Source organism: Rhinoraja longicauda, chromosome 13 (assembly GCF_053455715.1).
Source record: "Rhinoraja longicauda isolate Sanriku21f chromosome 13, sRhiLon1.1, whole genome shotgun sequence".
NCBI lineage: Eukaryota > Metazoa > Chordata > Chondrichthyes > Rajiformes > Arhynchobatidae > Rhinoraja > Rhinoraja longicauda.
Window position 1 is genome coordinate 15,710,782 of NC_135965.1, and position 72,089 is coordinate 15,782,870.

General features: G+C 45.6%; 1 protein-coding gene across 1 annotated transcript; it reads right to left on the bottom strand.

Moving 5' to 3' along the window:
- Positions 1–25,803: 25,803 nt before the first annotated feature.
- On the bottom strand, positions 25,804–51,202 carry LOC144599365 (phospholipid scramblase 1-like). The gene is made up of 7 exons (XM_078410155.1): positions 51,190–51,202; positions 49,194–49,384; positions 44,723–44,765; positions 34,916–35,136; positions 32,522–32,680; positions 30,600–30,761; positions 25,804–25,842 (listed from the first exon to the last, which is right to left on the bottom strand). Exons 1-7 carry the CDS (start codon positions 51,200–51,202, stop codon positions 25,810–25,812), a joined length of 822 nt encoding a protein of 273 aa, XP_078266281.1. The 3' UTR covers positions 25,804–25,809.
- Between the last annotated feature and the right edge of the window lie 20,887 nt (positions 51,203–72,089).

The following is a 72,089-nucleotide window of genomic DNA, read 5'->3' on the forward strand; positions in this document are numbered from 1 at the left end:
TTAACCTCAGTATCTAGAGAGGGAAATAAAAATAGTGAAAGAGAAATACAAACGTGAAAGGAAATGTTGGGGGGAATCGTGCGCTGACGGCCGATGGTAAGTCAGCAACTGTGTGATGCAGAACCAGGAGACAAGAGAGACTGCAGGAGCTGGAACCTGAGCAAACCAGGCCTGATTCACCTGCAATAGAGCAGCAGCATCTCGCATCTACTGGTGAAACCATCTGGATTAACGTCTGACTCCTTACATATGTTATTTTGTCCGTTATCTAGTTAGTACCATAAGATAAACAGTTGAAATCTCTGAATCCTGGTGGCAAAAGATAACTAATGTGTAACGACTTGCCAATCTCTTGGGGCAGCTTAAAAAATAATCAAATACTAAATGTTTTATGTGTAAGATATGCATTGGGATTTGTCCCTAATGCTATAATTTAGCAACAAGAGTTGTGGAAACGCCAGAAGAAATTGCAAGCAGCAAGAGTAATGTTTAACTTGAGCAGTAAAAGAAACTTAAGATCATTAAAACTGTAGCCTTTTGCCCACTGAATTTCAATTCCATTTACTTTGGGTGGAGCTGTAATATTATCAGCAAGCCAAGTACTGTTGCCTCTGATATTCCAAGAAGACCTATTTAGCAATGCACTCACTAGGCCAATGGCAGGATATTCTGCAGAATGTTATTATCTTCTAGCTCCCTCAAGCTACAAAATTCATTAGTCAAGTCAAGTCAAGTCAAGTCAAATTTATTTGTCACATACACATACACGATGTGCAGTGAAATGAAGGTGGCAATGCCTGCGGATTGTGCACAAAAGAATTACAGTTACAGCATATAATAAGTTAATAAGTTACTAAAAATAAATAGTGTAGACAAAAATTTAGTCTCTGGAGTTATACAAGTTGACAGTCCTGATGGCCTGTGGGAAGAAACTCTGTCTCATGCTCTCCGTTTTCACAGCGTGACAGCTGAGGCGTTTGCCTGATCGTAGCATCTAGAACAGTCCGTTACTGGGGTGGCAGGGGTCCCTCATGATATTGCTTGCTCTGGATCTGCACCTCCTGATGTATAGGTCCTGCAGGGGGACGAGTGTAGTTCCCATGGTGCGTTCTGCCGAACGCACTACTCTTTGCAGGGCCATCCTGTCCTGGGCAGTGCTGTTCCCAAACCAGACTGTAATGTTGCCGGACAGGATGCTCTCTACAGCCCCAGAGTAGAAGCAATGAAGGATCCTCAGAGACACTCTGAATTTCCTCAGTTGTCTGAGGTGGTAAAGGCGCTGCTTTGTCTTACCCACCAGTGCGGCAATGTGCGTTGCCCACGTCAGATCCTCTGTGATGCGGACTCCCAAGTATTTAAAACTGCTCACCCTATCCACAGTAGACCCATTTATCTCCAGTGGCGTGTACGTCCTTGGATGTTTAGCCCTTCTGAAGTCCACAATCAGCTCCTTCGTTTTAGTAACATTCAAGAGGAGGCTATTGTCCTGACACCAGAGTGCCAGATCAGCCACCTCCTCCCGGTAGGCCTCCTCATCGTTGTTGGAGATCCGGCCCACCACCACAGTGTCATCAGCAAACTTGATGATGGAGTTTGAGCTGAACCTGGCCCCACAGTCATGTGTGTACAGGGGGTACAGTAGGGGGCTAAGGGCGCAACCCTGGGGGGATCCTATGTTCAGGGTGAGGGAGCTAGATGTGTGTTCCCCCATCCTGACCACTTGGGGCCTGGCGGTGAGAAAGTCCAGGACCCAGGCACACAGAGGGGTGCTAAGCCCCAGTTCCAGCAGCTTCTCAACCAGTCTGCTGGGGACTATTGTGTTGAATGCTGAACTAAAGTCAATGAACAGCATCCTCACATAGCCCCCCTGGCTGTCCAGATGAGAGAGCGCGGTGTGTAGAACCTGGGAGACCGCATCATCCGTGGACTTGTTCGGACGGTATGCGAACTGTAGCGGGTCCATGTTGCGAGGAAGGAGGGCGCAGATGTGCTTCTTGACTAGCCTCTCAAAGCATTTCATGACAACCGAGGTGAGGGCCACTGGTCGGTAGTCATTTAAACACGCTGGAGAGGCATTCTTTGGCACCGGTACAATGATGGATCTTTTGAAGCATGCAGGGACCACGGACTTGGCCAAGGAGAGGTTGAATATTGTGGTGAGCACTGGAGCAAGCTGAGTAGCACAAGACTTTAGTACCCGCCCAGATATACCATCTGGGCCTCCAGCTTTCCTCGTGTTCACACGCGTCAGAGCCCACCTCACGTCATGCTCCGACACCGAGAATGTGTGCACATCCCCGGCGGTGGATCCCCCTCCAGCCTCGCTAGCCAGCGCCCCTTCGGTGCTGTTTTTAGACGGCGAGCTGGTGGTGTTACCCGTCTCAAACCGTGCATAAAAAGAGTTCAGGTCGTCAGCTAAGGAGCAGCCGGCACTTCCGGTTGAGGGGGTGCTGGACCTGTAGCTAGTTATTGTCCGTAGCCCCTGCCAAAGGCGCCTGGTGTCCAGATGCTCCATCTGTGACTCCATCTTGTCCCGGTATCTCCTTTTTGCATCCTTCACTGCCTTTCGCAGCCGGATGCCAGGCCAGAGTTGTAAGCAGCGGTGCGAGCATTCAAGGCCACGCGAATAGACCTGTCCACCCAGGGTTTTTGGTTAGGGAAGATCCTGACCCTTACCGTGGGGATGATGGTATCGGTTATTGTGGCAATGATGTCCGTAACCGCTTCCGCAAACTCACTGACGTCTGTGGAACTTTCTTGGAACATATTCCAGTCGACATCAGTTAGTCTGAAACATGTGATGTTATAGATTAAGGCTGTCCAGTTTGCTGGGCATCATGTCCAGTCATAAGGTCATAAGTAATAGGAGCAGAATTAGGCCATTCAGCCCATCAAGTCTACTCCATCATTCAATCATGGCTGATCTAGCTCTCCCTCCTAACCCCATTCTCCTGCCTTCTCCCCATAAACATCTGACATCCATACTAATCAAGAAGTCACCTAAAGAATCACCTACTCTCGGGTAGATAGTTAGAATTTCTCCCAGGGTGGAGAAAGCAAAGACCAGAGGGCATAGCTTTAAGTTGAAAGATGCAAAGTTTAAAGGAGATGTGTGGGGTAATTGTTTTACAGAGTGGCCAAAAGCCTTCTTCACCACCCTATCTACCTATGATACCACTTACCATTATCTTCTCAAGAATAAAGTATGGGCACCAAATACTAATATTTTATCTCCATATTTTAAATGAATAAAATATTGCGATACTGTTCTTCAGAAGGTAATCTATTGTATGCAAATTTGAATCGTAGAGGCATACAGTATGGAAACAAACCCTTCAGCCCACCGATTATGCAATGTTCTTCGTGCACCTATTTACACTAATTCCATTTTATTCTCTCCATCTTCCCATCAACACTCCCCTTCCCCCAGGTTATGCCACGTACCTACACCAGGGACAATTTACAGCAATCAACTAACCTAGTAACTCACACATCTTTGGTATATGGGAGGTTAACTAGACGAAACCTAGGCCGTCACAGAGAGATCGTACAAACTCCACGCAGACAGCAGCCAAAGTCAGAATTGTCTCAAGTCTCTGGCACTGTGAGGCGGTAAGTATACTAACAGTGTCATTGTACCAACTGTTAATAATTGGAGGAGTTTTGGAGATGGAATAGTTTAGTTTAATTTAGTTTAATTTAGTTTATTGTCACGTGTACAGAGGTAAAGTGAAAAACTTTTATTGCATGCTAACCAGTCAGCAGAAAGACAATACAAGATTTACAATCGATCCATTTACAGTGTAGAGATACATGATAAGGGAATAACATTTAGTGCAAGGTAAAGCCAGAAAAGTCCGATCAAGTATAACAGGTATAACAGGTATAACAGAGCTTTATTTGTCGTTCGGTACCGAAGTACCGAACGAAACTACATAGCAGTCATAGAAAAAAAGAACACAAGACACATAACCCCAACACAAACGTCCATCACAGTGACTCCAAACACCCCTTCACTGTGATGGAGGCAACAAAACTTCCACTCTCTTCCCCACGCCCACGGACAGACAGCTCGTCCCCGACCGACCCGCACAGTCCCCGCACCGGGCGCTGAAACGTCTCGCGGCCGAACCGGGCGATGAAAGGCCCGCGACCAAGCCTTGCGCAGCTAAGTCCCGTGGTCGAACCGCACCGGGCGATGTCAAGTCCGCAGCCGAGCCGCACCAGCGATGTAAAGTCCCGTGGCCGAGCCGCACCGGGCGATGTCAAGTCCGCAGCCGAGCCGCACCAGCGATGAAAAGCCCCGCAGCCGAGCTGCACCGGGCGATGTTAAGTCCCGCAGCCGAGCCACACCAGCGGTGAAAAGCCCCGCAGCCGAGCTGCACCGGGCGATGTTAAGCCCCGCGGCCGAGCCGCACCGGGCGATGTTAAGTCCCGCAGCCGAGCCACACCAGCGGTGAAAAGTCCCGCAGCCGAGCTGCACCGGGCGATGTTAAGCCCCGCAGCCGAGCTGCACCGGGCGATGTTAAGCCCCGCAGCCGAGCTGCACCGGGCACTGTTAAGTCCAGCGGCCAAGCCGCACCGGGTGATGTAAAGTCCAGCGGCCGAGCCGCAGCGGGCGATGTTAGGCCCCGCAGCCGAGCCGCACCCCGCGCCGTGAGGAAGAGAAAAGTCCCCCCCCCCACACCCACCCACCCACACCACCACCCCCTCCCACACATACACAACCAAAAAATATATATAAAAACCATCCCAACACCGACACACAACAAAAAAAGGGAAAAAAAAAAGACGGACAGACTGCTAGTCAGCCGCTGCCGTTAGGCGCCGCCACGTATAGTCCAAGGGTCATCAAAGAGGTAGATAGTAGTTCAGCACTGCTCTCTGGTTGTGGTAGGATGTTTCAGTTGCCTGATAACAGCCGGGAAGAAACTGTCCCTGTATCTGGGTGTGTGTGTGTTTTCACATACTTGTATCTATACATTTTGCATGATGGGAGAGGGGAGAAGAGGAGAAGAGGGAATGGCCAAGGTTCGACTTGTCCTTGATTACGCTGCTGGCCTTGCCGAGGCAGCATGAAGTAAAAAATTGAGTCAATAGAAGGGAGGTTGGTTTGTGTGATGGCCTGGGCTGTGTCCACAATTTGCTGCAATTTCTTGCAGTCCAGAATGGAGCTGATCCCAAACCAAGTGTGATGCTTCCTAATAAAATGCTTTCTATGGTGCACATCCTGATAAAAAAAATAGGCCAGAATATGATATGGCTCCCAGCCATCAGAGGCGATAAAAATAATGACAGATCTGGGAATTTCTGCTCCCTCTCCTTTGAATTCTGATTGAATATGGGATATTGGACTGGAATGGCTATTATATCCAAGAGGCTATTAAATCTAGCTCTCTCTTGAAAACATCCAGTGAATTGGCCTGCACTGCCTTCTGTGGCAGAGAATTCCACAGATTCACAACTCTTTGGGTGAAGAAGTTTTTCCTCATCTCAGTCCTAAATGGCCTACCCCTTATTCTTATAGATACATGAAACATGAATTTAAAGTGACGAGTGGAAAGGCTTTGGGGATGTGCAAAGATTGGGGGGGGGGGGGGGAGTCAGTCTTAGTCTACCCCACGACAGAAGGGGGAGGAATTGTAAAGTTTGATAGCCACAAGGAAGAAGGCTCTCCTGTGGCGTTCTGTCCTGCGTCTTGGTGGAACCAGTCTGTGGCTGAAGGTACTCCTCAGGTTGACTAGTGTGTCATGGAGGGTGTGAGCTGTATTGTCCAGGATACTCTACAGTTTGAGGAGCATCCTCCCCTCCAAGACCACCTCCAATGAATCCAACTCCGCCCCCAGGATGGAGCCAGTCTTCCTGATGAGTTTGTTGATCCTACTGGTGTCGGCAGCCTTCGCCCTGCTACAAGGCAGCGAAGAAGATGTCACCGGCTACCACCGATTGGTAGAACATCTGCAGCATCTTACTGGAACTGCAGCAACTTACTGGAATACTTTAAATGCAACGTTCTGCTCACAAACTCTCCACAAGGCTTCCTGACACTTAAAATAATTCTTATTACTTCCACGGTGAAGGATCCATTTCTCCTAGTGGTAAACAGGTACTAGAAAACAATAGTAGTTTGCTGACTCATTGGGCGAACAAATCCAGAGGGATTTGTGGCTAAGTGCTCCATCTGACCTCGCCTGCAGCAGAGTTATCCTTATTGCTGGCCTGCACAACATCTGATGATGTATAATGTTCTATCATGTGTCGCACAGTAACAACATTTTACTTGTTTCGTAACATGTTTATGAAATGCCCTGGGGCACTATTGCTATTTCAGAGGGTACATATGAAAGGAAACTGTTGTTGCATGGTTGTATAACATTGATCATAGAACAATATTCTCTGTTCCGTCCCCCCCCCTCCCCTAGTCATCGAACTAGTTTCACTGTCATCCGGCTGAGTTTCACTCGTTATCATCTCTTCCACAGCGAACAATGGGCCATTGTCATATTATATCATATCATATCATATATATACAGCCGGAAACAGGCCTTTTTCGGCCCTCCAAGTCCGTGCCGCCCAGTGATCCCCGTACATTAACACTATCCTACACCCACTAGGGACAATTTTTACATTTACCCGCCAATTAACCTACATACCTGTACGTCTTTGGAGTGTGGGAGGAAACCGAAGATCTCGGAGAAAACCCACGCAGGTCACGGGGAGAACGTACAAACTCCTTACAGTGCAGCACCCGTAGTCAGGATCGAACCTGAGCCTCCGGCGCTGCATTCGTTGTAAAGCAGCAACTCTACCGCTGCGCTACCGTGCCGCCCGTCAGCTCCACCTTTCCTTGATCATCCTTGCTGGCTTTGATTTGTCCTTTTGCATACCTTTCATTCATTTTCTCTATGTACCTTTTCATACCTCGTGTTTCCCTCTCCACTGACTCTCAGTCTGAAGAATGGTCTCAACCCAAAATGGAACCACTTCCTTTTCTCCAGAGATACTGCTTGAACCCGCTGAGTCGCTCCAGCTTTTTGTGTCTATCTTCAGTGTAAACCACCATCTACAGTTCCTTCCTACACATATCGTGCAGTAACAGGCCGTTTAGCCCACAATGTCCATGCTGAGCATGGTACCAGGTTGCCATGATTCCATAACATTTTCATATTTGCATATGGCACAGAAGGAGACCGTTCACCCCTTTGTTTGACTGCAGCCCTTAAAGCAATTGCATTCCTCCTTCAACCCTTATTATTACCATTATAATTGCAAGATGATGCCAGAACATGGGCACTCTTTGTGTGCTGTTCCAGAACAGGATCTAGTGCACTCATACACAGCATGATTTTACTGGATGTCATGCAGAACAAGTTTTTCACTGTATCTCTGTAAATGCTACAATAATGCACAGAACTAAATTAAACTAAACTGCAATAGGCTTGTATTAAGTGAGAATTTTAACTTTTCAATATTGACTGGGATTCTTTTAGTGCAAGGGACTTAAAAGGGGAGGAATTCATAAAAGGGTGTCTGGGGTTTTCTGAAACAGCGAGTACTAACAGGGAAGGGGGTGCACTTTATGTCAGGGAATGAGGACAGGCAAGCGAATGGAGTGTTTGTTGAGGAACCAAAGGTAATAGATCAGAGCAAAATAGACCACTCGACCCTAAAAACCGTAGTATGTCATGGCGCCATTTTAGTAGGCAGAAACTTGCAGAAACATTTAAAAAGAAAAATAACAAAACTCTGTGAATTGATAGATGAGATATATTCTGCATTTTTATGGTATCATCACATATACTGTTCCCCCAAAACACTGATTACACTGTGAGAGGCATAGCGAACGGCGGGTTTTGCTTACTAAAATGGCGGTCATTACGTTCTTTTGCGTGCTACACTTCAGTATAGGCGATTTCGACAGAGAGAGTGGTTCACCTTGCTCCTCTGGTACCTTTGGGAGGAACCAGTTGGAAACATTGACCATGAATTGGTCAGCCTCGAGATAGTCGTGGAGTAAGATAAAGTTGGTCCTCAAGTTGGGGCTCTAAACTGGGGATTTTGATAGTGTAAGTCTGACCTCGGGAGAGATAGATTGGGAGCAGCTCGGAGAGTGCAAATCAACATCTGATAAGTGGAGGTGTTTAAAGCTGAGATACTAAGAATTCACAGTTAGCCTGTCCATGTAAGGGTAATAGGCAAAGATGGAATGTTTAAGGAACCTTTGTTAACAAAGGATATTGCAGGTTTGTAGGTTAATTGGGTCTGTAAATTGTCCTTATTGTTTAGGATAGAACTACTATATGGGTGATTGCTGGTCAGCATCGACAGTGGGATGAAGGGCCTGTTTCCACAATGTATCACTAAACTAAACTAAACTAAACTAAACTAAACTAAACTAAACTAAACTAAACTAAACTAAACTAAACACAAGGTGCTGGAGCAACTCAGCAGGTCACTAAGTGATCAATTGAGTTAATCCAGCATATTGTGTTCTGTATGACCAATGGGCTTGGCCAACCTGATCTCCATAAATTCCTCCAGTCCCACTGCCATTAGGAACCACAAAACCATCCAATTCCAGCTTCTTGATTAGTTTTGACTTTACGTGCTCTATTGAGCATCTTCAGCAGCAACTCTGGAATTGACCTTTTAAATCCATCCCTTTATCGTTCCACTTTCTTCTTCTCCATGTACGATCCTTTGTAATTTCAAGCTTTTGGTCCTCTGTTTCAACACCTCCTTTTGGGGTTGATTGTCAAATGTTATCTTGCCATACGCCTCTGAACATCTTGGGAGATTCAGCAAGTTTAGTTCAGTTTAGATTAGTTTAGAGATACAGCGCAATAACAGGCCCCTTGGCCCACTGAGTTCCCATACACTAGCACTATCCTACACACTAGGGACAATTTTCAATTTTACCAAGGCCAATTAACCAACAAAAATCCACGCCATCACTGGGAGAATGTACAAACTCCGTACAGACAGCACCCATTGTCAGGATCAAACCCGGGTCTCTGGCGTTCTAAGGCAGAAACTTAACCATTGTGCCACCGTGCTGCCTCATGAGTTAACTGCTCATGTGTTTCTCCCTTATCACACGCAAGCCAGATGATTATGCCAAAAAAGTAAATATTGCTGTAATACATCAACATGCCACTAACTTGCTGCATTCCCAAGATCAGTTTTGTGTATCTGTAGCTGAATTCTCAATTGAGCCTGATTTAAGAGTTACTATTTCCAATGTATTCAATAAACCTTACTGCAATTTTCTCCTTCGAATCACACAACACTTTACTTACTATCTGTCACAATTAAGATAGGATTATGCCATCTTGCGAGCAGAAGCAATTACTGGAATGGATTATTCATGTCAGCAAGAGAAGCAAAGTTCATGAACAATTTCCTAATGTCCTGCACCTTCCCTGATGTGTAGCAGATCAGGGGAAGCCACTCAAAGGTCTGATCTCCGCACACTGTGGAGTTTCATGCATTCCAAACAATCCCAGAGTACGCACTGAACATGGTACTAAATAACTACGCTGTGACAAGTTCAAATTCACTGTTGTAAGCTTTCCACTCCAGGGGATTCAGTCCTGTTAAAATGCCTTCTATAACATAGAGCATAGAATAATAAACAGTACAGCACAGGAACAGATTGTAAAACCCACAAAGGCTGTGCCAGCATAATGCAAAGTTCATCTCCCCAGCCTGCTCGTAATCCATATCTTTCCATTCCCTGCATATCTATGTGCCAATCCAAATGCCACTATCAACTCTTCCATCACCACTCCTGGCAGCGCGTTCCAGGCACCCACAACTCCCTGTGTACAAAACTTACTCTGTGAATCTACTGTAAACTTTCCCCCTCTGAGTTTAAAGTTGTATCCTGTAATTTAGTTTAGTTTAGAGATGCAGCGTGGAAACAGGCCCTTTGGCTCACCGAGCCCGTGCCGACCAGCGATCCCTGTACGCTAGGACTGTCCAACACACACTAGGGACAATTCACAAGTCAAATTAATCTACAAACTTGTACGTCTTTGGAGAGTGGGAGGAAACCAGAACACCCGGGAAAACCCACGCGGGCACGGGGAGAATATATGGGGAGCACCAATAGGTGGGACATTTCTACCCTGGGAGAATGCCTCTGACTATCTATGCCTCATAATTTACGCCTCTTAATTTTGTATGCTTCCAGTAGCGCTCACCAAACCTCTGACACTCCAGTGATACCAATCCATGTTTGTCCACCCTCCTTATAGCTAGACCCCAGGCAGCATTAAGCACAGGGGGGACTGAGGTCAGGAAAAAGATAGATCAAGAACTAAAGCTGTAGGTCAGGAAAGGTAAAAGCAGATTGTACTATTTCCATAGATAAATGACGATCAGCTAAAGTGGGTCCCTTGCAGACTAAATATTATGATGGAAATGGCTGGTAAATTAAATGCACATCGTGTCTGCATCAAGGAGAAAAATAGATTGAATCAAACAGAAATAGGGGAGGATTATATAGGAGAGCAAATGAACTGAACGGAATTCGCGTTAGTGTTTTTAAAAAGTATTGAATAGATTGATGGGCCTACAATTCCTTGAACCCTGATGAGCTATATCCTAGATATTGAAGGAGGTGATCATGGAGATCGTGGGTGCATTCAATCATCTTCCAAAATTCCATTGGGTCTAAATACACAGGCTCCCACAAATTGGAAGATAGCAATGGTAACTCCCTCTACTTAGGAAATGAGGGAGTGAGGAAGCAGGGATCTACTGACTGGTTAGTCTTGCATCAATGGTGGGATTTTAGTACAAGAATATATTGGTCTTCTTCCAATTATCTAAGGGTCTCACGAGATCTTATCTGGAGTATTGTATATAGGTCTGGTCACCCAGTGTAATGAAGGATATACAAACTTAAGAAAATGCATTGAAAGTTCACGAGAATCAAGACCCAGCTGCCTATAGGGGGAAGCTTGGAAGCCCAGTGGACTGGAGAGTCAAGGAGGGAGCTGCTGGCGATGACGGACGCAAGGAGTGGGCTGGTAGGAGAGAGACTGAGGTATTGGCTCCAGTGCCTTCAAGGACTCTGACATTCTTCTATTTGCTCTGTCTATTATCCTTGTGTTTGTCTTGATTGTAATATGTGTTTAGTATTATCTAATTGGATTGGATAGCTCACAAACAAAATCTTTCCACTGTACTTCGGTACATGTGACAATAATAAACCTAATCCTAGCCCTAGATGGAACTACGCAGCCTGTCTTTATAATACATCCTTCAAGGCAAAATTTTAGAAGCTGCCAAAGAGAAACTGGAAGCTGAACTTGAAGGACTGTGGGACATGCCCATCAGCTACACTAGTCCCACGGCATCGAGAATGGTGAGTGCAGATAAACGAAGCAAACTGCTTCCGTGACATTTCCACCCTGAATAGATTCTGACTGTCTACACTACCTATGCCTCACATAATTTTATATACTTCTGTCAGGTCATTGCACAGAAAACAATCCAAGTTTGTCCCAACCTCTTCTCGTAGGTAATACCCTTTAGTCCAGGCAGAATTCTTGCAAACCTCTTCTGCACCGTCTCCCAAGGTCCAACATCCTTCCTGTAATGGGGTGACCAGAGCTGCACACAATACTCCAAATGTGGTCTAATTGTAGAGATATCGAGCTGCGACATGACCTCCTAACTCTTATACTCAATGCCCCGACTGATGAAGGCAAAAATACCATACGCCTTAGTTACCATTCCATCTACTTGTGTTGACATTCTCAGAGAGCTGCGGACTTGGATTTTAAACATCTGACCCAATCTTGCTGAAACTTGCTGTGTGAGGTATTGATTCAAGGTATCCTCAGTGTAGATGGGCTATTGCATGCTAGCCAATCGTAGTGTTTGTTAGTAGTGATGTAGATGGGCTATTGCATGCTAGCCAATCGTAGTGTTTGTTAGTAGTAGCCCCGCCCATTATGTGCTGTATATATTAAGAACTTGCCTGCGTCAGTCAGTAGGTGCAGCAGCTCGGAGCTGGAATGTACTGAACCTCCTGTGATGTAAGTGTTGCATTAAAAGCCATGTGTTGTATTACAGCGTTGGTATGATCACTTCATTACATGGTGTCAGTCGATTCGAACCTACTCCTCTGTGTTTATCGGGTTTTATTTTCTTTGTTTAGTTGCTCCTGTTTTACTCTATTATGGCTAATTCGTGCCGTCGCCCAGACCCTCTGGTTTTTGATTTAGACATTGCTGAACGATGGCGCATTTTCGAGCGTGACTATACTCATTATGCTCGCATCGTTCATCGCAATGACCCTCTTGATGTGCGTGCATCTGTTTTACTCAACCTTGCGGGTCCTGAGGCTATGAACCGAGCTGACAACTTTGTTTTTGCTCCTGCTGTAGTCGGTGATGGCGACCAGGTTATCACTCCTGCCGAGACTATAGATGACCCTGCGGTTCTATTAAACAAATTCAGGGAACTGTGTGATATGCCTTCGAACCATATCATTGAGAGAACAAAGTTCTATGCTCGTTGCCAGCGGGCTGATGAACCGGTTGAACAGTTCATTAGTGATCTCCGCCACATGGCTGTGCGCTGTCGATTTGGTGCGTTGCGGGACGAACTTGTTCGAGATAGGTTGGTAGGGGGCATGCTTGATGACAAACTTAGAGCTGTGCTGCTTCGCAACACTGAGTTGACCCTAGACCAGGCTATCCACTCCTGCCGTATTTCGGAGATTACTGCTTCCCATGCTGTTCCTGTCCATTTCAACCCACGCCAGCAGCATAGCGTTAACTTTGCAGACTTCTCCTCCCGCAGACCCTCTAACGCGCCTGATGCTCGCTGTTTGAATTGCAACTATGTTCATGCGAAGGGTCGTCAGTTCTGTGCTGCTTCCGGAAAGACTTGCAATTCCTGTAAAAAGTTGAACCATTTCGCTAGGTGCTGTCGTTCTCGTGTGACTGCTAATGTTCCCAAGGCCAGTTTGCACCTGCTTCAACAGGAATTCGCTGATGACGATTCACAGGGGTCAGCCCCCGCGCTCTGCTCCGTCAGTGCAGATAGCAGTTTAGTTATTCATTCCCTCTTCCCTCCGTCTAACAAGCTACTTGACCCTGCAGTAACTGTGTTTGTAAATAGCAGGCCTCTACTCGCCAAGGTAGACACGGGTGCGAAGGTCAACGTTATGTCAGTAACTGCGTTCGACAAAATTCGCGCTGCTGAGTGTATTGATAAAGCCTCCTCAACGCTTCGGGCTTATGGGGGAGAGATCCTGCACCCACTTGGAAAGGTTCTTCTAAAGTGCACTGTTGGTGAGCAGGCCCGCACCCTGCTGTTTTACATTGTTGCATCAAATTCAGAGACGTTGCTCGGTATCAACGCATGCCGCGATTTAGGCCTGGTGTTTTTCGGCCACGCGGTCCACAAACTATGCCTCGCTGATGAGCCTACTCAACAGCTACTGTCGCATTACAAAGACCTCTTTGATGATGAACTGGGCACGCTGCCTGCCACATATCGCATCACTGTGGATCCTGCCGTCACTCCTGTGGTCCGAGCGCCACATCGGGTTCCACATGCCATGCGTGACAGAATATACAATGAACTCAAACGCATGGTCTCAATGGGTGTTATTGCCGAAGTAGCTGACCCGTCTGATTGGGTTTCCACAATGGTTGTCGCAACTAAGAAAAATAAGCAGGAGATCCGCATCTGCATCAATCCCAGAGATCTTAATACGGCTATCAAGCGCCCTCACTACCCTATGCGAACCACAGAAGATGTAGCTGCACAGATTGGTAACGCAGCAGTGTTTTCGGTCCTGGATGCCAAAAGCTCTTTTTGGCAGATTCCACTTGACCCGGACTCCTCCAACCTCACTACTTTCGCCACACCTTTTGGCCGTTTCAAGTTTCTGAGGATGCCTTTCGGTATCAACTCCGCCAGCGAAGTTTTCCAACGTACCATGGAACAGTTGTTTGCGGAGTACCCGTGCGCCATCATCGTTGATGATATTCTTATCTACGGTCGCGACCTGGCTGAACACGATGTTAATCTGAAGCGTGTACTCGACCGCGCCAGGGACATTAATCTCAAACTGAATCCACTGAAGTGCAGGTTTCGCCTTCCTGAGGTCACTTACGTCGGACATGTTTTCACCAGCAGCGGTCTCCGACCAGATCCACTAAAAATTGCAGCCATCAATGAGCTGCCGGTTCCTACTGACGTTGTAGGTTTACAACGATTCCTCGGCATGGTTAATTACTTGGGGAAATTTATCCCCAACCTTAGTGAATTATCTGCCCCCCTGCGCGAACTGACACACAAAGACACGGCATGGTCCTGGTATCAGCAGCACCAAAGGGCTTTTGACACCCTCAAGCTACAGCTAGCTAGCGCCCCAACCCTTTCCTATTTTGATCTGGCACTACCGGTTACCATCACCTGCGATGCGTCCCAGTACGGGTTAGGCGCTGCGTGCCTGCAGACCACGACTGGTGGCGGTTTCCAGCCCGTCTCGTATGCATCCCGTACTCTGACTGATACCGAGCAGCGTTATGCACAGATCGAAAAGGAGCTGCTCGCAGTGGTTTTCGCCTGCACCAAATTCAAGGACTTTATTTTTGGCAAGACCTTTACCGTCGAGACTGACCACCAGCCGCTGGTCACTATCTTAAACAAGTCGATTCACGCTGCCCCTGCACGGTTGCAACGGATGATAATGCAGCTGCAGCTGTTTGATTTCCAGATCGTCTACAAGAGGGGTAAAGACATGCACATAGCAGATACGCTATCCAGAGCCCCGCGCAGAATCAATGAACAGCACCTCTCCGAACAGGATGAGTTCTCGGTCATGAAGGTCTCGTTTGTGCCGACTGATCGTCTGCGCCGCCTAGCCGAACACACGGCTGCTGATGAGACTTTACAATTGTTGTCCACAGTCATACGGGCCGGCTGGCCCCACAAGCAATCAAATACCTCGTTTGAGATACGCCCCTATTTCCTGGTTCGCGACGAACTAGTGCTCCAGGATGGAATCATAGTCAAGGGCCATAAAGCGGTGGTCCCAGCCGCACTCCGGGACGAATACTACAACGACGTCCACAGGGGTCACCCCGGCACCGAGGCAACCCTTCAACGGGAGCAAAGCATGTTTTACTGGCCCGGGATGACGAAATACATACGTGAAAGAACCGAAACGTGCGCTGTCTGCAACAGCCTGGCACCACATCAACAGAAGCAGCCCCTACTGCCCCAACCGGTCCCGTCTCTTCCATGGTCCTCGTTGGCTACCGACATTTTCGAGTGGCGCGGGAAACACTACCTGGTTTTGGTTGACTCTTACTCGGGATGGTTCGAGATAGACCTTCTGCGGACCATTTCCTCGGAGGCTGTGATCGAGAAGCTGCAACGGCACCTCTCCACACATGGATCCCCTGCACGTCTTCAGTCTGACAACGGTAGGCAGTTCACCAGCCAAGCGTTTAAGGATTTTGCTAACCGATGGGACTTCCAACACATTACCAGTAGCCCCGAATTCCCGCAGTCCAATGGGCTCGCTGAACGCGCCGTCCGGAGTGCGAAACAGCTCATGGAACGAGCTTACGTTGCCAAATCTGACGTATACCTGGCCTTACTCAATATACGAAACATTGCTCGAGATCCTGTCCTAGGTTCGCCAGCCCAGCGTCTGATGTCTCGCCAAACCCGTGCTCCCCTGCCTGTCTCCCAGCAGCTGCTCCAGCCGCAAGTTTGGTCTTCGCCCGTGGTGCAGCGGCAGCTACAGCGTCACTGGGACGCACAGTAGGCCGCTCACGCCTCTTGCACGTGGGCAAGTGGTTCGTCTGCAAACCGACAAGGGCCATGCACGGCTGGGACACATTTACGGGCCTTCCACGGAGCCACGTTCATACCTGGTCAAAGTGGATGGGGCCATCTACAGACGCAACCGTCAACACATCCTTCCGGTGAAGGAACCGCGTCCTGCGTCTCCGGGTCGTGACGCCCCGCATCTCGTGTTCGCTCCCACCGTTGATTCACCACCAACCGTTGTTCCTGCCGCGGGTTCCCCGCGTCGGTCGGTGCCTGACGCGCCCGTGTTATCTCCCACTAGTCCTGTCATGTCGCCTGTTGCGTCCCCACTCTCCTCCCCTTGTTCTCCCACGAAAGGAGGTGAGGCGGTCTCGTACCGCACGAGGACCGGACGGGTTTGTAGGCCACCCGTTAGATATGGCGATTTTGTGTACCGTTGATTTTGTGTAACTTTGCTAGTATGTTTTTTACATTTGTAGTTCAGTGTTTAACCTACCGTTGTTTCTTTATTTCTATGGCGGGACTGTCGTATGTTGAAAGGCTGGAGCGATTGGGCTTGTATACACTGGAATTTAGAAGGATGAGGGGGGATCTTATTGAAACATATAAGATAATTAGGGGATTGGACACATTAGAGGCAGATAACATGTTCCCAATGTTGGGGGAGTCCAGAACAAGGGGCCACAGTTTGAGAATAAGGGGTAGGCCATTTAGAACGGAGATGAGGAAGAACTTTTTCAGTCAGAGGGTGGTGAAGGTGTGGAATTCTCTGCCTCAGAAGGCAGTGGAGGCCAGTTCGTTGGATGCTTTCAAGAGAGAGCTGGATAGAGCTCTTAAGGATAGCGGAGTGAGGGGGTATGGGGAGAAGGCAGGAACGGGGTACTGATTGAGAGTGATCAGCCATGATCGCATTGAATGGCGGTGCTGGCTCGAAGGGCTGAATGGCCTACTCCTGCACCTATTGTCTATTGTCTATTGTCTAAGAAGAGATGTAGATGGGCTATTGCATGCTAGCCAATCGTAGTGTTTGTTAGTAGTGATGTAGATGGGCTATTGCATGCTAGCCAATCGTAGTGTTTGTTAGTAGTAGCCCCGCCCATTATGTGCTGTATATAATTAAGAACTTGCCTGCGTCAGTCAGTAGGTGCAGCAGCTCGGAGCTGGAATGTACTGCACCTCCTGTGATGTAAGTGTTGCATTAAAAGCCATGTGTTGTATTACAGCGTTGGTATGATCACTTCATTACACTCAGCTTCTAGCCTCTCCCGATCCAACTCTCACTGTCAAATTCCACAATGAAAATCTATTCTTGGCATCCAGCAAATGAAAGGAAGGATAGACTTTAGAGATATAGTACAGAAACAGGCCCTTCGGCCCACCAGTGATCACCCTATATACTAACACTATCCTGCACACTAGGGACAATTTACATTTCTTTTTACCAAAGCCAATTAACCTACAAACTTATGTCTTTGGAGTGTGGGTGGAAACCGGAGCACTTGGAGAGAAGTCACATGGTCACAGAGAGAACATACAAATTCCGTACAGGCAGCACCAGTAGGCAGGATCAAACCCGTGTCTCTAGCGCTGTAAGGCAGCGATTCTACTGCTACGCTACTGTGCCACCCAAAGCTTTAATTGCCTTCATTGAACACCCATTCTGCCACACAGTCTTATTGAAATCACAAGGATGCAAACAGATGTACAACACTACAGTACAGGAACAGGCCTTTCCCTTCACAATGTTTGTGCCAACCATGTTGCTCATTAAACTGCACATCTGCCTACAAGTGGTCTATATCTCTCAAATCCCTATCAGTTCACATGTCTAACTAAATGCCTCTTAAACGTGGCTAATGTATCTGCTTTCACTTCCACTTCCCCGGGCAGCGACTCCCAGGCACTGTGTAAAAAAACTTGCCACATAAATCTCCTTTTAACTTTTTGATTCATTCATTTTACCTTGAAGCTGCCATCTAGTATTTGACATTTCCACCGTGGGAAACAGATTCTGATTACCATAAATATGTCTCTCATTAATTTTCTAAACCTGTCAAATCATCCCTTAGGAAGCCTTTGGAACTTCCAGAGAAAACTTTCCCACGTTTGCCCAGTTTCAACATCTGCCATGCTCGGCTTGTTTTGCTTATCCACCCATACCATGCCCCGAGGGGTAGGAGTGTTTGCTGGTGAGATGATCTCTGCCCCAAATATTACTTGTTGTACCAGTGCTTACCTAGAACTGCACCTCTCTTCCCTCTGATTTGATCATAGCCAAGTTATATACAGGGTTCTTGGGCTCTTCTGTGCCATTATTTTGTTTCCCCAATGCAGTTTTGGTCTCCAAATTTGAGGAAGGATATTCTTGCTATGGAGGGCGTGCAGCGTAGGTTCACTAGGTTAATTCCCGGAATGGCGGGACTGTCGTATGTTGAAAGGCTGGAGCGATTGGGCTTGTATACACTGGAATTTAGAAGGATGAGGGGGGATCTTATTGAAACATATAAGATAATTAGGGGATTGGACACATTAGAGGCAGGAAACATGTTCCCAATGTTGGGGGAGTCCAGAACAAGGGGCCACAGTTTAAGAATAAGGGGTAGGCCATTTAGAACGGAGATGAGGAAGAACTTTTTCAGTCAGAGAGTGGTGAAGGTGTGGAATTCTCTGCCTCAGAAGGCCGTGGAGGCCAGTTCGTTGGATGCTTTCAAGAGAGAGCTAGATAGAGCTCTTAAGGATAGCGGAGTGAGGGGGAATGGGGAGAAGGCAGGAACGGGGTACTGATTGAGAGTGATCAGCCATGATCGCATTGAATGGCGGTGCTGGCTCGAAAGGCTGAATGGCCTACTCCTGCACCTATTGTCTATTGTCTATTGCCTGGGTTTGATGTCATGACTTTAAGTTCATCATCCTCACCCTCACCCTCACTTAATTCTCTGGCACCAAGTTTAGCAGTTGCAACATTGTGAACTTATGATGTCCCTCTACTGCTACCGTTCAGCTAGCTATTATCCTTTCCATCACAACTTCCTAGGAGTAAATTGTCCTGGACCAGCCATATCGAAGTAATGGTCACAAAAGCACACCAACTTCTCTACTTCCTTTGTAGGCTTAGGAAGTTGGGGATGTCGCCAACAACTCTCACCAACTTCTACAGATGCGCCGTAGAAAGCATTTTATCGGGATGCATCACAGCATGGTTTTGGAACAGCTCCATCCAAGACCACAAGTAATTGCAGAGAATTGTAGGTGCAGCCCAGACCACCACACAAACCAACCTCCTTTCCATTGACTCCAGCTACACTCCACACTGCACCAGCAAGGCCACCAGCATAATCAAGGACAGATCTCATCTCAGTCTAACTTGGCATCATGTGTGACATAGACATTATGGGCCAAAGGGCTTGTTCTGTGCTGCACTGTTCTATATTCTATGCACGCTCCATGTACTGAAATAAAGACTGTGGTAGATAATATTTTTTAAATTTGGACATGACAGAGGCCAAAATAGACTACAACGGGATTAGTTCCCCAAGGATCAAAGGCAAGCAATAGAAGTACAATATGCAGAAACTATAGGTCAAACTAAAGGAGGTTTCTTTCATGGGTCTTTTGATCATTCTACAACATTGAACATAAAACTCCGATTTAACTCCATCTGCCATTTCTCTGCCCAGATCTGCATCCTGCCACCTTCCTCCAGTCTGTAACCCGAGCAATTTAGGTGTCACTTGCAAACTTACCACCCATCCCATCTACAGTACATTTACTTCAGTCATTTATACATCACTGCGGGACTCTAATTACATCCAGCAAAGGGAATTCTGACCCTGTGCATCTTCTGTAAACTTGTTGGTATCCAATGTTTATTTAGATTTGACAATTATCTGCTTCGTCTGAATGAGACAATTACCCGGGAAAGATCCATGAGCAAGTTGTCCAATGAATCAAAATAATGGATTTAGAGCTGCTTCAGTGACACTGTGAGCTATTGCCTCAGGACAGACTCTTGGAGAAGCTATCATAAGATAGTCGACCGACAGATAATAAAACGTCATACTCCAACTGAAGAGGAGCTTTTATCCATTACACAAGGTCAGGCAAGGTGCCCCAAGCACACGCTGGGCGTGCATTTTCACAGATGGATCACAAACCCCTTTAGGTGACTGTTCATAAGTTCATGTGATAGGAGCAGAATTAGCCCATTTGGCTCATCAGGTCTATTCCGCCATTCAATCATGGCTTTTCTATCTTTCCCTCTCAACCTCATTCTCCTGCCTTCTCCCCATAATCCCTGACACCCGTACTAATCAAGAATCTATCAATCTCTGCCTTAAAGATTTCCATTGACAGCCTCCACAGCCATCGGTGGCAATGAATTCCACAGATTCACCACCCTCTGATTAAAGAAATTCCTGATCATCTCCTTCCTAAAGGTACGTCTTTTTATTGTGAGGCTATGGCCTCTGATCCTGGACTCTCCCACTAGTGGAAACATCCTCTTCACATCCACTCTATCCAGGTCTTTCACTATTCGGTTGGATATTCACTATTCACTACAGGACCAGTGCTGTCAAAACACTGATTGTGATGGAGAATCGACCTCAAGTCCCAACCAGACTACAATGACTGAGTTCACGCTTGAACACATACACTGTATCTGATACATCAACTGTTACCATCCAGGCAGTAAGATATACATCACAAACACACTGAGTACTGAGTATCTTCTTGCAGAAAAGATAGATCATAGTTGCAGAGAACTGAAGCGAGTGACTACACAAACGATTTGCTCATGTGAAGAGGAATGATGAAGAGGCTACAGCAAAGGTGATAATTTAATTCTATGCTACAAACGTTGCATGCAGTTGTCACAAGGGGGTGGCCAGGAAAGCAGAAGGAGTTTCCACTCAGTCCTGCCCCAAACATGATAGTTCTGGAGGAACTCAGTGGGTCAGGCAGCATCTGTGAAGGGAACGGACAGGCAAAGTTTTGGGAGGAGATCCTTCTTCAGATCCCGTCCCAAAACATTGCCACCTATCCATTTTCCCCACCGATGCTGCCAGACCTGCTAAGTTTCTCCAGATCTTTGTGTTTTTCTCAAATTTCCAGACCTGCAGTTCCTTGTATCTCTCTTGACCCAAGGTTCCTTGTTCAACGTGACCACTGGTCTTCAAGGCATTACTTTCCAAAGCTGAAAGGAGTTGGCAGAATGAGGCGAGGATAACATTTTCGACTGAAAATGGTGTGGCTCTTTGGAATTCTCTTCACCAGAAAGTTGTGAGGTTGAATCATTCAATGTCTTCAAGTTGAAAAAATTAGATTTTTAGACTTTTGGGGAATCAAGGATTAGTGTGCCGAAACATAGATTAGACCAGCCATGCTCTTTCGGAATGGTGGAGCAGGCTGGAGAGTCTGTTGGGCCACTAATGCTCCTGTTGATAAGGAGGCTCCATTCACTGGTTGCTGAAGGATACGTATCTGTGCAGAAATCCAATGCGGATCCTCTGTCAGAAAATGGTGCCTTTGGCTGAGAAAGGATAAAACGCAGAGTGATGAGTTCATCAGAGTTGTTTGGGAATGCTATAGGAAAGATGTTGTCAAGCTGGAAAGGGTGCAAAGAAGATTTACGAGGATGTTGCCAAGATTCGAGAGCCTGAGCCTGAGGGAGAGGTTGAGCAGGCTAGGGCTCTATTCCTTGGAGCTCAGGAGGATGAGGGGTGATATTATAGACTACAAAATCACGAGAGGAATAGATCAGGTAAAGCACAGAGTCTCTTGCCCAGAGTACGGGGAATTGAGAACCACAGGACATAGGTTGAAGGTGTGGAGGGAAAGATTTAATAGGAACCTGAGAGATAACTTTATCTCACAATGGGTGGTGGGTGTATGGAACGAGCTGCCAGAGGAGGTGGTTGAGGCAGGTATATTGCAATGTTTAAGAAACATTTAGACAGGTGCATGGATAGGATAGGTTTAGGGGGATATGGGCCAAATGTAGGCAGGTGGAACTAATGTAGATGGGACATGTTGGTGTGGGCAAGTTGGGCCAAAGGGCCTGTTTCCTCACTGTATGATTCTATGATTCTATGACTCTATGACTCTAGTAGCATACACATCCCAGCCAGACAGCATATATTTATTTCTGCCTGCTTCTTGCCAGTACAGAGCAAATCCTCTGCACCTGCGCTGCTCCAGCAGCTGCGGCTTACCTGCAGTCCATCTGTCTTTGTGTTTTTATGTTGTTTTTCTGTCTTCATTGTAGTGTAAATGTGATGTCGTTTTTTGGGGTTGTGTACTATGGGGGGGGAACGGGAATTGTAAATGTAAAATTGTCTCTTCCAAACGGCGACCTTTTGGGTCATGTCTCCGTTCCCGCTGCGGCCTACCATCGGCCAAACCCCTGGAGCTGGCGGCCTCCACCTGGGACTCGCCTTTGGAGGCTCCGGCCGCGTGGAAGTCGGAAGCTCGCAGCCCCTGCCCTGGGTGGGGGCCGACATCGGGAGCTCCGGCAGCGGCAGCGTGTTCTCCCACCCCGAATCGCGGGGCTTGGGTCTGCCCGCCGCGGACCTTTCACCATCCGGCGCGGCCTGAAATAGGCCACGGGTTTTTCTCCCCCCGGCGGGGGCTTCAATGTCGGGAGCCACGACTGCCCCGACGTGCAGCGGCAGCGGTGGCATCTTCGCCCGCCCTGAATCGCGGGGCTTGGGTCGGCCCGTTGCGGACCTTTCACCGTCCGTGGCAAGTTCAACAGCCTGACCGCGGGAGGAGACGGCAGGGGAAGAGAAAAGACATTCTGGCCTTCCATCACAGTGAGGAGGTGACTGGAGGAGACTCACTGTGATGGATGTTTCTTTTTGTTTGGTGTTGGTTTATGATTGTGTGTGTTATTGCTTATTTTTATTGCTCTTATTGTTGGATTGTGGGTAATCTTTCATTTCACTGCACATTTATGTGTATGTGACAAATAAACTGGACTATTGACTATTGACCTGACATCGCACCCCTAAAACGCAGGGTATTTACTGTCTACCCATGTATGCAGGAAGACCGTCAAAAAAGGACACAAAGTATTGGAGTAAGTCAACAAGTCAGGCAACATCTCTGGATGGTTTATATGGATTTGATGCAGCACATTGCTGCAAACTATATTTTGTACTCTGCATCTTCCCCTTTGCTCTACCTATTGTACTTGAGTGTGTAGGAAGGAACTGCAGATGCTAGCGTAAACTGAAAATAGACGCAAAAATCTGGAGTTACTCGCGGGTCAGACAGCACCTCAGGAGAAAAGGAATAGGTGACGTTTCGGGTCAAGACCCTTCTTCAGACTGAGAGCCAGGGGAAAAGGAAACGAGAGATATAGCCGGTGATGTAGAACAAATGAAAAAAAATATGTAAAAAGGTAACCATGATAAAGGAAACAGGCCATTGTTAGTTTATGTACTAGGTGAAAACGAGTTATAGACAATGAGACTCAACAGGACGACTTTGAAGCTAGTACGACTTGGGTGGGGGAAGGATAGAGGGAGAGGAGATGCAAGGGTGACTTGAAGTTAGAGAAATCAATATTCATATCGCTGGGTTGTAAGGTGCCCAAGCGAAATATGAGGTGTTGTTCCTCCAATTGTATAGTATTATTTGATTAGATAGCATGTAAAATAAAACTTTTCACTGTACCTCGGTACAAGTGACAATAATAAACTTAAACCTATTTCTTTCACTTGCTTTACTTCTTGCTTTCCTGACATTGTAATCCTTTTAAATCTTGGTATATCTTTGCTCTTATTTGTCACCCTTTGTTGCAATCTTTGCTCCTTTAAAATTGCCATCTTCATGTTCACCCTGTCCCATTGATACGTCATCGACCTGAAACTTTAGCTCGGGTTCTCTCTCCGCAGTTGCTGACTGACCCGCTGAGTATTTCCAGCATTATCTCTTTTTGTTGAAGACAAAACTGAATGCAAGAGTGGTGGGAGCAGAGTTTCTGAAGGGAATTGGATGAGCACTTGAGGAAAAATAATTTACATGTTTGTAGGGAAAGGGCAGGAGAATGGGATAAGTGTGACTGCTCTACTACCAGCTGGCATGGACTTGATGGGCCAAATAGCCTCGACTTATCCTGCAACAAGTTTATGAGCAGTAAACTGAAATTTGAATTGGACAGTTAGATTGAATAAGCAATTAACATAACTGGAAAAGGTTAAGCTACCATATCATACCTCCCCAAAGTGCTTATTCTCCATCTCATTCATTGGAAATGTTGAATGCTTGAAATGTATAATGAAAATAACCAAACACATATTGTATTGTCACTTCTACCTTGCACCGTGTTGTGATGGGTTTGTGATTGATGTCAGTTGAGCAAGCCTACTTTTGATGCTCCTCTCCAGTCTGTCTGGCCTCTCCTACAACAACTGCCATTAACCTTACCATGTGTAACAGATTATTGTACATACTGTACGATCCTAGTTTTAGTATTAGAGATACAGTGTGGAAACAGGCACTTTGGCCCACCAAGTCTGCACGAACCAGTGACCCCCAGACACTAGCAACACCATAGGGACAATTTACAAAGTCAATTAACCTACAAACCCGTACGTCTTTGGAAATGTTGGATGAAACCGTAGCACCCGGGGAAAACCCACATGGTCATGGGGATAACATACAAACTCCGTACAGACAGCACCCGTGGTCAGGATCGAACCTGGGTCTCTGGTGGTGTAACGCAACAACTCTACTGCTGCGCCACCATGCCGTCCTCCTGCAAGCATTGCGTAAATCTAGCTGCAATGCTCCAACTTAAAGTTTAAATTTAAAAATTAGGTTTTGCTAAGCTAGAAAACAATTTAAAGGAAGGCATAAATTAAGGACATTATGTTTCTAAAAATACAAAAGGCCACACTTGACTCAAGTGTATTGCCAAGAATCAATGAACCTGGACAATGAGCTGATTTTTTATGCTCATAATAAAAAGACAGATATAGGTTTGATGCTATGAAATTTATTGTTACTAAATCCCTGAGGCAAGGCAGGAACATAGTTTAGAAAAGACAGGATTAAATCTAGCCAGAATCATTAAAATACTTGGATCAGGCAAATGGTTGAGAATAACAAACAACTTTACTATTTAATTACATACATTACATGGCTTATCATGTTTAAAAATATACAATATTCTAAGATTTCACATTTAGCAATATATATATATGTAAATATATAATGTATTTTCTACAGAAAATTGGTTCCATAAAGAAAATTGTGATATTTCTTTGCTTTGAAGTAGCTCAATAGACAAAATAGTGCAATTTGTCAACATTGTGTGTGCATATAAACCAAAATTAAAGGATGTGAAGCACTAAAAGGCAAGATTTCTCCTTTCCCCACCTGCTTAAAGCCTCTAATGCTCGGCGCTTTTTGGAATATTGTGTGCAGAGAGCAGTATGTCTATGATGGGATCACTCACAAGAACTGTGCTTTTTATAGGACAGAAAGTTGGTATTGCTGGAAAAGGGGGAAATGCCTCATATTCTATTTTCCAGAAGTGTATCCGTGCTGAAATTCGACCTCATTTTACCACATCAGTCAGTCAGTTTGGATACAGTCTGATACATTTAAATTTGATTTGTTGCGTTTCATCATCATCATCATATCATATATATACAGCCGGAAACAGGCCTTTTCGGCCCTCCAAGTCCGTGCCGCCAGCGATCCCCGTACATTAACACTATCCTACACCCACTAGGGACAATTTTTACATTTACCCAGCCAATTAACCTACAGACCTGTACGTCTTTTCATGCCAATGATTCTTATTTCTCAAATGACAGTTGAAGAATTAAAATGGTCCTTGCAATCTATTCCAATGTCTGCAATTAAAAGCATGAAATAAACCATTAGTAGTGCAATTGTTGGAACTCAGATGCAACAAAATAAAGCAAAGGAAAAAGCACAAATACTTACAAATGAGATTTCTTTTATAGTTTGCCAAATCTTTGTTCACCCGTTGCGATTCTCAAAGAACATATAATCCTATAAGGGAAAGAAAAATTACAATGAAATTAAATTGACCAAAATCACAAAAAAAATCACCAGAAAGGCAGACTTCCCCAAGAAACATAGAAACATAGAAAATAAGTGCAGGAGTAGGCCATTCGGCCCTTCGAGCCTGCACCGCCATTCAATATGATCATGGCTGATCATCCAGCTCAGTAGCCTGTACCTGCCTTCTCTCCATACCCCCTGATCCCTTTAGAAAAAAGGGCCACATCTAACTCCCTCTTAAATATAGCCAATGAACTGGTCTCAACTACCTTCTGTGGCAGAGAATTCCACAGACTCACCACTCTCTGTGTGAAGAAATGTTTTCTCATCTCGGTCCTAAAAGACTTCCCCCTTATCCTTAAGCTGTGTCCCCTGGTTCTGGACTCCCCCAACATCGGGAACAATCTTCCCGCATCTAGCCTCTCCAACCCCTTAAGAATTTTATATGTTTCTATAAGATCCCCCCTCAGTCTTCTAAATTCCAGCGAGTACAAGCCCAGTCTATCCAGTCTTTCCTCATATGTAAGTCCTGCCATCCCAGGGATCAATCTGGTGAACCTTCTCTGTACTCCCTCTAAGGCAAGAACGTCTTTCCTCAGGTTAGGAGACCAAAACTGCACACAATACTCCAGGTGCGGTCTCACCAAGGCCCTGTACAACTGCAGCAGAACCTCCCTGCTCCTAAACTCAAATCCTCTTGCTATGAATGCCAACATACCATTCGCTTTCTTCACTGCCTGCTGCACCTGCATGCTTGCTTTCAATGACTGTTGCACCATGACACCCAGGTCACGTTGCATCTCCCCTTCTCCCAATTGGTCACCATTCAGGTAATACTCTGCTTTCCTGTTCTTGCCGCCAAAGTGGATAAATCCAGGTAAATCTGTATTATGGTATACTTAATTTATTGAGGTAATAAATCATTTAAACCTTCAAACCATTCTGACTGAAGAGAATTAAATGAAAATTCTAGATATAATTCAACATAATATTAAATCCTGAATATTTAGATTTCATGGTTCTCATTATAAAGCTTTCAATGTAGTTTGAAGCATTTGATAATATGTTTGTACTTTAGCCTTTTAACTTTCAATCTGTTCTCAACCACATATTTATCTGGCTGTAGATACAAAGAACTGCAAATGCTGGTTTACGAAAAAAGAAACAAAGTGCTGGATTCGCAATTTAATTCTTCCCGAGTCGTCGCCTGTCCGTGTTCTCCAGAGATGCTGCCTGACCTGTTGAGTTACTCAAGTACTTTATGTCTTCTTTTTAATTAATAGTTTGATTTAGTTTAGTTTAGTTTAGAGATACATTGCCGAAACAGGTCCTTCGGCTCGCCGATTCTGTGCCAACTAGTGCTTCCCACACACTAGCACTATCCTACACACTAGGGACAATTTACAATTTTTACCAAAGCCAATTAACCTGCAAACCTGTACGTCTTTGGAGTGTGGGAGGAAACTGAAGCACCTGGAGAAAACCCACGTGGTCACAGGGAGAACGCACAAACTCCATGCAGACAGCGGGCACGGTCAGGATCGAACCCGGGTTTATGGCGCTGTGAGGCAGAAACTCTACCGCTGTGTCACCCCAAAGGATATGGATTAGTTGAATTGTTCTGCACTATCAACATTTTCACTGACTGGCAGTGTATTCCATCTGCTGTCAATGCTATTCAGAGGAGGAGGGGTAACTGACCAACTGTGGGCTAGGTAGTCTCTCCCTCTGCACTGAGTCAGAAAATTCTTCCAAGTTTCATAGAACATAGAACAGTATAGCACAGGAACAGGACCTTTGGCCCTCAATGTCTGTGCTGAACAGGATGTCAAATTAAAGTAATCACTGCCTGCACGTGACCCATATCCATATCCCTTCATTTCCTGAATGTCCACATGCCTTCTTTAAATGCTTCTTAAATGTCACTATTATATCTGCTTCCACTACCACTCCCTTGCAGCGCATTCCAAGCAGCCACCACTCTCTGAGCCAAAAAACCTTCAAAGGAGGTGTGCGAGGCAAGTCTTTTTTAATCAGAGGGTGGTGGGTGCCTCGAATGAGCTGCCAGGGGTGGTTGTGGAAACTGAAAAGATTGTGGCATTTAAGAGGTTTTTAGATAGGTGTATGAATATGTATGGGACTGAGGGATAAGGATCACATGCAGGCAGGGGAGATTAGTTTAACATGGCATCATGTTTGGCACAGACATTGTGGGCCGAAGGGCCCATTCCTGTACCATACTGTCTTATGTTTTTTATAATGTTTCTGTTGTACACAGAGCCTCAATATGAGAGATCGAATCGCCTTTAAACTGCAAGTTCCCACAGGGGCAATTGGGATGGGATGGTGGAGCAGCGGTAGAGTTGCTGCGTTATAATGCCAGAGACCCGGGTTCGATCCTGCCTACGGGTGCTTTCTGTACGGAGTTTGTATGTTCTCCGTGTGACTGCTTGGGTTTTCTCTGGTAGCTCTGGTTTCCACCCACATTCTAAAGGCGTACAGGTTTTTAGGTTAATTTGCTTTGGTAAAAAATTGGAAATTGGCGGAAGGAATAGGAATACTTTATTGTCGCATGTGACGAGGCACAGTGAGATTCTTTGCTTGCATACACAATGTATACAAATAGCAGCCACCTACGGCGCTGACAAAGTTACAAAGCACGCGGCTCCCCCTGTTGTTCTCCCCCTCCCTCCCCCCCAACAGTTCCCCCACGCCGGCCCCCGCTTTTGTTCTCCCCCCTCCTCCCTCATGACGGTACCCCCCCGCCGGGTCCTCCACGCTCTCTCCAACCGCCGACCACGGGTCAACCCGCGAGGCATCGCCGCAGCCGTGTGGGGAGGATAGCGTGTGTAGGATAATGCTCGTGTACGGGGATTCCTGGTCGACGCCCGGACTCGGTGGGCCAAAGGGCCTGTTTTTGTGCTGCATCTCTAAACTAAAATTGCACCTGTTTGGTAATCAGTGTGTGCTGCAAATGGTTTTAATTATTCCGCGACATCAAGGCTTGTGGAGTGAAAATTCTGGCATCAACCCCCAAAAATTGGCTGAAGTGCCTTTATTGAAGGAGAGGACTCATGATTATCCTTTTTTGTGATTGAAATTCTTAATAGCAGTCACAGCGGCAGAGACCTGGGTTCAAAGGGCCCGTATCCATGCTGTATCTCAAAACTAAATTAAACCTGATGGATCTGAGCCTTCGCAGTATATTAGGTGCTCAGCGTTTAGCCATGAGACACTAACTACAATATAGGACTTCCCATTCCATGTCTAACATGATTTAGCTTGCTACTCGAGGTCTCTGAGATGCAGCTTTAACCAAATCCTGATGAATTAAGTTAAAAATTATAGCACTCTGGTGAGCAGATACATTTTCCGTGAATGCAAGCAAACTTAAAGGCTGGGAAATTGCAGACAGATTTTAACATTAGCAACATATTGTTTTGATCATGTTGATTCATTTAACAGTCAGATTTTCCTTCTGTGCTTTGAAACAATGAGTTTAAGTGATTTGTTGCAAATCGAGTACTTCAATTGATTCCATATCTGTACCTCACCGCACTTAATAAACGCGATAATAAACACCACTCGATTGACAAGATATTTTCATGGACGCACATACGTGCACATACGTGCACATACGTGCACACGCACACAGTACAGGCATACAAAGGGGGCAGATGAGAGCATCTGGGGTGTTGAGGGGTGAGGAAATACAGGAGATACATGGGGCACAGTCGGTCAGGGTCATAGTTATACAGCACAGGAACAGGCCCTTTAGCCCAACTTGTCCATGCTGACCAAGATGCCCATCTACACTAGTCCTACCTACCTGCGTTTGGCTTATATTTCACTAAACCTTTGTTACCCATGTACTTGTTCAGATGTCTTTTAAATGTTGTTATAGTACTTGCCTCAATTACCTCCCCTGCGAGCTTGTTTCATGTACCCACCACCCTCTGAGTGAAAAAAGTTCTAACCATACCACTCAAATTATATCGACCTTTTAAAGCTATTTAAAATACTTTCATGTTCAGCATAAATTGGACATCGGGGGAATAATCCCTGTGCTCAGCAAAGACATTTAACGATAGAGGTGTTCCTGGGTATCAGTGAATGCAAGAGATGGTTACCCTAAATCACAATTATAACACTTGGTTGAATCAATGTGTTAGTCACGCAGTTTGTACAACAGACTCTGTGAACATTGGGACAGATGCGGTTGTTATGAAGTCTTACATAAAGCCGCTGCAGTGGGAATTACATAACTACATTATAAAGACTTCCAAGTAACTGCACTTGTGTAATCATTTACAGATTCTGTTGTGATTACAAATAATTATTTTTCTAAAAAGTTTGAAAGCCTTACAGCGCCAGAGACCTGGGTTCAATCCTGACTATGGGTGTTGTCTGCAGAGTTTGCACATTCTCCCTGTGACCATGTGGGTTTTCTCCAGTGCTTTGGTTTCATCGCACTTTCCAAAGATGTACCCATTTGCAGGATAATTGACTTTTGTAAAATTGAAAAATTGTCCCTCGTGTCTAGGATAGTGCTAGTGTACAGGGATCACTGGTTGGCGTGGACTCGGTAGGCCAAAGGGCCTATTTCTATGCTGTATCTCCAAACTAAACTAAACCATCAGACAGGAAGCAAGGTGGGGTGAGTCAAATGCCACAGAATAGATTTGGTGATCAGGACCCATGACCATAGCATCAAAGATATATTGTGCCAATTTATTAATACTCACAATTAAGATGGTGGCAGCTAGCAAAACTGCTTTCACTTTCACATCTAGATCCAAGGGGAACTGGATCCCAAAGTTATCTGCAATTGTAAGAGCTTCTCTCAGTAATCCAGTCCACTGCTTGGTTATTTTGCCAACTGATTCAGTTTCATCAAGGTTTGTAATCTATTACAAGATAAAAAAGTTAAAGCTTAATTTATTTGATATCTCATTTGATAAGCTCTTTACACATCACAAGGCCATCACCTGCAAATGGTCCGTCTTTACTAGAAGTAGGCATATGCTATCAAATCTTCAATTTATTGGTTAATGAGGTCATGGCAGATGAACTCAAGCCAACTTTCCAGGAGAGTCCTAGGCGTTCAAAACTTTTCCAAGTCTAGAATGCATTCTGGAAATGAGCATGTCAAAAGTCAAAGACTAGATGACATAGCTTTAAAATGAGAGGGGCAAAGTTTAAAGCAGATGTACAGGGCCAGTGGTGGTATTGCAAGGTGCTGCCAGGGGTGGAAGTGGAGGTAGTTATTATAGAGGTGTTTAAGAGGCTCTTAGATAGGTACTTGGATCTTAGCTATAAGGAAAGGTTGGACAAACTTGGATTGTTATCTCTGGAGCATCAGAGGCCAAGGGGATGTTTGATAAAAGTATATAAAATTCCGAGAAGCATAGATAGGACAAACAGGCAGAACTTTTTTCCCCAGAGTGACAATATCGAAGACCAGAGAGCATAGGTTTAAGGTAAGAAGGGCAAAATGTAAATGAAATATGTGGGTCAAGTTTTTGTTTACACAGAGAGTAGTGGGTGCCTGAAACATGCTGCCATGAGGAATTTAAGAGGCTTTCGGATAGGCACATGGACATACAGGGAAGGGAGGCATATGGATCATGTGCAGACAGAGGTGTTTGGTTTAACCTGTCACCATGTTTGCCACATACATTGTGGGACGAAGGGCCTGCTCCAGTACTGTGCTGTTTTATATTCTATGTTCTATGTTGAGGATTCATGGAATCACAGTTCTGAACTTGGTGTTAGGGATTGAATTTGGATATCTGGACAAGTGGTGCATTTTTTTCATGGTCGTAATCATGATTCAATTAGATTAGTGGAAGAAAAGGAGTCACCGCATTCTCAACTGGGTTGAGATTTGGTTGGACAAAAGGGAACTGGAAAGATCAAGGCTGCCTCACAAAGACAGAGTTTGATATTGAGTACAAATACAGATGCTCTCTGTATGGAGTTTGTACGTTCTTGCTGTGACTGCGTGAATTTGAATATTGGTATGAATGTTGATTTCTCCAATTTCCAGTAACCCTTTCCCTCTCTCTCCATCCCTTCCCTTTCCCAGTTCTCCGAACAATCTTACCGTCTCTGACTACATTTAATGTTTGCTTTGTTGTTATCTTCTCCCAGCTAACAATGATCTATTCTACATTTTCCTTGAGCTTCATTCCCTTTACCCTGTTTTCACACCTTCACACTTCCTTATCTATGTATCTCCCTCCCCCCCTGATGTCAATCTGAAGAAGGGTCTTGACCTGAAACGTTACCCATTCCTTCTCTCCAGAGATGCTGCCTGGCCTGCTGAGTTACTCCAGCATTTTGTGTCTATCTTTGGTCTAAACTAGCATCTGCAGTTCCTTCATACTCCCATTCATCTAATTGGAGACCATTGAACTATCTTCAATCGGGCTTCAATGTTATATCTTGCAGTAAATGTTGTACCCTTTATCCTTTATCTGAACACTGTGGACGGCTTGATTGTAATCATTTATAGTCTTTTTTCTGACTGGATAGCATGCAAACAAAAGCTTTTCACTGTATCTTGGTAATAATAAACTAAACTAGTGTCACCAATACGTGATATGTAAACAGATATGTGGACAGTGTTGGGGTGGTGAGGAAAGCACAAAGAAAAGACTGGTACCCGGAAATCAACATCACCACATCTGCATGTACAGCATGGACCTTCGATCTTCAAAACAGGCTCTCTCTTCTCATTCTGAACTGTGAATTTTGGCAGATAGGGGTGCCATGTTTGAATGACATATCCAATAGGTTGGCCAGGAGGTGCCATCACTTCTATCTGTGGAGAAAATGTGGTGTTAATCATATTGTGGTCCGTTATGCAGAAGCGCCAAGCACTGGGGAAGCAAATCACATCACCAAGTCTGGTAGAAGGACCTTTACAACAAACAAGCCTCAGTTCTTTGTGATGTGGCCTCTTAGCATGTGAACAACGCCAGGAAAGGGGAGAGAGCAAAAGGGAGCAAAACATAAAAAGAAAATTAAAAAAGGAAACCGTAAAGTAAAACTATGGACCACCTGTAGACTTTCAGACTTCAGAGATGCAGTGCTGTAACAGGCTCTTCGGCCCACAGCGTCCGTGCTGACCACCGATCACCCGGTACGCTTGCACTATTCCACACACTAGGGACAATTTACAATTTACAGAAGCCAATTAACCTACAAACCTGCTCACCTTTGGAAGGTGGGAGGAAACTGAAGCACCCGGTGAAAACCCACGCGGTCACAGGGACAACACACAAACTCTATACAAACAGCACCTGTAGTCAGGATCGATCCCGGGTCTCTGGTGCTATATTGTCTCTTGCATTTCCATGGGCTTGCTTTTCAAATTGCATACTTTTGCACAATTGTACTGGTTTTGATTTAGTTTAGTTCAGAGATACAGCATGGAAACAGGCACTTTGGCACCCTGAGTCCATGCCGACCATCAATCATCCGTTCACATTAGTTGTACTGTTTGTCAAACCACTTTCACGCCTGCACTCTACACACTGGAGAGGGGGGGGGGGGAATTTACAGAGGCTAGTTAATCTACAAACCTGCACGTCTTTGGGATGTGGGAGGAAACCAGAGAGCCCGGAGGAAGAAGACTGGACTTTTTTGCCTTCCATCACAGTGAGGAACGTGGGGAATTCCCTGTGGTAGATGTTTATATCAACTTTTATGTAGTTGTGTGTCTTGTTGCTTTGTTTTAGCATGGCTGTATGATAATTCGAATTTCACTGTATCTTAATGGTACACGGGACAATAAACTGACCTGGAACCTTGAAACCTACACAGTCACAGGGAGAACAGGAAGTAAACTCAGGATCGAAGCCAAGGTTTGCAGAGTCTTTATTTTCTTTTTACAGTCTTGAAAATTTCTGAGTGATTTATATATAGTTCCTGTTTTAATATTTTGTTTGATTCTACATGCCTGTGATAATGCTGCCAGCAAGACTTTCATTGCAGTTGCAACTCACCATACAGGTGCATATGATAATAAACTCAACTTGACTTGAAAGAATGAACATATTGATGTGGAAGGGGAATGCAATACTTATATGAAAATTAACATTTACTCAGTCTTATCTCTACCTCGCTAAATGTAATGGGCTTGAAAAGGGGCAGCACAGTGGTGCACCTGGGAGACCTATGGCCTCACAGTGCCAGACCCAGACTGAATTCTCTCTGTGGAGTTTGCACGTTCCCCTGTGATCACGTTGGTTTCCTCAGGTGCTCTGGTTTCCTCCCACATGCCAAAGAAGTGCATGTTAGCAGATGAAAGGAAGAGAGAGAAAAAGAAAGAAAGAGAAAGAGAGAGAAATAAAGAGAGAAAGAAAGAGAGCAATAGAAAAAAAACTAAAGAGGGAGACAGAGAGAGAAAGAGAGAGTAAGAAAGGAAAAGCGAGAAAGAAAGAAAAAAGAACAAGAACGAAGGGAAGAAAGAGGGAAAGTGAGATACAGGGAAAGGAAGAAAGATTGAAAGAAAGAAAAAAGAGAGATGGAATATGACAAGAGAGTGTGGAAGAGAGAAAATCAAGGCAGTGTTAACAATTAATAAAGGACCAAGATATTTTATTTAATATCCTTCATCAGATATGAATGTTATGAGGAAGATGGCCATTTATTGTGCATCCCCCAATTGCTCTTTATCTATTTTGTTGAGTAATTAAGAACAGAGCACATTGTGAGTGCGGAGTCACCAGACCAGATGAAGATTAACGATTCCTCTTCGCTGCCACATTTCGTGAACCACAGCATTTTGACAGCAGATCATTCATGGATTTGTTATTTTTATCCCATTTATGTTTAGGATTTTGCCAAAAGTGACGGAGAAAATCCGTCAAACAGAAGAGCAGGAAGAAGTATAAAGAGGTGTTGAAGTAGACGGAGATCAAGAATTGAATGTTTTTATACCTTAGTGCTGCTTGTGAATAAGACCCTGCAAGATTAGCTGCTGTAAAGATGTTCAATAATCTTACAGAACCAGCAGATGCAATGTGTCCCTCAACCAAACGAGACAACTAACCTCTTGCAAACAGCATGGGAAACAACAACCAATGCAATTCATGGGCCGGTACAGACTCATGATCTCTTGTCCAAAGGAGTTAATAATCTTCATGTCAAAGGGACGTATGTTTCCAGACCAATTCCGAGTGTAGCAATCATTCTCCTCAGCAGCAAAGAAGATCTGTTGACCACGGCTGTTCTTAATTTGAAATTTGTTTTTGGTCCGAAATCCAATGAAGGCTGAAGTCATTGGAGGGTGGTGGGGAGAAAGGGGGGAGGGGAAACAGTGGCTGTTTAGTTAAATAAAATACGTCGGTGAGGAACACAAGTAAAAACATTAGCCCCTCCCCAGTGCAGTATATAACCAAGAACAATCACAAGATGCATCATGTAATGAAGGATAGACATAAAAAACTGCGGATGCAGGTATCTGGAGAAAAAACAAACTATTGCATGAACTCAGTTGGCTGGGCAGTATCTGTGGTTTGGGTGTGGGTAAGAAGGGTGAAGAATTGGTGACCCTTTGGGCCGAGACCCTGCATCTAGACTGGGAGCAGAGTGGGGAGATAGTCAGTGTAAAGAGGAGAGAACAAGTGGGGTTCGACAGAGGATGGTGGGTGAACACAAGGAACTGTGTAGGACATGGATAGGCAACGTTTTGTGCAGCATCTCTGGAGGACATGGATAGGCGAGGTTTTGGGTCAGGATCTTATTTCAGCTCGCCTGGCCGCTCGCTCCATCTACCCACCACCCTCTGAGTGAAAGAGGAACAGATGCTGGTATGAGATGAGATGAAATGGGTTTCCCCAGAAATCTGTTGACAAGATTAGAATTTTATGCAATCACATGACACAGAGCATGAATTCTTCAGACTTTGTGTCTGTCTTTGGTATAAACCAGCACCTGCAGTTCCTTTCTAACTCATCCCTTTTCTCCAGAGATGCTGCCTGACCTGCTGAGTTACTCCAGCATTTTGTGTCTATCTTCAGTGTAAATCAACAACTGCAGTTCCTTTTTACACACTTCAATGTATTTTTGGATTTGATTGGATCGCATGCAAATCAAAGCTCTTTGGTACACATGACAATAATAAATCTAAATCAAAAACTAAACTTGATTCAACCTCCCAGAGTCTTTGCGGGCACAGCGTATTTTGACCTAATTTGACATAATCAGTGCAGCTGCAGGTGTGCGGTTGACAGCCTGTTACCAGGGCAAGTCTCGCTGATCCCCCTGGTCTTTGTAATCACAGCCAGACGTCCAAAGTACCATTTAAAAGTGGCACTCCTGCTGGTCAGACCAACCAGAGCAGGACAACCTCCAAACCGTGGGGGTGAAAGTGCCAAAGTAATCTGCAGAAGGAATTAAAATAAGCTCGCAGCACAAGCACTGTGAACAGGAAGTAAAATAGCAGCTACAAATAGTGGGAATTTATTGCCTGTCCTATTGAGAATTTAACAGCTTGAAAATGACAATTCACCTCTCCTCACACACAAATTGGAGGAACAGCACCTCATGTTTTGCTTGGGCAGTTTACTGCCCAGCGGTATGAATATTGATTTCTCTAATTTCGAGTAGCACTTGCATTCCCTCTCTCTCCATCCATCCCCCACCCTGGTCGTCTTTCCAGTTTCACAGTTCATACCTCTCCCACAGCCAACAATGAACCGTTGCAGGCTCCTCCTTTCCTTGGTCATCGGTGCCGGCTCTGATTTGTTTGGTACCGTTTCATACCTCCAGTTTCCCTCTCCCCCGACTCTCAGCCTGAAGTCGGGTCTCCACCCAAAACGTCAGCAATTTGTTTTCTCCAGAGATACCGGCTGACCCGCTGAGTTACTCCAGCATTTTGTGTCGACCTCATGAAGGATCGTGTTGTAGCGACCATAGAGAATGGTCCTGGTCGTCGAACCCTCAGATTGGCCAGCAAGGTCACGTGTGGGCGCGACCGTAGGGATTGGTCCAGAGAGCAACATCGCTGATTGGACAGCGTTGTCATGTGCGCTTTTGGCGCCCGAAAAGAGTTAGTTCGGAGAAGTCTTCGAAGAAGACAGTGAGTTTTGATGGTTGTCCTTTACCTTGTTGTTTAACCTTTGTATTCGAATATTGCTGTCGCAATAAACTTCTTCTACAACCAACAAGTTTCCGGACTCGCCATATTGGTGACCCCGACGTGATCTGGACGATCACCGACCATGCAGGAACACGACGCCCCGTTGTTGGATGCTGCGCCTGGCACACCGGAGTTAAGCGCAGTAAGCGTTCACCTTCCGTCGTTTTGGACACATCAACCGCAATCTTGGTTTGTCCACACCGAAGCCCAATTTCATTTAAGGAACATATCGGCCGACGCGACGAAGTATTACTATCTCGTCAGCGCTCTATCACCGGAGACGACCACACGCGTGATGCGGTTCATCGTTAATCCGCCTGCGGAAAGCAAGTACGAGGCAATGAAGACATTGTTACTGCGAACCTTCGGGTTTCATAGGCACGATCGCGCTAAAAAGCTTCTGCACCTACCAGACCTCGGAGATCGACTGCCGTCCGTTCTCATGGCCGAGATGATGATGCTAGCCGGTGAGCATACGGATTGCCTCATGTTCGAGCAGGCATTCCGAGAGAAGCTTCCCGAAGATGTCAGACTTCTGCTCACGGATTGTTCTTTTAAGGACCCCGAAGCATATGCAGAGAAAGCGGATGCGCTCATAGCGGCTAAATCGAAGGCAAGCGGTTCGATCAACAAGGTCTCGACATCAGTGACCACGCCACAGTGACATCAAGATGGCGCCGCGTCTCCCGCCAGTTCTCCAAAAGCCCGCCAAAAAGATCCGCACAAGCGCGGCTGGTGCTATTATCACCTACGATGGGGTAGCGAATCCCGCAACTGCTGCTCACCTTGTACCTTCACGGGAAATGCCTCAGCCGATCGTACATAGGGGCAGTTGCGATTGGCCAGAACCGACGCCTCTTCGTCCGAGATCGATTCACGGACACAGAATTTTTGGTGGACACGGGAGCCATCGTCAGTATAGTGCTGCCGACCGACCTCGAGACCAGATCGGGTAAGACAGGTCCCACCCTCATCGCGGTTAATGGCAGCCCCATTCGCACTTTCGGTACACGGAAGATGTCCCTTGTGTTAGGCCTCCGCACGTACGAATGGCCATTCATCGTAGCAGACGTCAGACAAGCGATCCTAGGCGCAGATTTTCTCTGGGCCTTTTCACTGGTCCCCGATGTCGGCGGTAACGACCTCCGACCCTCCGCCAGCGAGGAGCCAGTCGCTCCGACAATCGCCTCCCCGCCCAGCCCTACTGTCCAGGCCGTCGTTGCGGCCCCCAACTCGTATGCTGAGGTCCTGGCGGAGTTTCCAGAGCTGCTCATCCGGCGTTTTGACACCCCTTCGGCCAAGCACGGCGTGGTCCCCCACATTCGCTCCGAGGGCCCTCCCGTTTTCGCTCGGGCCAGGAGACTACCGCCAGACAAACTGGTGGTAGCACGGGCGGAATTTAGGAAGATGGAAGAAATGGGCATTGTCCGTCAGTCCGACAGCCCATGGGCCTCGCCGTTGCATATGGTCTCCAAGGCATCTGGGGGGTGGAGACCATGTGGCGATTATCGGCGTCTAAATGCTGTCACCACGGCTGATCGCTACCCCATACCGCACCTGCAGGACTTTTCGTCTGGGCTGGAAGGGGCGGTGGTGTTCTCCAAAATCGATTTGGTGCGAGGATACCACCAGATTCCGGTGCGGCCGGAGGACATACAGAAAACTGCCACGATTACCCCGTTCGGGTTGTTCGAATGGTTGCGCATGCCTTTCGGTTTAAAGAACGCGGCACAGGCTTTCCAACGACTGATGGACCGTGTGGGTCGGGGTTTACCCTTTTTGTTTATTTATTTAGACAACATCCTGGTCGCCAGCCCCTCAGTGCAGGAACACCAGGTCCACTTGTGGACTGTGTTCCAGCGGCTCCAAGACCACGGGTTAGTTATCCAATCCTCCAAGTGTCAATTCGGCCTCCCTTCTCTTGATTTTTTAGGGCACAGAATCACCCCTGCCGGCGCCACCCCTTTGCCCGAGAAGGTGGAGGCTATCCGGGCATTTCCCAGGCCCACCACAGTGAAAGGGCTGCAGGAGTTTGTAGGTATGGTTAATTTCTACCATAGGTTCGTCCCAGCAGCTGCGCGGGTCATGCGCCCGCTCTTCCAGTGCCTTGCGGGTAAACCGGTAGAGTTGATATGGTACCCGGCCGCAGAGTCGGCTTTTACAGCAGCTAAGGCAGCCTTGGCAGACGCCACCATGTTGGTCCACCCTAGCCCCGCCGCCCCCACGGCCCTGACGGTTCATGCGTCTGACGTGGCGGTGGGTGGGGTCTTGGAGCAGCAGGTTGGTGGCCGTTGGCAGCCCTTGGCGTTTTTCAGCCGGCAACTAAATTCGGCTGAGCTGAAGTATAGCGCATTTGACCGAGAGCTTCTGGCCCTCTATTTAGCTGTTCGTCATTTCAGGTATTTCCTTGAGGGCCGCCCATTTGTGGCCTTTACGGACCACAAACCATTAACATTTGCATTTTTCAAATTGTCTGACCCATTGTCGGCCCGCCAGCAGTGGCACCTGACTGCCATCTCCGAATTTACCACCGATGTCTGTCATGTCGCGGGTAAGCTTAATGCCGTTGCTGACGCCCTGTCTAGACCTGCTTGTTCCCCCATTTCGGCGGTGGACTGCGAGGTGGATCCCCAGGAGCTTGCGGAGGCACAGCTTCTGGCGGATACCGCCTCGGCATACCAGTCCACCACTTCGGGGTTGAAGTTGGCTCAGGTAGCCTGTGGGTCGGAAGGCACAAAAGTCTGGTGTGATATTTTCCTTCCCCGTCCCAGGCCGGTAGTGCCGCCCTCCCTTCAGCGCCGGGTTTTCGATGCCATTCACGGGTTAGCGCACCTGTCCATCCGCTCCACCTCTGCCTTAGTAGCTGCTCGGTTTGTCTGGCATGGCCTACGTAAACAGGTAGCGGGTTGGGCACGTTCCTGCGTTCCCTGCCAGACCGCTAAAGTCCAGCGCCATGTCCAGCCCCCCGTACAGGAGTTTGAGGTCCCAGCAGTTCGTTTTTCCCACATTCACGTGGATTTAGTCGGGCCCTTACCTTCCTCCCGGGGCTACACCCATCTCCTCACGGTGGTGGATCGGTTCACCCGGTGGCCAGAGGCTTTTCCATTGTCCGATATTTCGGCAGCCTCTTGTGCCAGAACTTTGGCCCTCCATTGGGTAGCACGTTTCGGGGTTCCGGCAGTTATTACCACCGACAGGGGGCCGCAGTTCACTTCGTCCCTCTGGACCGCGCTTGCCGAGCTGTACGGTTCCCGGTTACAACATACTACAGCATACCACCCCCAGGCAAATGGGCTTGTGGAGAGGTTCCACCGTCAACTCAAGGCGTCCCTCAGTGCAAGGCTTGAAGGCCCGGACTGGGTAGACCAACTCCCCTGGGTCCTTCTGGGCATCCGGACTGCTCCTAAGCAAGACCTCGGTGTTTCGTCCGCGGAGCTAATGTATGGCTCGCCACTTCGAGTACCAGGGGATTTGTTTCCAGACCCCTCAGACCAGCTGCCTCCGGTCCCATCAGTTTTGGCATCGCTCCGGGCACGGGTGGGTTCCCTGGCCCCAGTTCCGACTTCACGTCATGGGTGTCCCATGGTACATGAACCGCCTTCCCTGAAGGACTGTGAGTTTGTGTTTTTGCGAAAGGATTCCCATCGTGCCCCGTTGCAGAGGGTCTATCAAGGGCCGTTCCGGGTTTTGCGTAAGGGGACGGCTACCTTCACCTTAGACGTGCGTGGCAAGAGTGAACTCGTCTCAGTGTCACGGCTTAAACCCGCACACTTGGATCCGGATCAACCAGTCCTGGTCGGCCAACCCCCTAGGAAAGGCCGGCCTCCTTTGGTCCCGATCAGTCCAGGACCCCCCGCTCCGGCTGTTCCTCCAAGTCCGGAACCTCCGCCTCCTGTGGTTCAGGCGGCCCCTCTCCTTACTCGTTATGGTCGCGAAGTCCGGCTCCCTGCTAGGTTCCGTACCTCGGGTTCTGGGGGGGGTCATGTAGCGACCATAGAGAATGGTCCTGGTCGTCGAACCCTCAGATTGGCCAGCAAGGTCACGTGTGGGCGCGACCGTAGGGCTTGGTCCAGAGAGCAACATCGCTGATTGGACAGCGTTGTCATGTGCGCTTTTGGCGCCCGAAAAGAGTTAGTTCGGAGAAGTCTTCGAAGAAGACAGTGAGTTTTGATGGTTGTCCCTTACCTTGTTGTTTAACCTTTGTATTCGAATATTGCTGTCGCAATAAACTTCTTCTACAACCAACAAGTTTCCGGACTCGCCATAGTGTATGCAGATTCCAAAGTGTTGAAATTAAATCTAAAGATTGCTGTTGATGTCCCCCTATGGTTGCATTCCTTCTAGATTTTAAGCTAAGCCCTCATCTATAAATTCACCTCCAATAACCACCCCCAACTCCCTGCCGAAACTTCTAAGGAAGTGGTGCATAACGGCATGATAAACAAGGGAGTGAAAGATCACCATAGTTAAATAGTTTAGTTTAGTTTAGTTAAGTGTTACTAAAAAGGTTTTGTTTGCATTGTTGTATGCAACTAACTTTGTTGCATTGTTGTCTGTCCAGAGAAAACAAACTTTAACAAAGATTTTATTGCAAGCAGCCATAAAATAATACACATTAGCGGAAATAATGAGAGACGATATAGACCATACAATATGTATGTACAGCAACTGAATGACCTGGGGTGCATTTGTCCTTGATAATGGAATGGCATAATGAGAGCGCAGTTAATAAACCTGGGATCCAGAGATGAATAAAAAGAGACATAAAGTTAAATTGCAGGCAAATCTTTCTAAAGCTGTTGTTAGGCATTACTGAAACAGTAAGTCCAGTTCTGACCATCGCATGTGTGGAAAGGATTTTCTTGTATGGCTTTACAGATGAAGGATTTCAGCCACAAGGGATTGCTCAAGAAGCTGAAATTGTTCTTCAGCAGCGAGAGCTGGAAAAGATTTGAGAGTGTAATATCAAGATTGGTTTGAAGCATGAGGAATGAGAACAGGAGTCGGTCAATAGTCTGTGCAGGAAGGAACTGCAGATGTTGGTTTAAACCGAACATAGACACTTCAGACTCAGTCTGAAGAAGGGTCTCAACCCAAAACATCACCCATTCTTTCCCTCCAGAGATGCTGCCTGCCCCGCTGAGTTACTCCAGTATTTTGTGTCTGTCTTAGTTCAATAGTCTTCTCTACTGTTCACTAATATCATGACTTATCCAATTGAAGTGGGATAAATGCTTGCATTGATGGATGGTTCAATGATTGGTGGGGGTGGGGGTGGGGGCGGTGGGCATAGTTATAAAAATATGGGTAAAAGACGCTAAAGGCCAGAGGACGAAAAATCTCTTTAACTCAGCGAGTGGCTACGATCTGGAATTGAAAGATTGTCGAGTGGTGGAAACAACAAATCAATGAATGTTTTCAAAGGGCAATGTATTGGTGCAGCGGTAGAGTTGCTGCATTTCAGTGCCAGAGAACCAGGTTCCATTCCGACTATGGGCACTGTCTGTACAGTGGAGGAAACAGATGAGCCAAGAGAAAACCCACGTGGCTCACCAGTTTCCTCCCACACCAAAGACATGCAGGCTTTTAGGTTGATTGGGTTCTGTAAATTGTCCTTAGTGTGCAGGATAGAGCAAGTGTGTGGGTGATCGCTGGTTGGCATGGACTGGGTGAGCCGAAGGACCTGTTTCCATGCTGAATCACTAAACTAAACGAAACTGAAATGGAACTGGAAGGCTAAGATATTTCAGTTCAGTAGGGAAAGAGCAGGGAGGATAATGTTGACAAATGTTGCTTATATATTATTGGGTCTGTATGCTTAGAATTGCACAACATAGCTACATAAATTCTGGCATTGTTTATGTAACTAAACAATGCTACATTGCTCAACACAATGTTGAACAGGGCTGAACCTGTTTGCTGTCTGGTGAATCAAATGTTTCTCCATCTCTCTGTATCTCTCTCTCTCTCTCTCTCTCTCGCTTTTCTTTTGATTAATAAAATGCCTCATTTGTGTTGGAAGTAGGGTTGCTAACAGTCCCGTATTAGCCGTGACATCGCGTATTTTGGTCTAAATTGGTTTGTCCCATACGGGACAGCCCTTGTCCCGTATTAGTAGGGCTGCCAACTTCCTCACTCCAAAATAAGGGACAAAGGGTGACATCACCGCCCCGCACCCCACATGACCTCACCCAGCCAGCGGCCACATGTTCGCTCTCCACCAATGGCGGCCGCCCGGGTCGGAAGGCGGGTTGCTACGCAACCCCGTTAAGGGGGCGCCTGGGCCTCCGGATCAAGACTGACCGGAGCTAAAATGTCAGAAACCTATAGTGTCGGGACCTAAATTATTTAAACTGATGGGATCTACAGCGTTGGGGCCTTCAGCGTCCGGGCCTACAGCTCCCCACCGGGCCTAATACGGTATTAGGCCCGGGGGGCGCTGTAGGCTTGTACGCTGTAGGCCCTGATAGTTTAGGTCCCGATAGTTTAGGTCCCGACACTCTAGGTTTCCAACATTTTAGCTCCAGACAGTCTAGGTCCGGAGGGCCGGGTGCCATGCAACCCGTCTCCCGGCCCAGGTGGCCGCCATTGGTGGAGCGCGAGCACGTGGCCGCTGGCTGGGTGAGGTCACATGAGATGCGGGGCAGTGACATCATCTTGTCCCGTATTTGTGAGTGAGGAAGTTGCCAACCCTAGTTGGAAGCAACTGCAGATGCTGGTTTATACTGAAGATAGACGCAAAGTGCTGGAGCATCTCAGCGGACTAGGCATCATCTCTGGAGAAAAAGAAGTGACATTTCAGGTCAGAATGCTTCTTCAGGCTGAAAGTAGAGGGTGAGGGGGGTTGGGGTTGGTGGTGGAGGGACTGGAGGAAGGAGAAGGGCAACAGGGCAAATCATGGCCGGCAACAGATGACCAAGAAAGGGTGGAGCCCATAATGGCTCATTGTTGGCTGAGGAAGAGGTGATAACGAAAAGGGATACAGGGATGTGAACATTGAAACTTGTCGGATAACTAGGGTGGGGGCGTGGGGGGAGTGAAGGAAAGCAGACTTCCATCAGCCTCTTCCATTTATCCATCAGCAGCTTCCAGAATGATATTGATACATTTACAAGTGCCCAGCAAAGACTTAATGGGCCGAATGACATCTATCTATGCCATAATAATTCTATATCTCTGAGTAATCATCATAACTAGAAAACCATCCATCGGGGATTACTGTTTATTGCAAATTCATCGTCATAAAAATACACAAGACCTAAGACAAGGCTGGTCGTTCCAACAGTAAAGATTAATGAGGCTTGACCTGCGATAAAGAAACATTGAGAAAGGAGTGCACTTAAAGTAAATCTTGCACAATGTAATACAGTCTGCTGATTTGAAGATGGTCACAATGTGCTGGAGTAACTTAGCGAGTCAGGCAGCATCTCTGGAAAAGGGAATAGGTGACATTTCAGGTTGGAACCCTTCTGCTGAGGAAGTGTTCCGACCCAAAATGTCCTGAAGCCGGGTCCTGACCTGAAACGTCACCTATTCCTTTGCCCCAGAGATGCTGCCTGACCCGCTGAGTTACTCCAGCATTCTGTGTCTATCTTTGGTATAAACCGGCATCTGCAGTTCCTTCCTAAGCATTTAATCTGCTGATTTGCTCGATGTTCTTTACCATAATTGTCCAAGATTAGTTTTGTTCCCTGCTTTATCCCAATGGCAACCTACCTTCCACCAATTCCACTCGCTGATAAACCAGGAGCTGATTGACCTGTGACAAAAACATAACGTGAATTAGGTCTGTTAAACAAATGAATCACTAATGTACTGCGCTGTAGATAAGAGGATGAGAGACTTGGCTTTCTCATCATTTTATTTTGACACACAGTACAAAATGAATTGATAATTTTGATGGGAGTATTGTAGCGAGTCTGATAGCGGATGGATGCTGCAGACGAAGTTTATTGCATGGTTCTAAAAACTCCGTGACAATCGCAACATTCAAACTGCAGACAACTACCTAACGTCTTACCTAAACAGAGTTCAACGCTAGACTGACTATCTCTCCCGCGCTGGCACACCTGGTGACATCGCTAGCCAATCCGAGGGTTCGAGCTCTTCCAGCCAATCCCTATGTCCCTACAGTATATTATTTTAAAACATCCATTTTGAAAGAATTCTGATTAATGCTGCTCTCATACAAATGCTTAATACGATTGTACACAGTCCATATCTCTGCTACATGTGTGTTAAACAGCTTTTAACAGATGGATGTCAGTTTTGATTCATGGATTCATAAAAACTATATATCAAGGAAGCAGACCCTTCGAGCTAACTCATCCATGCCGACCAAAATGCTTATCTATGCTAATGCCATTTGTCTTTATTCTGCTTTTGTCATTTTTACTGAGTTTCCACAACTACTCTCTTGCAGAATAATTTCAACACACAATCCTTATCCTATCAACAACAACAACAAATAATCACTTTTTGTGGTGTCTTTCAGATGGGCAAGCAAGTTGCTGTCTTCACTCTTTTTCCATTAGTTTAGTTTAGCTTAGCTCAGAGATAGTGCGGAAACAGTCCCTTGGGGCCACCGAGTTCGCACCAACCATCGATCACCTGTACACTTGTTCCATTTTATCCCAGTCTCGCATTCTACCCACTAGGAGCAATTTACAGAATCCAATTAACCTACAAGCCTGCACATTTGTGGAATGAAGCACCCGGAGAAAACCCACGTAGTCACAGGGAGAACGTACACATTCTGCACAGTCAGCACCTACAGTCATGATCGAACCCGGGTCTCTGGCGCTGTGAGGCAGCAGGTCTACCGCTGTGCCACCGTGCCAACCTCAATTTTTCCTGTGATTATAATCATATCTGCATAATCAATAAAAATGTTAACAATATTTGCTTGATCAACTTCAAGAGTTAACACAGTTGGACTGTGTACTGTGCACAACTACTGTATCAGTCAATGGATGTTCATGGCCAGAATTGTCTGGCAGCATTGTCTTGCTGCATTCCCAGGAGTATTGTGGATGATACTGATTACCTGCCTGATCTTTTGTGTTCAGCTGGGTATCTGATACATGAAGAAATCTAACACGGTGTGAAAACACATTTAAAACAGACTAGTTAGAATCTAGATACAAGGAACTGCAGATGCTGGTTAATAAACAAAAGGACACAAAGTGCTCGAGTAACTCAACAGGTCAGGCAGCATCTCTTGGGAACTTGGATAGCTGGTGTTTTGGGTCGAGATCCTTCTTCAGACTGATTGTGGGAGGGTGGGGGGGGGAAGATGAAAGCTAATATCTAGGTAGACTTAGACATGCATTGTCAGCCTATCATTGCTGCCTTTTTACAGACGCAATGAAATTTGGATTTGAAGCGATATGGGTGCAGATTTATTTTGAAATTTTGCATGAATCAGCTGGTTCATCCAAAACCAGCTGGTTCATGCTGGTTCACACAAAACATGGCATGGGTGTGACTTGGTTCAACAACAGGAAACAGGTTCTATGACATTTAAAAAGCTTATATTTCCTCAACTGAAATGTACCCCATTTAAACTGTGCCAGTCAGTGGCACAGGTATAAGGTAGAACAGTGAGGATCTGCTGAAGTATTGTTTACCCAGGCCACCGGAGAGCAAAAGTTTTTGTTAGTTGCAGCAGTCAGATCACACCTTCAAACTGGGTTAACATATGATAAGCATTTCACGGCACTGGACTTGTACACATTGGAGTTTAGAAGGATGAGGGAGGACGTCATTGAAACTTGCCGAATAGTGAAAGGCCTGGATAGAGTGGATGTGGAGAGGATGTTTCCATTAGTGGGAGAGTCTAGGACCAGAGGCCATAGCTTAAGAATAAAAGGATGTCCCTTTAGAAAGGAGATGAGGAGGGATTTTTTAAGTCTGAGGGTGGTGAATCTTCATAAGTTCTAGGAACAGAATTAGGCCATTTGACCCATCAGGTCCTCTCCACAATTCAATTCCACAGATTCACCACCCTCTGACTAAAGAAATTCCTTCTCATCTCCTATTCAGTAAGTTTCAACAAATCTGTGGAATTCATGACACAGACAGCTATGGGGGCCAAGACAATGGATATTTTTAAGGCGGAGTTTGATACGATTCTTGACTAGTAGGGGTGTCAGAGGTTATGAGAAGACAGGGGAATGGGATCGAGAGGGAAAGATAAATCAGCCATGATTGAATGGCAGAGTAGACTTGATGGGCCGAATGGCTTAATTCTGCTCCTAGAATTGATAAACTTATGAAAATTAAGCTTCTAAAAAAATAACAGCAGTGCCTCAGTCAGGAAATACCCTGCCCTTCCCTCCCTTATGCCCCAACTAGACTCCAACCTACTTCACCTCTCCAACCAACCCTACCCCCACCCCCCCACTCTGGGTACTTTCCTCCCACTGGCTTCACAATCTGCAGCTCTTCAAACCTGTCTCACACCTTCTGCTCTTATCTCTTATCCAACCAGAAGCCTATCAACCCTCCCCCCTCACCCACATCGACCTAGTACCTGCCACGCTTTGTTCAGCCTCTCTCCCTTAACAAGCTCTCTTCTCTTGCCCTATCAGTCTGAAGAAGGGCCCTGACCCAAAAAGTCACCTATTCATGTTCTCCAGAGATGCTGCCTGACCTGCTGTGTTACTCCAGCATTTTGTGTCCTTTCGTGTATTCACCAGCACTTGCAGTTCTTTGTTTCTACATAGAAACTTCATAATCATTTTAACTAATAGCAAATACACATTTTAAGTTTTCGTTTTCAAGGTTTACATTTGCATTTTGTGGGCATACACATAAATTAATCTAATCAAAAAGCATTTCACTCTTATCTTCAATGCATTGGTCACAGAATCAAATAGATCAGCAAAATTCTCTCTGTGCCATGTACATTCTTAGTAAATGAGACCAGAACTGCACACAACAATCCACATGTCGTCGAGCTAACGCCTAATAATCTTGCAATCAGATTTCCACACCCCTGCACTCGAATCCTTTCAAAATAAAAGCAAACATATAGATATGTGCATCGAGATGAATGACCTCACATTTTACCGTATTATATTCCATCTACCATTCACTCAGCCTGCCCATATCTTCTTGAAGCCCCCTTATATCTTCCTCTGCATTCCCAATTATACTCAGCGCAGGAACTTATTTAATGTTTTCCAAGGATGCAAATGCAGCACGCCCACTGTTTTCCTTATTTCATAGTCATAAAACATGGTAGCAGGCATTTCAGCCCACTTTGCCCATGCTGACCAATGTGCACCTATCGGAATTAATCGAATCTTCCAGCACTTGGCCTTCTAGTTCCAGGTGATTCAAGTGCTCATCCAGATACTTTGTGAATAATCTCAGTGACTGCTTCTACTAGTGTCTTCCAGATACTCACCCCTCTCTGGGTGAAAAGGGTCCATTTCAGGTTCACTTTAAATCTATTACCAATTATACTAAATCTATGTCCTCTAGATTTATTCACTTCTGCTGAGAGGTGAAGTTTGTTGCAGCCTACCCCATCTATCTGCCTCAACATTTTATATACAATCAAATCTCTTCTTAACATCTATTGCTTTAGTAAACTGGCCCTAGATTCTCCAGACTCGCCAGATAACTAAGATGCTCTATCCTGGGTGACATCCTGGTGAATCTCCTATGCATCCTCTCCAGTGCTCTCATATCCTTCCTATTGTGTGATGAACAGAACTGCACACAGTACTGCGACTTAGGTCTGACCAATATTGTGAAACGTTCTCCCCATGACCTGCGTGGGCTTTCTCCGGGTGCTCCACTTTCCTCCCACACTCCAAAGACGTACATGTTTGTAGGTTAATTGGTTTGTTATAATTGTAAATTGTCCCTGGTGTGTAGGATAGCATTAGTGTGCGAGGATTGCTGGTTGGCACGGACTAGGTGGGCCGAAGGGCCTGTTTCCATGTTGTATCTGTAAACGAAAACTAAACTATTCATTTAGGATCTCGCTCGTATCCCCTGCCTCCATGCGTTGATCATCCACCCCTCTGGGATAAATTGAATTTCTCTACCATTTCCTTATTTCCTGCAACAAATTCTTCCCTCTCTGTCTCTAAGGGAGGCACACACATGCCCTTGCTTCTTTCCCTGTTTGTTCATGTATAAGAAATCTTCCGGTCTGTTTTGATTCATTTACCTGTGTAAGAGACTCCAGTCCTGGAGGGCAATTTGGGATGCCAAGAGGCATTGGCATCCTCTGAAGGTCAATTTCTCCTTTGTCTCCGGTAGAAGCTTGAGGCGCATAATGGGCCCCAGGTGGATGCACTCCAGGTGGATAATCCCCAGGTGGATAAGCCCCAGGTGGATTTCCTTGCTGAAAGTCAGATCCTAAGAGCATAATATTCAAAAACAACAAGCACCTTTACAAATCAATTATTATTTCATGTAACAAAATCAAAAACAGCTTTAGTAAATCATCAAATATTTTACCAATGATGAATGTTAAGTCATTCAAATCTTAGACAATCTCCAGTTAATTGAGAACAAAGCCATTATAAAATATATATAATTTTTAAAATTTATAAAACATAATTTAGAGCATTAATATTTAAACCTTTCGAGATGTGACCTTAGTATGACTTTAAGATTAATCAAGGACCAGTCTCCCTCTTCTCCCCTCTCCCATCAGGCAAGATGCAGAGAAGTTTGATAGTGCATTTCTCCAGATTCAGGGACAGTTTCTTCCCAGCTGTTATCAGTCAACTGAACTGTCCTCCCACCAGCTCGAGAACGGTCCTGACCTCCCATCCACTTCTTTGGAGACCTTCGAACTATCTTTAATCAGACTTTATCTTGCATGAAACGTTACACCGTTTATCCTGTAACTGTACACCGTGGACGGCTTGATTTTAATCGTGTATAGCCTTTTTCGCTGACTGGATAACACGCAACGAATAGCTTTTCATTGTACCTTGGTACACATGACAATAATAAACTAAACTAAACTAAACTACCTAAGAGTGCTGCATGGATTTGGGTCAATTTGTGCTTTTACACTACATTGAATATTTGGGTAAAATAAAGACTAATATTTCATAATAGTTATCCAAAGATTCAGTGCAAGAAACCCACCCTTTTTGTTACTCTTTTGCTGCCTTCAGACCTCTGCATGCTGTTAAATCAGTGAGCACTCAGCTGACCCATTCGTTATATAACCAGGGTCTGAACAGCTAGCAAACACTTCAGATGCTGAGACCTGAAACAACAAACAATCTGCTTGACGAACTCAGTGGGTCGAGTTTATCATTATTGGGGTTGGGGAGGTCGAACAGTGTTACCTAAATTTCAAGAACTCAGTGTTCATACTGATAGGGTGCTATTCCTTCATTATGCACATGGTCTCTCTCTAGCAATGGAGGAAGCCCAGGACAGAAAAGTCAGCATGGAAATGGGAGAAGAAGCTAAAAAGGTGAGCAACTGGGAGATCCAGCAGGAATAGGTGGACCAAGCGCACGTGTTCAAAAAGGATGTTAGATATGGATGAAGGAGAGGAGTAGTGAAATGTAGTCAAATAGAGGGATATAGGTGGAAGCTGACAGTGGTAGGGGAAATCGAGATCAAAGGGAAATGAGGGACTTGGGGGGATGAAAAATGGTTGTATAAAAGAGGGTATGAAGAGCATATAAGAGCAGGGTGGCTGTGGGATTGAGAGATAGTGGGCGAAATGTGTGTGCTAGACTGGAGCCCGAAACATTCCCTCCACAGATGACCCTCTGATTTCCTCCAGCACTTTTGTGTTTGGCACAAGACTTCAACACCTGCAGTTCCTTGTATCGGAATTCGATCCTTGCGATATAGCCTGCACAATGTTTTGTTCCATTGACTTCAATGGGAATGAATATCTATTGAGGTATAAATAAGCTGAATCGAGCATGACCAGGGTAAATCTCTACCCCAATAACTTTATCATGTATCAGGAATTGTATCAGTAAGTTACAGAATCAGTCAATGACAGAACATGAGTGAATTTATTTAACAAAACGCCCATGAGTGAAACAGCAGCCTGCCTTTTCCTTTTCAGGAGGCTGTTGTGCACTGTAAATGTCTTTGTTTTCATTACTAAATAAATTAACTAGGACATTTCTGTTTTTCTTTAACCAACTAGAAAGATCTGTAGGCAAAATATTGCCTACCTGGTGCGGCCATCTCTCAAGGTTCCTTCTTCAAGGGTGATCAACTAAAGAAAGGAAACAAAAATGAATTGCTATTACTCATAATTAAATTGCATTTCTTTCTTTTCAGACACATTTTTTTGATAAAGAATTAGCCTTTGGTTAATCTCACGAAAGTCACTCGAAGGGTGAGCCAAAAAGGGTGAGCTACACAGAAGGGGAAATGGTACACACCACATCGCCATCTGTGAGATGGAATGACTTCTTGTTTCTGACATTCACTCAGAGGACTGGTTCCGGTAAAGAATTATGCCATATCAGAAACAACTTCATACAACTGCTTGAAAATATTCACACCAAAATGATGTTGCATCATAGGGCTTTCGTAATACAACTTTATATGGTTTTGGTTGGACTACATTTGGAATATTGGGTGCAGTTCTGGTCGCTCCTTTACACGAAGGATGTGGAGGCTTTGGAAAGGGTATAGAGGAGGTTTATCAGAATGTTGCCTGGATTAAGGGGTATTAACTACAGGGAGAAGTTGGATGGACTTGGATTGTTTTCTCTGGAATGTCAGAGGTTATGCAGAGATCTGATAGAAGTATAACAAATTATGAGCGGCACAGATAAGGTAGACAATCAGAATCTTTTTCCCAGGATGGAAAATTCAAATAGCAGATGGCATAGCTTTAACTTAAGAGAGGCAAAGTTTAAACAATATGTGTGGGGCAATCTATTTTACACAGAGGGTGGAAAGTGCCTGGAACATACTGCTAAGTTTGGTGGTTGAGGCAGATATGCTAGTGGCACTTAAGAGGCTTTTGGAAGTGCTAGTGCTAGGGGAACAAAGGGATGCGGGTTATGCACAAGTAGATATGAGATGGTCTTGGCATCATGTTGGACACAGACTTTGTGGGCTGAAGGGTTTGTTTGTGTGCTGTACTGTTCTATGTTCTATGTTCAACAGAAGAAGCTCTGATTGCAGAGTGGCAAGGTAAACACTGGCATTACAGCAGGGTAAGCAGGCTAGTGATGAGGACAATCACGATTATTTCACATAAGCCTTAACCATTGACAAGTGAGAGAAGAGGTAGTATTATTTGTACTGGCATTATACTTACATAGCTAAACATCCGCAAATCAGATTACAAATATTTCTCACATGTATAATCTTAGAAATAAAAGGAAATAGTTAGCAATGAGGAGGGAATCAGGGACAATGTAAACAAAATTACACAATTTTAAATGACTCACAGGAACAAACAATTCTGCAGTTATGCATTCAAAATTCCTTCAAAGTTGCAAGGACAATTTAAGAAGGTAATTATAATACTATCTATGGAGCTTGATGGCATAAAAAGAGTATAACTATAAGTGTTATGTTGAATTTTTCTAAGTCATGGTGAGATCTCAGCTGGAATGTGGGATTCAACTGTGGGCATCCTGCATTTGCAAAGATCAGTGGGTACCCAGAGTCGAACCAGAAACACAGGCGTGAAGGGAGGGACCGTTTCTTCCCAACTTCCACAAATAAAGCTCACATGAACCCTAAAAATTAAAATCAATAGGCCCCTTGCAACATGCTGAACACATTATCAAAACCAATCTAAATGATCCAATATTCATAAACACAATAACTAAAGATATTCTAATAAAATAACTTCTGCTATAAGGGGAGATTGGACAGCCTAGGACTTTATTCCTTGGCACAAAAGGCTGAGGGGTGATCTTTTAGAGGTGTATAAAATCATGAGAGGAAATAGATAAGGTGAATGCACAGCGTATTTTAGCCAGAATAGAAGAATCAAAAACCGAGGACATAGCTTTAAGGTGAGAAGGGAAGTATTTAATATGAACCTGAGAGGCAACTTTTTCACTCGGAGTGAACCCATTGAAACCATTGGGTGGTGCCTGTAATGGCTACCTCGTTAACACTGAATCATCCCTTCCTTCTTTGTAGAACGGAGATGAGGAAAAACGTTTTCAGTCAGAGAGTTGTAAATCTGTGGAATTCTCTGCCTCAGAAGGCAGTGGAGGCCAATTCTCTGAATGCATTCAAGAGAGCTAGATAGAGCTCTTAAGGATAGTGGAGTTAGGGGGTATGGGGAGAAGGCAGGAACGGGGTACCGATTGAGAATGATCAGCCATGGTCACATTGAATGGTGGTGCTGGCTTGAAGGGCAGAATGGCCTACTCCTGTACCTATTGTCTATTGTTGTTTTATAGTGAAAGCAGAGAAATGGAATATCTTTAAATTTAGAGTTAGATTTACGTTTAGGTTTATTATTGTCACGTGTGCCAAGTTGCAGTGAAAAGCTCAGCCAGATCAGATAAAACTCAATATAAACACAGTCATATAAATACAGTCAGGCCAAACCCAAATACAATAGGTAGAGCAAAGGGAAAGATACAGAGTGCAGAATGTAGGTTCTCAACATTGTAGCACACCTGTTGCCAAGACAAAGTTCAATGTCTGCAATGAGGTCGAATGGGCAGGTAATCTAGGAAAAGTTAGATATATTCTTGATAAGCAAGGAGGTGAAAGATTACTGGGGTTGGCAGGTATGTGGAGCTGGTGTTACAGTTGAACAGCCATGATCTTATTGAAAGGTAGAGCAGAGTTGAGGGATTGAGTGACATATTGTTGGTGCTAATTCGTACAGGGTTTGTACACTTGGAACAGCAAAACATTCAAGGACTTTCAAGCCCTGTTCGTATGTTCGTATGTTAGTATGTTCATATAAAGTTGGGGATTGGTTGTGACCAAATAGAATCAGGGCATGAACATGCATGCAGCCTGGGGATAGCCGATTCAGCCAGTCAGTCTGTACCTTCTTCTTCAAAGAGCAATCCAATGCTCCCATTCCCCTATCTCCCCATCACACAGGACTCCAGCATCTATCTTTGGTATAAACCTGCATTTGCACTTCCTTCTACACACAATCCCTACAGGCATTAACTCATTGGTTTCAAATATCTGCAACAGCTCCCTTCTGTATTACACTCTAATTTTTTTGTTGTTTTATTTTCTCTCTCCTGATCTACTTTGTGGTTAAATGAAGACACAAAGAAAGGTGCACATGCTGGAATCTTGAGTAAAAAAAGAACATGCAGGAGTAACTCAACAGCTCAGGCAGCATCTGTGGAGGGAACGCAAAGGCAGGGTTTGGGGTCAGGAGCCTTTTTAGGACACAAATGCCGCCTATCCATCCCCTCCACAGATGCTGACTGACTTGTTGCTTGTGTTTAGCTTTGTGGTTAGCCTGCTTCTCACAGACCCTGACTCACCTGCTAAATATTTTCAGCATTTTCTCTTTTATTTCAGATTTCCAGCACCTGCAATTTGTTCATTTTTAATAACTATTTTTGAATGAATGAATGAATGAATAAGTTTATTGGCCAAGTATGCATATACAAGGAATGTGCCTTGGTGCTCCCCTCACAAATGACAACACAAACATACAGTTAACAATTAAGAATAAAGCATAACCACATCAAAACAATAAGGATACAACATTATGGTCTAAACATGTGGGTGGAAATAAACCAGAGCAAAAAAGAGATTGCAGACTTTGGTTATTGAGTGGAACTATCACTCGTGGGAAAAAAAACTGTTTTTGTGCCTGGCTGTGGCTACTTTGACAGTCCGGAGTCGCCTTCCAGAGGGAAGTGCTTCGAAGAGTTTGTGGCCAGGGTGAGAGGGGTCAGAGATGATCTTCCCCGCTCACTTCCTGGCCCTTGCAGTGTACAGTTCGTCAATGGGGGGAAAGTTGCAGCCAACAACCATCTCAGCTGTGCGAATGATCCGTTGCAGCCTCTGGATGTCGTGCTTGGTGGCTGAACCAAACCAGACCATGATGGAGAAGGTGAGGACGGACTCAATGATAGCAGTATAGAATTGGACCATCATTGCCTGGGGCAGATTGTGTTTCCTCAGTTGCCGGAGGAAGTACATCCTCTGTTGGGCCTTTTTGACTGTGGAGTCGATGGTGGCCCCCCATTTAAGGTCCCTGGAGATGATGGTTCCAAGGAACTTAAATGACTTCACAGATGTGACTATGGTGTTGTTGATGATGAGTGGGGGGAGGGGAGGGGGATCTCTTCGAAAGTCTACAATTAGTTCCACTGTCTTGAGAGCATTGAGCTCAAGGTTGTCGCGATGGCACCAGGACGCCAGCCGTGTCACTTCCCCTCTGTAGGCAGATTCCTCCCCATCCTGGATCAGTCCAATCAGGGTAGTGTCATCCTCAAACTTGAGGAGCTTGACAGAGGAGTCTGTGGAGGTGCAGTCGTTGGTGTAGAGAGAGTAAAGGAGAGGGGAGAGTACGCAGCCTTGCGGAGCTCCTATGCTGAGGGTCTGCGGGTCCGAGATGTGCTTTCCCAGCCTCACATGCTGCTTCCTGTCCGTCAGGAAGTTGATGATCCACTGACAGAGGGGTTCAGGCACAGTCAACTGGGAGAGTTTGTAGTGTAGTAGATCTGGCACAATGGTGTTAAAAGCAGAGCTAAAATCCACAACCAGAATCCTGGCATAGGTCCCCTTGCGGTCTAGGTGCTGGAGGATGAAGTGCAGGCCTTGATTGACTGCGTCGTCCACCGATCTATTGGCCCTGTATGCAAACTGCAGGGGGTCCAGCAGGGGTTTGTGATGTTTTTCAGCTGGGCCAGCACAAGTCTTTCAAAGGTCTTCATGACTACAGAGGTCAGTGTGACAGGGCTGTAGTCATTAAGACCAGTGATCCTTGTCTTATTGGGTACAGGGACAATAGTGGAGACCTTGAAGCAGGCAGGGACAGTGCAGGTTTGCAGGGACTGCAAATAAGACAGAGATGGCCAACTTGAAGTTGTTCGGAGAGTCATAGTTATTCAGCATGGAAGCAGGACCTTCGACACAACTGGGCTACCCGGCTAAGACACCTCATCATCTCAAGTGACTTCAGTGATCACTTGAGATTCCAGTTTCCTGTTCTCGGTGTTGCAAATCGTTTTTCTTTCAATGAAATGCGAACCTTCCCTGACTGTCCATGAATGCACATGGATCTTCTGGCTGTATCTGTTATTTCACTTGCATGAGAATTTTGCTTTGAAACTTCTTTCTGAGGCAGCATCCCTCCTATTTAGAAAACCAGGTCCAAGCGATCACAAAGAAAAAGCCACATCCAAGTGGTATGCTAGGAACAAATGGCAGATGATGGCAGTCACAAGGCAGGTGACAGGATGAAAGAGAGATGGTAGCTGGGAGCTGGGGGTCAAAGTAAGATTTATTTGAAAAGAAAATGGGTCTCGGGACAGAGTAAGAGTGTCGTCAATTAGGTAAAAATGATTGAAGGAGGGATATTGAAAGAGAGAGAGGGAAAGAGGGAGGGGGAGAGAGAGGGCGAGGGAGGAGATGGAGAGATAGGGGGAAGGGATGGTTTGAGAGTGAGTGTTATGGAACAATATGGTCACAGAGAGATTTTGAGAGAGGGACACAGTGAGATTGAGAAAGAGAGAAAGATATTGAGAGAGGAATGGATATTGAAGAGGGAACAGATATTGAGAAAGAGATGTTGAGAGAAATTGGGAGATATTAGTTACTGAGGAGGACTTATTGAGAGAGAGTTATTGAGATTGATATTGAGAGAGAGATATTTTGAAAGCAAGAGATATTGAGAGAGCGAGATTGAGAGCGAGAGCAAAGCCTAGAGAGAGAGACAGAGAGGGCGAAGTCCAGTGAGAGAGAGAGAGCGCAAAGCCTATATATATATATATATATCTATATACTACTAAAACTCAGATCTTGTGTTATATATATATATATATGCGCGTAACAGCGGTTTCTCTGATTTCGTCAAAACGGTGAACCGTAGCGCCACGATTTTTGCACCGCCTTAAGAAAAGTTTCCAGAAAAGCACTGATTGTTTTGTTATTGCAAGTCAAGTCAAGTCAAGTCAAGTCAAGTCAATTATATTTGTATAGCACATTTAAAAACAACCCATGTTGACCAAAGTGCTGCACATCTGATTAGGAAAAAAAAAAAAAAAAAGGTTATAGTGCTCACTTGACATACACAGATCAGGAGGACGGGCCCAACGGGCACACTTGGAGAGTAAGAGTGGGGCTGGGGGAGGAGAGAATGGGGGGTGTGGGGACGGGCCCAACGGGCCCGCTTTGAACGGGCACACTTGTTCTAGTATATATATATATGTATATATATATATATATATAGGTGTTTCCGTAAATAAGGCCACCAACATGTGAAATGGGTGGCCAAATTTGAAAGTTATTAAATTATAACGAAATACCACAGCATTAAAAATGGGCCTACCTATGATCCTTTTGTGCTAATTTGTGATCAAAATAGACCAATAAATAAATATTTTAATTTAAAAAAAAAAATTAATATCACATTTCACACGTGACCAAAGGGGTACTGCTGCTCACATTTTGCTGCAATTCATTAATTCCCGTCGCTGAGTTTCCATTACATCATACTGGGCCAGTTGGTGTTAGACCAAAGCCTCCAATAATGGATTGTGCCTCTAGTTTCACCAAAGATGCACTCATTAAAAGAGTTTGTCAACAGCTAAATCTTACAAAGGAGCTCACACTTGTATTATAGCTGTCAGTTTTAGAAGGCGTATAGGCAGTCTGCATTGTTCGGAAATGCCCAATCGAGTCGTTGAGTCATGGACTGATACAGTGTGGAAACAGGACCTTCGGCCCAACCTGCCCACACCGGCCAACATGTCCCAGCTACATTAGTCCCACCAGCCAGCATTTGGTTCATATCCCTCCAAACCTGTCCTATCCATGTGTCTAACCGCTTCTTAAAGGTTAGGATATTCCCTGCCTCAACTACCTCCTCTGGCAGGTTGTTCCATACATCCACCACCCTTTGTATGAAAAGGTTACCCTTCAGATTTCTATTAAATCTTTTCCCCTTCACCTTAAACCTATGTCGTCTGGATCATTCTCCCAATGTCAGTAGAACTCTTAAAGAGTCGTAAAAGCAACGGAGTTTCACTCAGTGTGGTTCTGGTTGCACTGTAACCTAAGATAGTTGTAGGTTGCACCCTAACTTAATGCTGATTAATTCCGGGAAGGTTAAAATGGTTGTTGTATGAAAAGTGCCGGGATATTGCGTGCATCTGGTGCACAATAATATGAATAATACATGGCAGTGCCCAGTTCAATTTCACACAGAAATAATTGGTGAGGTGTTTTACATGAGGTGAATGTGGTTGCTGTGCTGTTTGCATATGACAAATGAATGCAAAACAAACCAATTTCTTAGCATCTATTCCTAAACTGCTGGAGGTGTAAACTTGGGCAGCTTACAACCCAGCAGTATGATATTGATTTCTCTCAATTTAAGTAACCCTTGCATTCCATCTCTCTCTTTGTCCCTCCCCCACTCCAGTAGCCCAACTAGTTTCAATGTCGTCCTGCTTAGTTTCACTGTTTGTCCCCCCCCCTTGCTATCACGTCTTCCACAGGGTGACCATTGTGGGCTCCACCACTCCTTGATAATCTTTGCAGCATTGACTTGTTCTTTTCACGTTTTTCATTCTTTTGTTTTTTGTACCTCCTCATGCCTCCAGTTCCCCTCTCTCCTGACTTTCAGTCTGAAGAAGGGTCTCGACCCAAAATATTCCCTGTTCCTTTTCTCCAGATACGCTGGCTGACCCGCTGAGTTACTCCAGCAATTTGTACCTCTCTCTGGAGGTGTGGGTATGGTTAGATCCACATATCCTCGTGTAGATTTGTTTGTGTCTAATATAAAACCCCTGCAATACCTGCTCGATTTGCTTGCAATCAGGTATTCCTTTACACATTTGACTATTTCCATCCAATTGTTATAAATTTCATGTTGGCACAATGGATCTGGATCATCACAAAGTGGGCTGCTCTTAAAAGCAAAAGCACCATAAATATTCAGTAACAGTCATATGACAAAACCCACTGATGCAATGAAAAGGGCCATCACAGTGTACCAGCCAGCGATAAAGACTACATTTTCCACTCCCTATATTTTTAATCCTGTAGTATTATCATATCATATCATATATATACAGCCGGAAACAGGCCTTTTCGGCCCTCCAAGTCCGTGCCGCCCAGCGATCCCCGTACATTAACACTATCCTACACCCACTAGGGACAATTTGTAAAAAAAAATTTTTACATTTACCTAGCCAATTAACCTACATACCTGTACGTCTTTGGAGTGTGGGAGGAAACCGAAGATCTCGGAGAAAACCCACGCAGGTCAAGGGGAGAACGTACAAACTCCTTTCAGTGCAGCACCCGTAGTCAGGATCGAACCTGAGTCTCCGGCGCTGCATTCGCTGTAAAGCAGCAACTCTACCGCTGAGCTACCGTGCCGCCCATTGTAAAATGAATAAACAAATGGACTTGCTTCTCACTTTGTGGTATTCATTTATTTGCGACATTAACTGCCATTTAATCTCTTTACTGCGGAAAGAAGTGAAACAATCACGACACCTACAGAAGGGTCTGAGAATGGTTCAACTTCTGCTGCAGCCAAATCGTGTTATCCCTGTATGGAATGATTTACCTGGTTGGGTGGCAATAATAATAATCAAGACAAGATGAGGCTCTCCAGTATCCAAGATATCCTCTTTCTCCAAGATATCCTCTTTCTTTAGTAAGCATGGTGTCCCCTTAAACCATTTTAACTCCTCTTCCCATTCACACACTGTCCTTTCTGTCCCAGGCCCCTTCCATTGCAAGAGTGATGCCACACTCAAACTGCAGGAACAGCATCCCATGTTCTGCTTGGGTAGCTTGCAACAGGATGGTTTGAACATTGAATTCTCCAATTTTAGGCAACTACAAAACCACCCCTCCCCCTTCTTCCCCCTCCCCCCCCCCCCTTTCTTTCTTCACCCCCTCTCCCCCATGTTTCCCAAGGGCAGGAATAGGGGAGAAATAGTACCTATTTCCCCCCTATCCCCACCTTCCACCTACACTCCTTCCTCGACCTTCACAATTCGCAATTAGTCAATCCTTTTGTCTCCCACCTTCTGTCTTTGCAGCCCTGGCCTTTGTCCAACTATCTGCCTATCAAAAACTCCCCTCACTTATCACTTGCCAGGATTCGTCCTGCTCCTCTTCTTTTCCAACTTTCTTCCCCCCCCCCCCACTACAATCAATCAAAAGAAGGGTCCCAACCCAAAACGCCATCTAGCAATGTTCTTCAGAGATACTGCCTGACCCGTTAAGTTACTCCAGCACTTTGTGTCTTTTTTGTAAACCAGTGAGATTGCACTTGAGTCCACCTTGTCATTTTGTCTATATATCCTTAGTATCCCAAAGTCGACTGATCTCAGTCTTAAATATACTCAACAACTAAGCAATACTAGTTATTTGGACTAGGTATTCACAACCCTATGTAAAGAAATAATCAATCTTGATCCTAATTGACTAAATTATTACAGTGATAATATTGGCTAGTTCTATCTGGAGACAACAACCATATATTTTCCCTCAACATCAAATTGGGCCACTGTGGTGCAGCTTGTGAAGCGGCTGCCACACTGCACAAGAGACCCGGGTTCGATTCCGACCTCGGGTGCTGTCTATGTGGAGTTTGCATGTTCTCATGCAGGTTTTAGGTTAATTGACCCCAGTAAATTTCCCCTATTGTGCAATAATGGTTCACTCCCATTCTATACCCACTTTGAACAGAAGGTCGGTGGAGGAATGTTACGCACCCTGGCATGCTTTGGGTGCAGCTTTACTAACGTTGTAAAATCAACCTATCTGAGAGTGAAACCATGGCAAGCAACTGGCCGGGATGGAGTCCCTGGCCGTGTCTTCAGGACCTGCACAGTCCATCTGGCAGAGGTATTCACAGACATCTTGAACCCCTCACTACATTCTGAAGTCCCCATCTGCTTTAAGAAGACCATTGCCACCCTGGTGCCAAATCCAAGTCAGTTGGCGTGCCTCAATGACTACTGTCCAGTGACTCTGACATCCACCACCATGAAGTGCTTCGAGAGACTGGTAATGGTGCACTTGACCCATGTCTCCCAGCCAGCCTTTATCCATTGCAGTTTGCTTACAATCGCAACAGCAGTTACTATTTCCCTGGCCCTAAACTAATCTCTGAAATGCCTGGAAAACAAGGACACCTACTTACGTCTATGTTAGAGACTATTTTAGACTCCTATTTATCAAGTGTACCTCTGCCTTCAATATCATAATCCCATTCATACTAATTTCCAAACTCCTAGACCAAGAAAACAACAACCCTCTCTGCCACTGGATCCTTGACTTTTTGAGTCACATCCCATAATCAGTGAGGATAGATGAAAACACATCATCCACAATAATTCGTAACAAGGATTCGTCCTCAGTATACTCCTTATACACTCATGACTTTGCATCCAAATTTGGCTCAAACTCCATCTAAAGGTTTGCAGATGGCACCACTGTGGTGGGCTAGATTTATAACAATAATGAGACGGAGCAGAGAAATAAACTGCTCCTCAATGTCAGCAAGACATAGGAGCTAGTTATCGACTTCGGGAAGCTTGGTGAAGTATATGCACCAATCAGACTCAATGGCCTCAAAATGGAAATGGTTGAGAGCTTCAGGTTCCTGAATAAATGAATGAATGAATAGGTTTATTGGCCAACAAGGAATGTGCCTTGGTGCTCCGCTCACAAATGACAACACAAACATAGTTAACAATTAAGAATAAAGCATAACCACATCAAAACAATAAGGATACACCATTATGGTCTAAACATGTGGGTGAAAATAAACCAGAGCAAAAATGAGACTACAGACTTTGGTTATTGAGTAGAACTATCATTTGTGGAAAAAAAGCTGTTTTTATGTCTGGCTGTGGCTGCTTTGACAGTCCGGAATCACCTTCCAGAGGGAAGTGCTTCGAAGAGTTTGTGGCCAGGGTAAGAGGGGTCAGAGATGATCTTGCCCGCTCGCTTCCTGGCCCTTGCAGTGTACAGTTTGTCAATGGGGGGAAGGTTGCAGTCAACAACCTTCTCAGCTGTGCGAACGATCCGTTGCAGCCTCCGGATGTCGTGCTTGGTGGCTGAGCCAGACCAGACCATGATGGAGAAGGTGAGGACGGACTCAATGATAGCAGTATAGAATTGGACATCATTGCCTGTGGCAGATTGTGCTTCCTCAGTTGCCGCAGGAAGTACATCCTCTGTTGGGCCTTTTTGACTGTGGAGTCGATGGTGGCCCCCCATTTAAGGTCCCTGGAGATGATGGTTCCAAGGAACTTAAATTACTCCACAGGTGGTGTTGTTGATGGTGAGTGGGGGGAGGGGAGGGGGATCTCTTTGAAAGTCTACAATTAGTTCCACTGTCTTGAGAGCATTGAGCTCCAAGTTGTTGCGATGGCACCAGGACGCCAGCTGTGTCACTTCCCATCTGTAGGCAGATTCCTTCCCATCCTGGATCAGTCCAATCAGGGTAGTGTCATCCGCAAACTTGAGGAGCTTGACAGAGGAGTCTGTGGAGGTGCAGTCGTTGGTGTAGAGAGAGTAAAGGAGAGGGGAGAGTACGCAGCCTTGCGGTGCTCCTACGCTGAGGGTCTGCAGGTCCGAGGTGTGCTTTCCTCAGCCTCACATGCTGCTTCCTGTCTGTCAGGATGTTGATGATCCACAGAGGGGTTCAGGCACAGTCAGCTGGGATAGTTTGTAGTGTAGTAGGTCTGGCACAATGGTGTTAAAAGCAGAGCTAAAGTCCACAAACAGAATCCTGGCATAGGTCCCTTGCTGTCTGGGTGCTGGAGGATGAAGTGCAGGCCTAGATTGACTGCGTCGTCCACCGATCTATTGGCCCTGTATGCAAACTGCAGGGAGTCCAGCAGGGGGTTTGTGGTGTTTTTCAGCTGTGCCAGCACAAGTCTGAACGATTACGTATTCCACAAATGTGTATTCCCGGAAGACTGAGGAAATTTGGCATGAGTCCGAAGACTTTTACAAACTCTGACTAATGCACCACAGATAGCATACTGCCAGGTTGCATCACAGCTTAGTTTGGGAACAACTCTGCGCAAGGGATCTCCCACCATTGCCTCCATCTACACTTCAAGCTGCCTCGAAAATGCAGCCAATACAATCAAAGACTTGTCCCACCCCGGTCATGCCTTCTTCCCCCACCTCCCCCTGGGCAGAAGATATAGAAGATTGAAAGTACGTATCACCAAACTCAGGAAAAGCTTCTTCTCCTCTGTTATTAGGCTTCAGAAAGGTACTTCCAGAAGCTAGGGCATTGTCTGATTCACCTCTGCCCTATTGCCAACTTGGAACTGGAACTAGTGTGCTACTGTAGCGACCATAGAGAATGGTCCAGGTCGTCGAACCCTCGGATTGGCCAGCGAGGTCACGTGGGAACGCGACCATGGGGATTGGTCCAGGGAGCGACATCGCTGATTGGCCAGCGATGTCAGGTGCGCGTTTGGCGCCCGATTTAGTAGTTCGGCGAAGTCTTCGAAGAAGACAGTAAGTTTGTGATGGTTGTCCTTTACCTTGTTGTTTAACTCTGTATTCGAATATTGCGGCTGCAATAAACTTCTTCTACAACCAACAAGTTTCGGACTCGCCATATTGGTGACCCCGACGTGATCTGGACGATCACCGACTAAACAGGAACCCGACGCCTCGTTGACGATGACCGCGCCGGGCACACCGGAGTCAAGCGCGGCAAGCGTTCATCTTCCGTTGTTTTGGACGCACGCACCGCAAGCTTGGTTTATCCACACCGAAGCTCAATTTCATATAAAGAAGGTGTCGGACGAATCCACGATGTACTACTACCTCGTCAGCGCCCTATCGCCGGACACAACCAACGCGTGATGCGGTTCATCGTAGATCCACCTGCGGAAAACAAGTACGAGGCCATGAAGAAAGTATTACTGCGAATCTTCGGGTTTAATAAGCATGGTGGTGCGGCAAGACTTCTGCACCTACCGGATCTTGGAGACCAACTGCCTTCCGTCCTCATGTCCGAAATGATGATGCTAGCCGGTGAGCATACGGACTGCCCTATGTTCGAACAGGCATTCCGCGAGAAACTTCCCGAGGATGTCCGACTGCTGCTCACGGATTGTTCTTTTAAGGACCCCGAAGCATATGCAGCGAAAGCGGACGCGCTCATAGCGGCAAAAAACAAGGCAAGTGGTTCGATCAACAAGGTCTCGACATCAGTGACCACGCCACAGCGACGGCAAGATGGCGCCACATCTCCTGCCAATTCTCCGAAAGCCCGCCAAAAAGATCCGTACGATGGGGTAACGAATCCCGCAACTGCCGTTTGCCTTGTACCTTCGCGGGAAATGCCTCGGCCGATCGTACATAGGGGCAGTTACGATTGGCCAGAACCGGCGCCTCTATGTCCATGATCGATTCACGGACACAGAATTTTTGGTAGACACGGGAGCCATCGTCAGCATAGTGCCGCCGACCGACCTCGAAACCAGATCGGGTAAGACAGGTCCCACCCTCATCGCGGTTAATGGCAGCCCAATTCGCACTTTCGGTACACGGAAGATGTCCCTTGTGTTAGGCCTCCGCACGTACGAATGGCCATTCATCATAGCCGACGTCAAACAAGCGATCCTGGGCGCAGATTTTCTCTGGGCTTTTTCACTGGTTCCTGATGTCCGCGGTAACGACCTCCGAGGTTCGTTCCGGCAGCTGCGCGAGTCATGCGCCCACTTTTCCAATTCCTTGCAGGGAATCCGGTAGAGTTGATATGGTCCCCGACCGCAGAGTCGGCTTTTACAGCAGCTAAGGCAGCCTTGGCAGACGCCACCATGTTGGTCCATCCGAGCCCCTCCGCCCCCACGGCCCTGACGGTTGACGCCTCTGACGTGGCGGTGGGCGGGGTTCTGGAGCAGCAGGTCGGTGGCCGTTGGCAGCCTTTAGCGTTTTTCAGCCGGCAACTAAATTCGGCCGAGCTGAAGTATAGCGCATTTGACCGAGAGCTTCTGGCTCTCTATTTAGCTGTTCGTCATTTCAGGTACTTCCTCGAGGACCGCCCATTTGTGGCCTTTACGGACCACAAACCATTAACATTTGCTTTTTTGAAATTGTCTGACCCATGGTCGGCCCGCCAGCAGCGGCACCTGACTGCTATCTCCGAATTTACCACCGATGTCCGTCATGTCGCGGGTAAGCTTAATGCCGTTGCTGATGCCCTGTCTAGACCTGCTTTTTCCCCTATTTCGGCGGTGGACTGCGAAGTGGATCCCCAGGAGCTTGCGGAGGCACAGCTTCTGGTGGATACTGTTTCGGCTTACCGGTCCACCACTTCGGGATTGAAGTTGGCCCAGGTAGCTTGTGGGTCGGCGGGCACAAAAGTCTGGTGCGATGTTTCTCTTCCCCGTCCCAGGCCGGTAGTACCGCCCTCCCTTCAGCGCCGGGTTTTCGATGCCATTCATGGGCTGGCGCACCCGTCCATCCGCTCCACCTCTGCCTTGGTAGCAGCGAGGTTTGTCTGGCATGGCCTACGGAAAAAGGTAGCGGGGTGGGCACGTTCCTGCATGCCCTGTCAGACCGCTAAAGTCCAGCGCCACGTCCAGCCCCCCGTACAGGATTTCGAGGTCCTGGCTGTTCGTTTTTTCCACATCCACGTGGATTTGGTCGGTCCTTTGCCTTCCTCCCGGGGCTACACCCACCTCCTCACGGTGGTGGATCGGTTCACCCGGTGGCCAGAGGCTTTCCCATTGTTTGATATTTCGTCAGCGTCTTGTGCTAGGACTTTGGCCCTTCATTGGGTAGCTCGTTTCGGGGTCCCGGCAGTTATTACCACTGACAGAGGGCCACAGTTCACTTCGTCCCTCTGGGCCGGTTCCAAGTTACAACCCACGACTGCATATCACCCCCAGGCAAATGGACTCGTAGAAAGGTTCCACCGCCAACTTAAGGCGTCCCTCAGTGCAAGGCTTGAAGGCCCGGACTGGGTAGACCAGCTCCCTTGGGTTCTGTTGGGCATCCGGACTGCTCCCAAGCTAGATCTCGGTGCGTCATCCGCAGAGCTAGTATATGGCTCGACACTTCGAGTACCCGGAGATCTGTTTCCGGACCCTTCAGACCAGCTGCCTACAGTCCCATCAGTGTTAGCGTCTCTCCGGGAACGGGTGGGCTCCCTGGCTCCAGTTCCGACTTCACGTCATGGGTGTCCCATGGTATATGAACCGCCTTCCCTGAAGGACTGTGAGTTCGTTTTTCTGCGAAAAGATTCCCATCGCGCCCCGTTGCAGAGGGTCTATCAAGGGCCGTTCCGGGTTTTGCGTAAGGGAACGGCTACCTTCACCTTAGACATGTGCGGCAAGAGTGAGCTCGTCTCGGTGTCCCGGCTCAAACCTGCCCATTTGGATCCGGATCAACCAGTCCTGGTCGGTCAAACCCCTAGGAGAGGCCGACCTCCGTTAGTTCCGCTCAGTCTAGGACCCCCCGTTCCGACAGTTCCTCCAGGACCCCCCGTTCCGGCAGCTCCTCCAGGACCCCCCGTTCCGGTAGTTCCTCCAGGACCTCCCGTTCCGGCTGTTCCGCCAAGTCCGGAACCCCCTGTGGTTCAGGCTGTCCCTCTCCGTACTCGTTATGGTCGCGAAATCCGGCTCCCTACTAGGTTCCGCACCTCGGGTTCTGGGGGGGGGTCATGTAGCGACCATAGAGAATGGTCCAGGTCGTCGAACCCTCGGATTGGCCAGCGAGGTCACGTGGGAACGCGACCATGGGGATTGGTCCAGGGAGCGACATCGCTGATTGGCCAGCGATGTCAGGTGCGCGTTTGGCGCCCGATTTAGTAGTTCGGCGAAGTCTTCGAAGAAGACAGTAAGTTTGTGATGGTTGTCCTTTACCTTGTTGTTTAACTCTGTATTCGAATATTGCGGCTGCAATAAACTTCTTCTACAACCAACAAGTTTCGGACTCGCCATACTACAATGCTGAGAACTATATTCTGCACTTTGTATCTTACCCTTTGTTCTACCTATTGAACTATGAGTTTGGCTTGATTGCATTTATCTGATTTGACTGGATAATATTCTAAACTAAACTTTTCACTGTCCTATACCGCAGTACATGTGATAATAATAATAAACTTAAACCTATACCTAGGGAGTGGATGCTACAGTGGGGTAACATTAAACGAGTGTAAATGATCTACAGAATGGTGGGCGTGAACTCGATGTGTCAGAGGACCTGTTTCCATGCTGTATCTTTCAATCAATCATTCAAGACGCAACTTATTTTGCATAATCCAATGGTATGCTTTTGAACAGACCTTGATCTATTGTTGAGCTGCTTTTCACTAATTGCCCACAGTTTGTGCAATGAAGCAAAACTGTCTGCTGAATTCCCACTCCAAATTTTGCCTGCAAGAAAATATTTCCAATGAGAGAACAGTTAACATGTTTGGACAAAGACCCTTCTTCTCCAGTTTGCCAGGCTTTTGTTTTGTCTTGCACGAACATTTGTTTTTTTAATTGAACTTCTCTTCCCTGGTTTGTTTCATTGTTATCTATTCAGTACTGTGTTTGCAGACCTGTTATGCTGCTGTAAGTCGGAACTTCATTGTTCCGTTTCCATGGATATGACAATTAAACGCCGTGGTCTCTTGACTCTCTATTTTAGTTTTGTTTACAGATAGAGCATAGAAACAGGCCCTTCGGCCCATCGAGTCCATACCAGCCAGCGATCACCCAAGCAATCACATGGAAAACGTACAAACTCCGTAAAGACAGCACCTGGATCAGGATAGAACTCGGGTCACTGGCACAGTAAGGCAGCAACTCTACCAGGGCACCACTGTGCTGCCCTTCTTTACACAGTTTCTTTGCACAGATGCAGCCTGACCTACCAAGTGTTTCTAGTTTTTATTTTATTTGTTATAATAGGGTATTTAAGGGTGCTTTGAATGATGAGAATGAGGTGTTTATGCCCTTTACAGGTCTCCATCCAGCTGGGTAACTGTTCGGCCCACATACTTATGCAATGAGAGTAAGTTTCAAATACAGCAAAATCACGAGTATTACAGATGTCAATGCCTTTCATATTGGCTTGGTATGTCAACTGTTCTACCCCAGACCACAAGAAAGTACAGAGGAAACTGGAGTAACTCAGGGGGTCATGTAGCATCTCTGGAGAACATGGATAGGTGGCTTTATGGGTCGAGACACTTCTTCAGACTGATTGTGGGGAGGGGGCGGGGAAGAAAGTTAGAAAAGAGGAGAACACTTTTGCTCAGTCTGCCAAGGCCTACTGAATCTCCAGGTTGCGAACCATTTTAACTCCCTTACCCATTCCCATACTGACCTTTCTATCCTGGACCTCCTCCATTGCCTGAGTGAGGGCACATGCAAACTGGAGGAACAGCACTTCATATTCCGCTTAGGTAACTTACTACCCAATGGTGTGAACATTGAATTCTCCAATTTTAGGTAACCTATTCCTTTTCTCCAGAGATGCTGCCTGACCCGCTGAGTTACTCCAGCATTTTGTATCCAGGTTACATTCTCCCGCCTCCGTTCCAAAATATATAAAGCGCTGAGTCAAATTTAATTTGTCTTTGTTTCACCATCTACAACACCGTGTGGATGTGTGCCTTTAGCCTGGATGAGATAACCAATTCTCGCCCTTCCAGTGTAACCTGTTTCTCTCACTACCCTGCGGGTGCAGGACAAGAAGCGGGGCATTGCTCAATAACTATCACCGCTCCCTCCAACCTCAATTGGGTGGACAGGACCCAAACATTGTTTAGGAAAATAACTGCAGGTGCTGGTTTAAATCGAAGGTAGACATGGGTGACGTTTCGGGTCGAGACCCTTCTTCAGTCTGAGGAAACGTCACCCATTCCTTCTCTCCTGAGATGCTGCCTGACCCGCTGAGTTACTCCAGCACTTTGTGTCCACCTTCGACCCAAACATTGTTGGTCACTTTAAACTCATACGCGAACGCCGCAGGCACCAGATCATCTTTCCCTCCCATCGCCATGAAGTAATCACAGTGGAGGTTAGAAACCGACAAGCAGCATCATTTTGAATGGAAAAAAACATTTCATTTTCTTACCGTGTGGACACTGCCAAAAAAAACTCTTTCTATATCAAATCTCTCCGTGAAACAGGAAATGTGACCAGTTCTTGGGTGTACGTTGCTAAGGCTGTTCATGTGGGCGGTGCTTCCAGCTTTTCAGCCCCTGGTATAATTTATTTTGAGATTCAGGAAGTCAACAGCCATCTCAGATAACATGCCCCCCGTTAAAAACCGTTAAAAAAGGAACGGGTAAAACAAGACCCGTGGAAGAAGAAGAATCAAGACAGATGGAAGCCTCTGCTACAGCCCAAACCTCAGCGTCGACTCAGGAAGAAATTGCCAAACGAACAACCCTGAATCCACAGCCTAAGAAAATTGGTTTGGAAGAATTTCGCAGCGTTATTGGTGAGGAGCTTTCAGGTATGAAGTCTCAAGTGGCAAATATGACAGTTGAATTACAAGAGATGAAAGCTGAATTAGTATCACTTAAAGGTATGAAGGGGGAAATACTATCTACTATTAAGGATCAGTTGGCAAAATCAAAGGCTGAAATGTGTGTAATTATGAATGAACACATGGAGGAAGTAACCTCCAAGTTACAAAAGTTGGACTCTGATTTTTCCAGTAAGGTGAACCACATTACGGCGTCAATAGAACAACATGATGAGGCTATAGGTGAGTTGGAAACTTTAGCCGAGACGAGTGCTGAAACTACAAAAGTAGTACTGTCAGAAACTCAGCGTTTTTCTGATTTATTGATGAGATTAACCGAAAAATGTACTGACCTAGAGGGTCATTCAAAACGACAAAATTTAAGAATCCTTGGAGTTAAAGAAGGCAAAGAAACAGATAAAAACGTTCGTGATTTTACTGCTGAGTTATTACAAGAAGTTTTGAAAATGGATTCAAAGCCCTTGTTGGATCGAGCCCATAGAGCACTGAGAGCACGGCCAGGTGCTAATGCGCCTCCAAGGCATTTGATTCTGAGGGTGCATAATGCTCACGTTTTAGAAGATATGCTGTCAAGAATTGCTAGTAACAGAGCTTTATCATACCAAGGCGATGAGATTCGCATCTTCAGAGATTACCCCTCTGAGGTGGTTAAGAAAAGAGCACTGTTTAATGAGACAAGATCTATTCTCAGGAAGATCCCAGCGCTCAGATTTGGTATGTTGTATCCAGCAAAACTTCGAGTGACCTACAATCAAAATGAATCCTTTTTTACTGACCATAATAAAGCACTGGAATTTGCTCGGGAGATCGAAAGGTCGCTGAAGGCTTGATTATGATTTCATGGCTATCTTAATTGGCAGACATCTGATTGGACTTTAAAAATATTAAAACTTAAAGATTTAAGTTTAGTGTATATACTATACGAATATTAACCGTTACTAATTACTATTAATTAAAAAACAAATATATTTTTATTAATCATTACTAATAAGAAGTATAAGTAATATTTGATTTATGTAAACTTTACTTTGAATACTTAATTAATACACCTTAGACAGAAAAATTGTCTAATTAGTTTCGGGCCTGCCCCGTTTATCTCTCTTTTTAAGAAAAAAAAACGACCAATAACTTTGTTAAAAAACGGAGCTAGTATTAATTTTTTTTTTACACCTCACGGAAGTCCTTAGATTTTTTGCCACCTTAGGGTGGCTAACACTAACTGCACTAATTGTAGTTGTAGTTTTAGTTGTCTCTTCTTCTTTCCTGCACTCTTTTAACCTTTTATATATTGATTTTTTTTTTAGATTTAACTTTTATTACTATGTCATTTTTCAGAATTTATATACTTTTGGGAGATATTTCCGGGAAACATTCTACATAGTACAAAAGATCATCCACCCTTCATTCAAGAAAAATGTTGTAGTCCGGGTGCCAGACCATTTGCTTTATTATAGACTATTTATTGGTTAAGATGCAAGATTCTATTAGGAAAACAGGGGGTAAAGGTATTACATTTTGTAGTTGGAATGTCAAGGGTGTTAATGAACCAATTAAAAGAGGTAAAGTACTTTCACATTTAAAATCTATTGATGCAGACATAATGTTCCTTCAGGAAACTCATCTAAAAAATGTAGCACATAATAGACTGAAAGGCAAATGGATTGATAAAGTATTTCACTCATCGTTTCCCTTTAAATCAAGAGGTGTTGCTATTTTAATTCGTAAGGGTATACCATTTATACATACTTCCTCTATAGTCGACACTGAAGGTAGATATGTTATATTAGTGGGAGAACTATATTCTACAAAATTGATATTGGTGAATGTCTATGCACCAAATTTTGATAATCCGTTATTTAAAAAATATATATTTAATACCATTCCAGAATTTGGACAATATAACTTGATAATTGGAGGAGATTTAAATTGTACACTAGATCCTTATTTGGATAGATCTTCAACTCAAAGGAAAACAAAATCCAAGTCGTGTGAATTATTAAACTCTTATATAAATAGTGCAAATATAAAAGATGTTTGGAGGATTGATAATCCTTCAGGCCGAGAGTATTCATTTTATTCACCTGTGCATAAAACTTATTCAAGAATTGACTATTTTTTGGTGGACTCCAAACTTATTCCTTATACATATAATTCAAAATATCATAATATTATTATATCCGATCATGCCCCTTTAACATTTAGGGTAAAACTCCAAGGAGTAACGGGGAAACAGACTAATTGGAGATTTAATCCGCAAATCTTAAATGAAAAAGCATGTTATGACTATCTTAAATCGCAATTTGAGACTTTTTTTTACGCAAATGACCTTCCTGAAACACCTGCGTCCCTGCTTTGGGAAACATTTAAAGCGTTTGCGAGAGGATGTATTATTGCTTTTCAAGCGTCTCAAAATAAGAAGAAGCGAGCTGAACAACATGAC

Bases quoted from the DNA above. Each gene is read 5' to 3' on its own strand.
- LOC144599365 (XM_078410155.1), bottom strand. The intron at 32,681-34,915 runs GTTAGTTGTCTC...TTTTCTCCACAG, and splicing joins TCCCATGCTGTTTGCAAGAG to ATAGAAGTGATGGCACCTCC. The intron at 30,762-32,521 runs GTACCAGTCTTT...ATCTTGTAATAG, and splicing joins GTGGTGATGTTGATTTCCGG to ATTACAAACCTTGATGAAAC.